Genomic DNA, 71,328 nt, shown 5'->3' with positions numbered 1-71,328 from the left:
AAGTTGTGGTAGGTGAATTAAGCATTGTGGAACCAATATGAGTAATAGGAAGTGCTTTACCGTCACCGATGATAATGTCGTCATGTCCACTGTAGTTGTCGTGGATCGACAAGTTCTGTAGATCAGAGGTAATGTAGTGTGATGCGCTAGAGTCCACAATCCAATTATGATCAGTAGTGTTTGGAGTAGTCGTGAGATTTGCTTGAGGTCAATGTGATTGTACAGGAAGTCGGGGTCGAGATAAATAAACCTTTGTAGAGTGACTGACTTTATCACATAATTGATAGACAACTCTTCGTTGATTTGTGTATTGAGGGCGCTAGGACTGCTGATGATTGAAGTAGCCACCTTGGGTGTTGTGATTGAAATGTTGATAATGTGGAGGAGGGGTTTGGTTGGAGCTCAAAGGTTCAGGAGGCATCATCGTCAAACCTTTGTTGATAGTCTTGTTATACTGATTGCCCCTCCTCATGGATTTTTTATTGACTTGAGCCATGATGGATGGTCTTGGCAATTTGTCCTCACGCTTGAGATATATCTCAAAGTCAGTCAGCTTGTCGTAGAGTTCTTCGAACGACATTGGTGAATTATGTGCTCGTATTGCTACTGTCAGTTCCTTGTACTCGTCTCCTAGGCCATTGAGGATATGGACAGTAACTTCTTCATCACTGAGGGAATGACCTATCAAGGCTAAGTTATCGATAATAATCTTTATGTTGTGCGGATAATCAGTAACAATACTTCCCTCTTGATTTGTATTCATAAGTCCAGATAGGAGACTAAGCATGCAAGTTCATGATGGATTTGCTAGGGTGGTTTGCAACTTGCACCAGGCTTTGGTAACAATGTCACACGAAGATATGAGTGGGGCAAGGGATCCAGCGATTGAAGCTTGAATTGCTTGAAGAATGAGATGATCCTAGCATAACCATAATTTGTAATCCGGATTTGATACTGGACTGGATGCTCCTAGGATGTTGATCATCGCTGATGGACAACGAAGAGAGCCATCGACATAACCTAGAAGGTCATAGCCAAATAAAAGATTAGAAAATTGAGCACGCTAGGATGCATAGTTGCCACCTTTGGATAATTTAAAGGGGATAAGGGTTGCTGCATTTATGGAGATAAGACCTATATGTGAGAAAGTACTATGATTCCCTATGGGAACAGTAAGTGGAGCAGCAGAGGTAGATGATGAAGACATATGGAAGATATGTACTACTATGTGGGAGCAAATAGAAGTATGTAGCAATGACAAGTATCAAAAGAAAAATAAAAAAGGAAGAAGTGTTGGTCCTTATGCAGTAATGAGGCAGGAAGAATCAAAAAGTTCTGCAATAAGGAGGAAGAAAAATAAAAAGGAAGAAGTGTTGGTACTTCAAGGAAGACTGAAAGTAGATCTCCTATAGTTCTCCACCGTCGATCTTGAGAGCAGCGATCAGTGGGAGAGGAAATTTGTAGTGTGGTTAAGGCGCTGATGTTTCTATAGCGATAGCAGTGGATCGGTGATATCCCTATGGTCACTCATGAAAGGGACAGCAGCAGTTGGAGAGAGGCAGTCGGATGATGCTATGCAATCAGGTGAGTGGGCCAACGCTGCGCTTGGTGTAGAGTTTTGGATGCAGAGCAGATCGTCGGAGTTATAGAGGGGTGCTGGTGTGATGGGTAGTTGACTCCGGTAAGGAAAGTGCTGAATGACAGCGGAAGAAGTCGCCAAGGAAGTGCCGCAATAGTCACAAGGCTTCACCAACGATGCTGAGGTGGAATGCATGACTGTAGACAGGCAGCGACCAGAGTCGTGGAGATAGAATAGTCGAAATTGAGGTTCCCTCAATTCGCCAAGAACATTGATCCTATCAAAGATGTTTGGAGGTTGCAACAGTGGAGAAGGAAGAGGATCGACGTCAGCTCAGGAAGAAAAAAAATTTTTTTGCTCAAGGCAAAGGCTCTGATACCATGAAGAAATGAGATAATGAAGGAAAACACATTGCAATTAGTATCATATGAAGTCTATTTATACATGGTGAAAGATAAGATTTCTTTAACTGAGTAGAGAGATCGCCTCATGCAGTTGAGGAAATCTCATCTGCTATGTAGTTGAGGAAATCTCTTTGTTATCAAAGGAAATCTCTCTGTTATCAGCAACAAGTTAAGAAGTCTCAAGCATCAAAAGACAATAATCGTTCTCACGAGTCTTCTAATGAAAGTGAAAATAAGCAACATTGAAGACTCTGAAGTGTTGGGCTGATATCCCATATTTAGCCCAATGTGGGCTTTATTAGCCCACATCTCACCTCTTCTTAACCTAACCCTAATTAACATTAGGGGGGGTATGTGGTGGCTGCCAAAAACTACATAAATAGGGCAGCAACGAGGGCAGCAATATGGTGATCTTCGCAACAGAAAAGAGGAGAAGAAAAAGGCAGAAAAGAAAGAAAGGAAAGAAACCAAGGACAACGCAGAGAGACTATTCTCAATCATCTAGCAGCGTTCTCATCTTAGGTTAGATCAAATCTATAGTAGGCTCTTGCTGTGATTACTTGGGGAGGTTTTAGATATTGTAGACAGTGACGTGATCCTTGTATCCCATTTATTCTCTTGTGATTGTTGCTAGGGTTTAGGAGAAGAGATTGAGATTTATATATTCATTATTCTCATTTAATTCCGCTGCATATCATGGCCTACTAGTATTTGTTCATATACAAAAGTTATTCCTCTTTATATCCCATCAACTAGTATCAGAGCAAGGGTTTTGGTGATTTAATTTTGTTTTGAACAAGAAGACTAGTAATGTTTCCCGCATGATTAGTTTAAATGGAAACAATTAGATGATATGAAAACTAAGAATGAAAGATCTCTTGTATTGCAAATATTTGTATGGACCTTTGTAGGGGCATAGTGCAAAACCCACAACTATAACAGATGATGAGTGGAAGAGGTTAGATCGAAAAATAGTTGGGTTTATTCGACAGTGGCTTGATGATAGTTTCTTTCACCATGTTTCTACTGAAATTTCTACATATTCTCTTTGGAAAAAGTTGGAAAGTCTCTAAAAGAAAAACAACTAGCAACAAAGCTTTTTTTATCAGAAAACTTGTGAATCTAAAATATAGAGAGGGTGCTTCTATTGCTGAGCAATTGAATGAAATGCATAGTATTACTAACCAGTTATCCTCTATGAAAATGTCTCTTGATGATGAGTTGTAGGCATTGTTACTTCTCGGTTTATTACTAGAAAGTTGGGAGACACCGATGGTTTCCCTTAGTAATTCTCTTCCATATGGTGTTGTCACTATGAGTCAAGTAACAAGTAGTTTGTTGAATGAGAAGTTGAGAAGAAAGAATTCAGCAACATCTCAGAATGATTCACAGGCACTTATCTCAGAGAACAGAGGAAGGTCAAAGTCTAGAAGCAGTTCACGTATGAGTAGGAGCAAGTCAAGATCAAGAAAAGATATTGTTTGCTATAACTGTGGTGAGAAAGTCCATTACAAGAACCAATGTAAGCAACCTAAGAAGAGCAAGAAAAAGGGAAAAGAAGCGGAGTCTACAGAGTCAAAAGATAATATCATAGCTATAGTGCATGGTGGTGATTATTTGATTTTGTCTCCTTCTAATGATATTTTTCCTTGTGTGTATCAAGATCTTGAGTGGGTGATTGACACATGTGCTTCTTATCATGCTCCATCACGGAGGGAGTTTTTTGCTACATACAGGTCTGGAAATTTTGGTGTTGTCAAGATGGGCAACTATGGCATAGCAGACATCATAGGTATGAGTGATATCCATTTAAAGATCAACCTTGGCTGCAAGTTGGTACTTAAGGATATGAGGCATGTGGTTGACTTAAGGCTGAATTTAATTTCAGTTGGAAGGCTAGATGATGAAGACTATGATAGTAAATTTCACAGAGGGTAATGGAAGCTCAGTAAGGGTTCTCTTGTTATAGCTAATGGAAAGAAACGTCATACTTTGTACAGGTTGCAAGCTAAAGCTTATAGTGAGCAGTTAAATGCTACAGAAAAAGATTTCAGCATGAAGTTGTGGCATAGGCGATTGAGACACATGAGGGATACATGAGCGAGAAGGGACTACAAGTTCTTTCCAAGAGAGAGGTATTGCCAAACCTCAGAGGTATACATCTAAATCCTTGTATTGATTGATTGGCTGGTAAACAACATAAAGTTTCATTTGCTAGTCCTGCTTTGTCTATAAAAATGCATGCCTTAGACCGTGTTTATACAAATGTATATGGTCCTTTGAAGATAAAAACTCCTAGTGGATCTGTTGATGTTCTTGGTATAAATGGTGCACTTTATTTTATCACTTTTATAGATGATATTTTCAGGAAAGTTTAGGCCTATGCTTTGAAGACCAAAGATCAGGTTATTAATGTCTTTAAAGAGTTTCATGCCAAGGTTGAAAGGAAGATAGAAAGGTAATTAAAATGCATAAGATCAGATAATGGTGGTGAGTATACAGGATTATTTAATGATTATTATAGGTCACATGGGATCCAACATGAGATGATAGTTCCTGGTACACCTCAGCATAATGCAATTGTAGAGAGGATGAACCGCATCATCATGGAAAATATCATATGTATGCTTTCACAGGCCAAGCTACCCAAAAGGTTTTGGGATGAGACTTTGAGGACTGCAGTTGATATGATCAACTAATCACCATGTACAGCTCTTGATGGTGATGTTGCAGAGCATGTATGGTCATGGAAAGATGTTTCCTACAGGCATTTGAGAGTATTTGGTTGTCATGCATTTGTAAATATTTTAGACAATGAGAGGTCTAAGTTGGAAGGTAAGACTAAAGAATGTATTTTTCTGGCTACTCACATGATCATTTTGGTTACAGGCTTTGGGATCCAGAAAAACAGAATGTGTTTAGAAGTAGAGATGTAGTCTTCTTTGAGGATCAAACTTTTGAAGATTTGAAGAAGAAGGCACCAGTCAATACTTCTATAGAAGGATTAGCATATTATGACCTAATTACTCCTCTAGTATATCAGGGTGATGGGGGACATGTGTAGGAAGATAGTGTAGAGCCTGATGTTGATCTACCTATAGGACATGTTGAGGAAGAAGAAGTTGGAAAGCAACTTCCTGCATAACCTCAATTGAGAAGATCTTCTAGACAACGTCAACCTTCTAGAAGATACTCTACAGATGAGTATGTGATGCTTACTGATGCAGGTGAACCAGAGAGTTACCAGGAAGCAATTGAAAGTGAGCAGAAACAGAAGTGGTTAGTTGCTATGCTAGAAGAGATGGATGCTCATCAGAAGAACCACACTTATGATTTTGTGCTACTACTAAATGGAATGAAGGCCTTGAAGAACAAGTGAGTTTTCAGGTTGAAGACTCAAGAATATTGTTCTCAACTAAAGTACAAAGCTAGATTAGTTGTGAAAGGCTTTGGTCAATAGAAAGGTATTGACTTTGAAGAGATTTTTTCTCTTGTTATTAAAATGTCTTCTATTCGTGTTACTCTTGGTATTACTGCTAGCCAGGACTTGGAGGTTGAGTAGTTAGATGTGAAGATAGCTTTCTTTCATGGGGATTTGGAGGAGGAAATTTATATGGAGCAACCAGAAGGCTTCAAAGTCAAAGGTAAAGAGAACTTTGTTTGCAAATTAAAGAAGAGCTTGTGTGGGCTAAAGCAAGCTCCAAGACAGTGGTACAGAAAGTTTGATTCATTTATGACAGAAAATGGATATAAAAGAATGGCTTCAGATCATTGTGTGTATATCAAATGGTTTGGTGAGGATTTTATTATTTTCTTACTTTATGTTGATGACATGCTTATTCTTGGGAAAGATATGTCTAAAATTGATAGATTGAAGAAGGAACTGAGTGAGTCTTTTGCAATGAAGGACATGAGGCCAGCAAAGCAAATACTGGGTATGCAGATTTTCCGTGACAGGAAAAATAAGAAGATTTGGTTGTCATAGGAGAAATACATCGAGAAGGTATTGGAAAGATTCAGTATGAGCAATGCAAAATTAGTTGGTTTTCCCCTTGCAGGTCACTTCAAGTTGTGCTCAGAACAAAGTCCGTCAAGTGATGAGGAGAAGGAGAAATTACAAAAGGTTCCTTATGCTTCAGTAGTTGGAAGTTTAATGCATACAATGGTATGTACGAGGTCAGACATCGCATATGCAGTTGGTGTTACTAGCATATTTCTTGCAAATCCAGGCAAAAAGCACTGGGCAGCATTGAAGTGGATTTTTAGATATCTCAAAGGGAACTCTAAGGTTTGTTTAAGCTTTAGAGGTGGATCACATGTATTGATAGGTTACACAAATGCAGATATGGCAAGAGATATAAATACGAGAAAGTCTACTTTAGGTTATGTACTTACTTTTACAGGGGGAGCTGTGTCATAGCAATTTAGGTTGCAAAGGTTTATTGTTCTCTCTACCATAAAAGCAGAATATATTACTACTACAGAGGTATGCAAAGAAATATTATGGACAAAAGAATTCTTACAAGAATTGGGGCTGAAACAGAAAAATTATGTGGTGCATTGTGACAGCCAGAGTGTCATCCATTTGTGTAAGAACTCAATGTTTCATTACAAGTCAAAGCATATAGATGTCATATATCACTGGATTCGAAATGTATTTGAAGAGAAGCAGTTGTAGCTTCTAAAAATTTACACAGATGATAACGGAGAAGACATGTGGACAAAGACTTTACTAAAAGAAAGACAGAAGATATGCCGACAGCTGGTCGGCATGGCTTCACATTGAGGAGTAATGGGACAGCCTCCCTTATGGGCCAAAAGGGGAGGTTGTTGGGCTGACAGCCCATATTCAGCCCAATGTGGGCTTTATTAGCCCACATCTCACCCCCTCTTAACCTAACCCTAATTAACATTAGGGGGGGTATATGGTGGTTGCCAAAAACTGCATAAATAGGGCAGCAATGAGGACAACAACGCGGTGATCTTCGCAGTAGAAAAGAGGAGAAGAAAAAGACAGAAAAACAAGAGAAAGAAAGGGAAGAAAATAAGGACAATGTAGAGAGAGACTATTCTCAATCATCTAGCAGCGTTCTCATCTCAGGTTAGATCAAATCTATAGTAGACTTTTGTTGTGATTACTTGGGGAGGTTTTAGATATTATGGATAGTGACGTGATACTTGTATCCCAGTTATTCTCTTGTGATTGTTGCTAGGGTTTAAGGCAAGAGATTGAGATTTGTATATTCATTATTCTCATAGTGGATTATCTCTAATTTGCCCCGTGGTTTTTACCCTTCACATTGGAGGGGTTTTCCACGTATATTTTGGTGTTCTATTTTATTGTAATTTCATTTAATTTCGCTACATATCATGGCCTGCTAGTATTTGTTCATATACAAAAGTTATTCCTCTTCATATCCCATCACGAAGAAGATTAAAGATGTAAAATGGTGGATGCATCATCGAAGACCAATTTATCGATATCTTAACAAAAGCTTTGGTATTTTTTTTTTTTCGAAGACAACTTCAAGTTATAACTATTTGAATTAAGAGGGTGTGTTAAGATTAAATCAAATAGTTATAATTAGATAAAATAAAAGATAAAAATTTAGATTTTAATAAATACATTAGGGTGAAAATATTTATTGGGATATAGTAGATTTTTTATTATTTTTAAAAACTTATGGAAACACCTATAACAAAGGTCGAGACCTCATGTGATTTCCTTTTAGAAAATTTTAAAATCTAATCATGATCATTAATGGACACATTAACTGAGTAAGGCATGTTATGATTCAATCATAGCCCTACACAAATTTATTTGCATTTCTATCTAATGAAAATGTTACAAGGTTGGCTCAAGGAAATATCCACATAGCTTCATCTTACATAGTAAGTATTTTTTTTATTTTTAATAATATTGTAAATAAATTAATAATTATAATTTAAATAAAATTAAATATAAAATATTGTAAATAAAAATATACCTATGCTTGTGTCAACATTCTTGTAGATAGCTTTGGAATTTCTACACATATAATAAGTGTAGAAATAAATAAATCTTTTAGAAATAAATGAATAAATAAGTGTAGACGCTCTTTTAGTTTATGAATAAAAAATAAATAAATCTTCAAAATAATCTTCAGAACATGTTCTTCAAATAAAGATATATCAGAAGAAAGACCAAAAGAAAAAGTCAAATATCAAGGGAGAGATCAAAATAACAAAGACCATGTTCGATCAAATAAGGGTAAAAGAAACTCGAATGAAGGTAAAAAAGAAACCCGTCGATGTTTTTACTGTAAAAAAATTAAACATATTGAAAAACATTATTATTACAAAAATAAAAATCTAAATGTTTCTCTCTGCTCTTATTGTAAAAAATATGGTCATCTTGAAAAAAATTGTTAGAACAAAAATCAAACAAATTATTATAAGGAAAATAATAATGAAAAAGGGATGAAGAAAATATTATCTTTATAACATCAGACGAGGAATATTCTAGATTTGCTTGGTTTTTAGATAATGGATGTATTAATCATATGACAGGAAACAAAAATTTATTCTAAAGGCTTGATTATTTAATCAAATCTACAGTATAGATGGGAAATGACAACAAGGTTCAAGTAGAAGGAAAATGAATAGTTGTTGTGAACACGAAATTTGGTAAAAAATTTATTAATGATATGATGTTTATTCCTAGTTGAAAACAAAATCTCATTAGAATAGGGCAACTAATAAGAAAAAGATATTATATTATTTTTTATGTTGAAAAATACTTGATTTATGATAAAAATTTGGAAAACTAATAACAATTGTGAGGATGACAAAAAACAAAGTATTTCCCTTATTATCTTTAGATTTCTCCTTACATGTTACTATTACTGATGAATAAACATTATAATATAAAAGATATAATCATCTAAATTTTTGTGGGTCTATACAAACTATCTTATATAACAAATCCTACAGTATTCAAACTGATGAGAAGATGCCTTAGAACAAAACTAAAGTCGATGAAAGTTCTAATAAGAGCAATAATTAGCCATAATTCAAGAAGCAAAAAGTTTTAGATTATGTTCCATCTACTGCTAGTAAACCTATTACAAAGACTACAAAAAAGAAGAGCACCAGTAGTGATGAAGATGAGGATGATAGCTTTAAAAAAAGTTCCGATGATGATTATTCAAAAGGGCAATAAGTTAAGAAGTCTCAAGCATTAAAAGACAATAGTCATTCTCACGAGTCTTCTAATAAAAGTGAAAATAAGCAACCATTAAAGACTCCGAAGAAGGTTAAAGATGTAAAATGGTGGATGCATCATCGAAGACCAATTTATCGATATCTTTACAAAAGCTTTTGTAAATTTTTTTTTCCGAAGACAACTTCAAGTTACAACTATTTGAATTAAGAGGATGTGTTAAGATTAAATCATATAGTTATAATTAGATAAAATAAAAGATAAAAATTTAGATTTAAATAAATAAATTAGGGTGAAAATATTTATTGGGATACAGTAAATTTTTATTATTTTGAAAAACTTATGGAAACACCTATAACAAAGGTCAAGACCTCATGTGATTTCCTTTTAGAAAATTTTAAAATCTAATCATGATCATTAATGGACACATTAACTGAGTAAAGCATATTATGATTTAATCATAGCCCAACGCAAATTTATTTGGGTTTCTATCCAATGAAAATGTTACAAGGTTGACTCAAGGAATTATCCACATAGGTTTATCTTTCTTTCTATTCTAATGAACTTACTATAGGATGGATCCACTTCCCGATGAAGTATTTTTTTTATTTTTAATAATATTGATAGATAGACATTAGGCTAGATATCAAGTTGGGATGAAAGTCAATTGGTAAGTAGCTAAGGTTTTGGCACTCCTATAGACTTAAATTAGCCATTTTATTATGATGAAAATGATAATAGTGGTGATGTCTTTGAAAATAAATTGACTGAAAAAAGAATACAAGAAGAGGTTGAAGGTAAATTTAACCATAATATTTATGATGTATCATATGTTGTTGGTGAATGAGTTGTTTTAAGTGAGGATAGATAATACCGAACAAAGTACTTGCTGAATATGATTATAGTCAAAATAATGACGATTATTCCCATAATAATCTTTTTGTTAGTCAGGTATGACATTTGAATGACATTAAAGTTATTTTATTATATATATATATTATTTTATAACCTAAATAATAATAAAATTATATATATTATTTTATAATCTAAAATAATATATTATTTTAAACTATATACAAATTTAGTGAATGCATGCAAAAGTTGAGAGAAAATCACAAAAATATTATATTAAAATTAAAAAATTGAGAAGGAGAAATGGGGTTTTGTATTTTTCCCTAATGATTGTTACATAATACTCACTACAAATGTATTAGAAAGTATGAATTCATTACTTAAAGGATGTTCGTAACTTACTAATTTTGTGATTGAAATGACTATGAAGAATATTGTTGAATAGTTCTACATTCATCATAAAATAGATAACAATTTAAAATCAACTTTGATAAGTTTCATCGAGGATCAATTTGCTAAGGCAAAGGACAATGGTCGATACTATAGTATCTTTCTTCATACTCATACTGAATTATAAGTGCAAACATCTTATAAGACAATTATATGAGATAAAAAGTTGTTCGTGTAGGCATTTTGAGAATTTATGTTCTCATGCTATTAAGTATAGGAATGATAATCCATATTCCTTTGGTAAAGATTATTATAGAGTTGACACATACAAGAAGACCAATAATGATAAGATTTTTCTTACAAGAAGCAAATAATATTGGATACAATGAGAATGAGAATATGATCGTATCATATTATCTCTAAGAAGCATCGTACAAGCTGGTAGAAGAAAAAAAGAAAGAATAAAAAATAATTATTTGGATACAATCGTTGATCATGTAAATTCTCATATGTATCATCAATTTGAGGGCAATGCCATTTAGATAGGATTTTATGGTGAAACAAGTTAGTTAAAACTTAATTTTAGTGACAAAGAATTTTAACAATTGGCGTCGACCGGACTCGAACCGGAGACCTTCAGTGTGTTAGACTGACGTGATAACCAACTACACCACGACACCCCGACAAACAATCTTAATTTTAATGACTTATATTATTATATTGTAACATATCTTAATATATTCTAATTGTTTGGTTGTCCAAAGTTGAAGGAAATTCTTTTACTTACCCAAAAAAACAAAGACAAAAAGAAGTTGAAGGAAATTACATTGGAAATGTAAGTTGCAGTATATTCTCTATTCTAATTATTTTGGACCAATTTAGAATTTCAAATCTCAAAAAATATTGCATGGATCCATTATCTTTTGGTGGAAATAGAAAAATATAGAGAAAATTAGAAATTGGCACATAGTTAAGATGTTGAAAAATAAAAAAAATATTTAAATTAGATAAATGGTGACATATGCCCATTGGGAATAAATTCAAAGCTTTCATAAAAAAATTTAGATGAATAATGGGGAACAACATTGCAGCAAAAATAAAAATAGAAAATCAGGAAATGACACATTATTTTGATGTTGAATAATTCAGAAAAAAATCAAAAAATGTCTAAAATAGAAAAGACATTATAAAAGTCCATCTTAGTGCCTTCTAAGTTTTACAAAATATTTCATATTATTTTTTATCAATCCTCCTATGTGATAGAAACATTGTGTTTTAATTTATCCCAAATATAATATATCCCATATTATATTGACAATCTTGCTGTTTTGTCTAAATAATAGAAAAATATATTTAATTGGCCCTCCTTTATCAATCTTACTGTTTTGTCTAAATAATTCGTGACCGTGTACTTTGAAACATTTCTAAACAATATCACCAATTTCACTAGCCTAAAATCCTATAATAAATAAGAAAAATATTGAGAAATTCTAAATATATATGTATCTCGAATCCCGCATACATTACTATCAACATCACATAAGATTCTTCAAGTGACAATGCTAGTGCCTTTCGAATTAGAATATTGGCATATATATCTATTATATCCCTGTCTACCATATTACTGAAAATTATCAACTTCAAGAAACAATACAAGGTGAGGTGGCATATGTCGTCTTTCCAAATAACTTCGATAGGTGAATTATAACATCAAGGAAATGTTAGTTGTCTTATATTTAACAATAAACGGAATAGTTATTATATACAATCAAGCTATAAGTAAAAATTATCATGTAACTTATGACATCAACTTTAGCTTGCATAAGATTAATACCACTTCTTCTTTTATAGTGACTTCATTTTTCTTAATAGTCTACGAGATCAAAATAACTCAGTTTAGACATCTTCTAAGTTTGTTTGGTATCTTATAAAAACTATTAACAACTTTTAAAATTGTTGTCATCTCTTTTTCTTAGTTAATCTTCGTCCTTGAGATTTGGCTTTACTTGGTCCTTCATCATGGAGAAGAGAAATGATATTTAGGTCCACCTCATCTAGTTTATTCTTTTCCAAGGGTTCATGGTAGGAACGCTTAGTTATATTCTTCATCATCTCTTTTTCACAACTTTTCTTCATTCTTTTCTTCTTATGACTACTCATTTCATAGAGATTGCACGATATAAGTTTGTAGACCTTATATTTTTATCATTAGTACACATTTTTTTAAGCTCATTGGGTAACATTTTGCCGATTGCATCACCCTAACAATGTTGCCTCACAAAGAACATGAATGTCCTAAGAACATCAAGACATGTATCACAATTTTTGTATTGTGATTGTTGGGGTTCAAGTGTCTTGCGTTACTCTTCTTGGACATCATCTATACATGCATCGAATGTTTCATGAGTCTCTTGTTGTTAGAATAAGACACAAATTCATTACCTAGTTATCTAAAATAAACTATAATTGTATGAATTTAACCTACAAGTGAACCTTTAGGTGGTAGCTCATCAAATAATGAAAAATGATCATTACTGACAACTTTTCAAAACAACATACAATTACAAATCTAATTTTAGAATAACTAACTATATCATATGATATTTTTGAAATCATTTTAGTTGTTTGTGATTTTACTTCCGACTTAAAGCACGGGACGTGCTAACAAAACCATCCCTATCAAAGATCATAACTTTTGATATCATATTATACCAAATTACTAATACAATAATTTACAAACTATACACATCTACGTAACTTACCTACAATATAAATAGGCATGTAATTTACTTACAATACAAATAAGCATCCTTGAAGATTGTACTTCAGTTGACGACATAGCAGGGACTTGCTCGCAAAACTACCAATCACATAATTTACAAACTACTAGTTACAGGTTACTAGTTATAGGCATCCTTGAATATTGTACTTAATTTACAAACTACTAGTTACAAGTGCTCTACAAACCAATCACGTAAGTGATGGCATGTGTGAAACACTGCACAATCTTTTTTGTTATTATTATTCTATGAAAATATAGGGGGCGACATGACATGGGCAGCGGAAGAACATAAAAATAAAATTTTTAAATTTCTCATCAATGTGTTCATCGTTGTACGAAGATTGGTGCGTAAAATCCGTGAAACTTAAAACTGCGTATATTAAAGATTGTGTTACCTCGGATGATTGTATATCCCTGAATTCCTTCAAATCTCTAGGAGAGGGTAAATGATGTCAAGTGTCCTCCTCTCTAGTGGTGATCCACAAGCAAGGTTGCGACGATGTTCCTTAAGTCTCTAGGTATGCTATTTGAGGAGGAGAGGGGGAGAGGAGAATAGGAGATGGTAACCCAAAAAGGCTCTAGCATATGAATCATTGGTTCCCTCCTATTTATAGAGGTCCCCTAACAAAATGATACTTGTTTAAATTAAATCTTTATATTCTCTCTTCTACTAATAGAATCCTCTTAGAAATAAATGATTAAACTATTATTACCCGATTATACTTATTCAAAATTTTGAGATTATCAATCATTGATGTTAATTACCACAACAATCTATAGTTGCTTTGATAATATAATATATATATATGCAAATATATATAGCACATAAATTTAGCAAAAAATCTATCAGTGATTCCTCATTTTCACATGGATGCAATGCTATCATCCACCTTTCTAAATCGCTACGACTTGATCCTTCATATAAAAAATACTTTCTTGTAAGATACCTAGAAGATCTATATACCTTTATATCAATAATTTCTTCAATATTCAATAGATTAAAAAGAAGAGATACATTTAACATAGAAAACGATAGTTTGACTCTATTTATCAAAAACTTATCATTTTCATACCATCATTATATAATTGTTGAAGTTAATCGATGAGATATGATTATATCGGAGATATCTAGGAAATGGTCAAATAAAGTACTCTTTATAATATTTAAATGATGCTTCCTTGGTAATAATGAGACCAATTTTTCTCGACTACATGTAATAGTGTTTTAAAGCTTCGTCCTATAACAATTGTTTAGAAGGGCTTTTTGACCTCTCTTCATCATTTGAATGATCTAATCGCAAAGATAAAATTAATAATTATAATTTAAATAAAATTAAATATAAAAGATTGTAAATAAAAATATACCTATGCTTGTGTCAACATTCTTGTAGATAGCTTTGGAATTTCTACACATATAATAAGTGCTTGATGATATGATTTTTTTCTAGTTAAAACCAAAATGGATTAGAGTTGATACTTCAATGACAAATTCTCTAAATTAATAAGTGCTTGATGACATTATTACTATTCAGATAATGAAAATTTAAGATAAAGCATGGAAATAGAAAATATTGCATGGTTTCATTTTAATTCAGTACAAATAAAAAAAAGAAAATAGAAAATGGCACACTGTTCATATGCTGAAAAAAACAAAAAAAATTAAATTAAAAAAAAAAGTGACAAATTTCATTTGAGTTCAATTTAAAGTTTACATGAAAATTTTATATGATTTAGACATATGCGATACACTATTTTTAGTTTGATACTAAAAATGGAGTATTGTATACCAAGACATATATTTGCTGCATAATTGTTTTACTATAAGTTGTCCACCAATTTACAAGGTCAAATGTTAAAAAATATTATATGGATTCATCTTAATTCAATGCAAATAGAAAAAAAAAAAAGGAGAAAATAGAAAAATGGCTCATTGTTCAAATGCTAAAAAAATAAAAAAAATTTAAATTAGAAAAATACTAACATATGTCAACGTAGGTCCAATTAAAAATTTTCAGGAAAGTTTTAAATGATTTGAATCCATCCTTATATGTGATACACTATTTTTTTCCAACCCCAAAAACAAAGTATTTATACAAGGAACTTATATTGTTTAAACATGTTTTATCATAGCTTGTCCATATATTTAGAAGGTCAAATGTTAGAAAATATTGCAGGAATCCTTCTTAATTCAGTAGAAATAAAAAAATAAGAGAAAATAGGAAAATGACACACTCTTAAGATGCTTAAAAATTTAGAAAAATATTTAAAAAAATTAAGATAGAAGTGCATCTGGGTGTAATGCAATGCTTTCACTTGAGTTTCAAATGATTTGGAGTAGTATTTCACCAGGTTAGTAGTTACAATTGATCAAGTTATTTTTTTAAGTAACTCATAGACACTATTTTATAGCTGTTAACAACACAAAATAAATATTCTTGGAAAAACTATTTCATTAGGAATTAGTACAGGTCCATGTTTTGTGGTTTTTAACCATACCCCTTAATCTAATCAGTTTATATTAGGTAAACCTGATGTCCAGAACCCATACTGTCTGACCACAATACACACTACTAATATCATATGTTAATGTATATAATAGAAAATGCATCTTAAACTTTAGGAAACTATAGGATAAGAAAGATTTTTTTTTTTTTTACAAAAAATTGCTCAAAATATTTGATATGTGCAAATGACAAAACTAGCTTACGAGCTAGCTTTATAATATTCAGAACACTAAACATCAATACAAAAGAGTAATAAGTATCCAAATGTTTAGTAGATACAGAACTCTAAAAAATTATTTTTAGGGTGATAGACTAGAAAATTGTTTGTAGGAATGGAGACATACCAAATTGTTCGTAGAATAAACCTTACAGTGTCGATAGCAATGAAAATGGAAGAAATCTTAGCGACAATAATAACTCTAAACCTTTTCGACGCATATTGCATTGATTGGGATTCCAATGAAATATGGATGTATAGTGTATGGTAAAAGAACTGGTTTAAGTTAAACCAATTATCTCTCTGATTTAATTTGAACTCAATCATTTTTATAGGGTAATATTGTCTTTCAAAAAAGAAAGTGTGCTGTTTGGATATTTTTCAAAATAGAAACGTTTTACGAGAAAAATTCATATATATATACACTCCCTATTACAATATCACATGAAGATGATATTGTGTTGTAGTCATTCTATTACATAAATATGAGGAGTGTTATCAGCATTCCCAGTAATTGGTTTGAACCACAGTGTAGCAGCATTGCATCCGAGGAGGATAAGCAAACACGAAAGCATGATCACAAACTATTCAAAGAAGCTGTTATATAACTATGATTCTCTTATCTTTTTTTTTCAATGTTATGCTCCTCCTCATGCTCAACACTTCAGGTATCAGCAAACACAGTGCACTGCAGATAAACTCCAGCCAAACTCAAGGGTGCAAACAATATGTCATGCATGCACATGCCTACCCTAACTCTCTCTCACTACAATTAGCGTCCATTAAAAAGCTATAGCCCACACTGTAAGTAAAGTTGCATTGCCTAACCACGTACTTGCTTCCATGAACACATCACTAAGCTCTGTCGACAAGATTCACCATTCCATTATATATATTGTATGTGTCTCCGTGATGTGTCCACCCTATCACCCTATATGCGTCATTGTCATCTCCCTTAAACGTGCTTACTTTCACTTCCTTTCTACCACCTCCCACGTGAACTCCACCACCCCGTCCTTTGACCAGATTCCTACTCTTATCCTTGGATCTTCTCCGCGGCCGCACGTGGGAGGCCGGGCGCCGAGTCCGGACGCCAGCTCACGTGTTGCCCGCGCGACGCGGCCCTCGTGCCTCCCGTCGCACGTGCAGCAACGCCACCTGCTTGTATATTGCGTCGCCCAAAACTTGACCATGTGGGAACCACACTAATATTTCCAACCACAAGGTGGGTAACCAATCGAGGAACGGTAAAACGCGTAGGAAAAGGCGGTGCAGGCAGCGAACGTGAGAGGTATGATTCGTTTTACTGACCGCGGGATTCTTTTATCCTCGCTTTGACCGTCGAATGGGCCGGCGGACATCATCTGTCGCTGACCCTTCCACGTTCCCGCTTCTACTGTCGAGTGATAACCTCTCACCGACGGTGGTGAGATTCACATCCGACGGCCAGACTTTTATCATCGCAGAAAACATATATCAGCCGTCCGATGCGCATCGGACAGATTAGGCTTCGCGAGTGCCGTCGAGAGCGAAGCGAAGGGATGGGGCTGAGCAGGTGACGGGATTCGGGTGCGGACAAAAGCGAGGCGAGGCGAGACGAGACAGGTGGAGCGACGCCATGGTACGATGAGGCGGCGACACGCTTGTTTTCTCCGCTCCGTACACGTGTCATCGGTGGTGATAATACGGTGTTGGGATCGATTTTGATTTGGATATCGTGGATTTGATTTGATCCGAACTGGGTCGGATTTAAGTCGATCCAGAGGCTGTGTTGCGGAAACCCACTTAGCTGTGTGTATATGAATCGGACAGTTCTTTAAAATTCTTATCGGATTCGGAGATGAATTCTTCGCGGATCCGACCTCATAGTATCAGTGTTCATTGTCAAGCCATCTCTTTGCTTAGAAAGCGGTGAAGATGACCGCTGAGACGACCTCTGAAGGGCTTCCACTTGCCCGCGGAAATCTTATCTTTGCTTTCTTTACATTTTATTGTAAGAACAATAATAAGGAATTTAAAATACCTCGTTACTCGTGCTCTCTCTCAATCTCTCTGAGTCTCATCATCTTCTCTCCTCCTCTCCACGTCTGTGTCCGTCTCTCGCTTTTCTTTCTCTTCTCTTCAAATCGACCATCTGCTCGGTTTTCTCGGTCTTCCCGTAGGCCGACTTGGATCGCAGGCAATGAACATGAACGCTTCCGACAACTGGCTCGATTTCTCCCTCTCCCAGCAGCGGTGCCTCCTTGAAGCCTTCTCCGACGCCCCGCACCACCATGGTCTCTCTCTCTCTCTCTCTCTCTCCCTCTCTGTGTTTTCCTTTATTTTTTATTGATGTAGCAGCTCTGTAATCGGCAACCTACCTTTTCAGGTGGAATCGAGGGGACGGACGAGGAGACCAACGCAGCGACGGAGCTGGTGGCGCTGGCGGGGATGGGGCCCAAGCTGGAGGACTTCCTAGGGGGGCCTCCGGGGCGGTACTCCGGCGGGGATGTTGACACCGGGCCCAAGGGGGTTTACGACTCCGACTTGAAGACCATAGCCGCCGGATTTCAGCGCGGCGTCCCTGCGGAGCAGGAGAAGCCCAAGGCAGCGCAGAAGGCGCCGTTGGAAGAGTCCAGGATGGCCGCGGACAGCTTCGGTCAGCGGACTTCCATCTACCGGGGCGTCACCAGGTAACAACCAAGTCCATACGTTGCACTGCAACTAAGGCGGGGCTTTAGTCCAGCGAAGGCTGTTCCCATTCTTTCCATATGTATCGATGCTACTAGGGATATTCTGGGCAGGCACCGATGGACGGGGAGGTACGAGGCGCACCTGTGGGACAACAGCTGCCGCCGGCAGGGGCAGAGCCGTAAAGGCCGACAAGGTACGCCGGCGAAGCTAGCATCAACCATACGTTCACTTTAGATTTTAGCCTCCTATCTTCTAACATGCGCTCCCATTTCGCTGTCGATGTTTGCTACGTTCGCTGGTGCTCGTTGCCGTCATGCTGCTCCCCGCTGCAGTCTATTTAGGTGCCTAACCTTTTTGTTCTCTTCCATACTTTTACGAAATCTCCCAATAAATACAGTGTAAGGCATTTCTTTTCTTTTTCTTTTGATGATATCATAGGTGGTTATGATAAGGAGGAGAAGGCGGCGAGGGCGTACGATCTCGCAGCGCTCAAATACTGGGGTCCAACCACCACCACCAACTTCCCTGTATGTAGTAGACAACGAGGTTCACTACCGGATGAATGCTGTAGTTATACGCGTATCTATCTGATGTACGTGAACGCCTGGTGCACATCCGTGTAGGTCTCTAACTATGAGAAGGAGCTGGAGGAGATGAAGAACATGACTCGCCAAGAGTTCGTCGCCTCCCTAAGAAGGTGAAGAACCGCCGCATGGCTGCTTGCATGGTGGCATAGACAGCGTGCACATGATGATGATGATGATGATGTTGACTTGTGGTTGTTGTTCTTGTAGGAAGAGCAGTGGGTTCTCCAGGGGCGCCTCCATCTACAGAGGAGTCACCAGGTCTGTTCCATGTTCAACTTGGGATACATATGACCATTATCCTTTAGCATCGATAAGGGTTGTTTGTGTGTTTGCAGACACCATCAACATGGTCGGTGGCAAGCAAGGATCGGAAGAGTAGCAGGCAACAAGGACCTCTACCTTGGAACCTTCAGTAAGTGGTTCGAGAATGCCATAAGAATACACATAGTAAGCATGGAAGATGGATTGGGATTTTGGTGCTTTCAGGTACGCAGGAAGAAGCGGCGGAGGCGTATGATATCGCAGCGATCAAGTTCCGGGGAGTCAATGCGGTGACCAACTTCGACATGAGTCGCTACGATGTGGAGCGCATCGTTAGCAGTAATCTCCCTGTTGGCGGCATCGCTGGGAGGTCGTCGGCATCCACCTCTTCTGATACCATGAGCGTCGATGTCAGGCATCAGATCGAACACCATGATCCTTGGGCCACTCTCGGTCTCATCGCCAACATCCCCATGAAGCAGGATCACGACTTCTGCTCCCTGCTCACTCTCCACCAACACCACCACCACCACCAGCAACACGGCCAAGCTTTAGACTTTGGCCTGTTCTCCTCCTCTGGTGTAGCCATGGACCTCGCCGCTGCTTATTCCAACAACGACATGAGCCAAGAGAGTGGAAGTGAGCTACCGGAACGACAGCAAGAACAATCTCAGAGCAGTAGTCAGTGCTACTCCATCCCTCCTTGTGTCACCACCGTTGGATCCTTTGGTGGTAATGGTTACGGGGGATACAACTATGTGGGGGATTGGGTTGCACCACCACCTTCCTACTATCATCAGACTTCTAAACCAGATGTGGCAGCTTGCCACACCGCCATTTTTGGGATGGAATGATGTGAAGTGAGAGATCAAAGTAGGGAGACTCAGCGAGCTGACTTGAACTGACATACTTGCACAAATGAAGGTAGGGTCTGTTCTGCTCATGTTCAGGGTGGAACTTGTTTTTGTTTTGTGGTTCTTCTTTTGCTGGCATGATTTAAACTTCATTCTCTATTTCTGTGAAAGAATGCAGTGAATGGTAGTTGATATAACGTGATCTGCTCATTGCTGTGCATGAAAGAACACAACAAGAACAGGAACTTACATAAAAGCAAGAAGAATGGACATCCCAATTACAACAATTTGGTAATTATGTATATATGTGTATATATATATATATACATATATATACATAAATATGTCACTTTTAAGTCTTTCAATTTGATGTTTTTTTTCTATTTAATATATAATTTGAAAATTTTGAAGCTTGATGTAATTTTTTCTTTAATGATATTATTACGCAATCGATAGTAGTCATCTATTTTGTTTGCCTTAATCAATTATAAAATTTTGATTTGTTTAAAAGTAATTTTGTTAGATTTATTGAATCAATCTTCAAATGTGAAATCAATCATATTAACATAATCATTTGCATGGATATATGATTTCTTTATCATTTCACGGTAGCATCAATAACACTATAAATTCTTTAATTACTTGCTCTATAAAAAAAAAATTATATAGGGAAGTAAAATTATTTTATGCTTCTAATAAAAATAAATACTATCTACATAGTAATTTGAGTCTTGATTTTGCTTGATCTATATTGATATCTTCAATTTTCACTTTCTTCTAAAATTATATCATATAATTTTCCTATCTCTCTCTATAGATCTGTTTTCCCTTCAAAATCAAACTTGTTCGGATCAAACCCTTTGATGTTACGGTGAAAAATTCTAATGAAAAGATGTTGAGCATCAAGAAATCATAAAATTCTTATTAAATATAAAAACTTATAATCACTTAAAACACTTAATCTCTAACCTTCTTTAAGCATTACCTCATATCTCCTAATTATGTGCCTAATGTAGTTCCTCTCTTAATTATATTCCATTAGTTAGTTATTATAAAAAGTTAACTTAAGACTTTGGCTTCAACTATAGGATTTTTATTTAACTAAGACTCTTAAATCAAAATTATATTTAAGCATAAGATTTGATTTAATATTCAAACAATGATTGTCTCCTGCCCTTTTACGAGATCCCATCGTTTTAGTTCGTACTCGCCTCAAATATAAAGATAAAAAAAGGTAAGCGAAAAAAAAATTATAATGTGAAGAGAGAAAAGAATAAAAGAAGATAAGAGAGAGGTAGCCATGTGAATAATACGAAGAAGAGAGCAAAAAAAAAATAGAAAAAAATAAAACAGAGGTGGCCATGTCGAGATGGGATGAAAATAGTTAGGCGATTATGATCGGTGGGGAGAAATGATGAAAGACATTTATATTATTAATAACAAAAAGCATCAAATGAAAAAAACTAGAGCATTTAAAAAAAAAAATCTAAAAAGAAAGGTTTTTTAAAAATCACCATACTATAGAATTTTTGTTTAATTAGGAGATCAAAATTATTCAAAGAAGTTTCTTCTAATTTTGAGAAATTATCATAGAGCATTTGATTTTCAAAAATCCTCATAGAGAGCCTCAACTTTTCAAAATGATAAAATAATCTCTAACAACCTTTTATTTTTTTCATTTAAAAGTTGTATCTCCGCTCTCCACCTTTTTAATAAACCGACTCATATAATTAAATCAGTTTAGCTAATCTAAAACTTAGATTGATATAAAATAAATTATATTAAATAATTTATTAATATAATAATTCATATTATTAAAATATAAATAAAAAATTTCGAAAAATAATTTATTAAATATAAAGTAAAGAATAAATATAATAATAAATATTTATACAGTATAAATATAAAAAAATGAAAAATTAAAAAACTTGAAATAAGTTTGAAGGTTGTATATGATTATAATTTTTAAATTTTAAGATTTTAATAAAAAAAATTTATTTCTTAATAAAAATCCAATCCCATCCCAAATTCCATCACGCGTTGTTTTTAATGAGCAGAATTATTCCTACGCTGCAACCATCTCTCCGATGAAGCCACCTCCTCCTCGTTTCCGTCTCTCTTTGATACGACGATCGGGTCTCAAACAAGCCCGCCAAATCCACGCCCATTTGATCTCCCTCGGCCTCGTCTCCTACACCTACGTCACCAGCCGAGTCCTCGCCCTCTACGCCCTCCATGACATGGCCCTTGCCCACCAGCTGTTCGCCCGAATCCCCCAGCCGACCATCTTCAACTGGAACACCATGATCCGCGGGTTCTCCGACACCGCCCGACCCCACCGTGGTCTCGCCGTCTACGTCGGCATGCGCCGCCACGACGTCTTTCCCAACATGCATACTTTTCCGTTCACGATCAAGTCGTGCACCGGTGTCCCCGTGCTTTCCCAGGTCCACGGGCAGGTTTTTAAGTTCGGGTTCGATCTCGATGTCTTCGTTACCAGCTCTCTCGTGAAAAGGTACTCCGATCTGGGAGCTGTACAACTTGCTTCCAAGGTATTCGACGAAAGTTCTCACAGAAACGTAGTTTGTTGGACTAGTCTCGTAACCGGCTACTGCAGTCATGGCTTGGTGGATAAAGCCCGCAGCTTGTTCGATCATATGCCCGAGAGAAACGGTGCTTCCTGGAGTGCCATGATCACGGGGTACGTGCAGAACGAACGCCACAAAGAGGCCATCGAGTTGTTCCACGAGTTGAGAGAATGTTCGGCTGCAGAGCTCAACGACGCTCTTCTTGTCAGTGCTCTGAGCGCTTGTGCGAGTCTGGGCGCTTTGGAGGAGGGGAGATGGATCCATTCACACATAGACGCAAAGGGATCGACGCACTACGGGCTCGAGCTTGGGACTGCACTGGTGGATTTCTACGCAAAATGTGGCTTCGTCGACGGCGCGAGAGAGGTCTTCGACAAGATGCCACGCAAGGATGTGACAGCTTGGAGTGCGATGATCATGGGACTAGCTCTCAACGGGCACAGCCGTCCGGCCATCGGCGTCTTCTCGGAAATGCTAAAGCAAGGCGTGGCGCCGAACGCGATCACCTTCATCGGAGTCCTGGCCGCTTGTAATCACGGAGGCCTGGTCGACGAAGGGCGGGCTCATTTCGAGAGCATGGTTTCGGCATACGCCGTACGCCCCACGATCGAGCACTACGGATGCATGGTGGATTTGCTGAGCAGGGCCGGCCACACTGCAGAGGCCGAGGGGCTGATTGAATCCATGCCAATGGAGCCGGACGGGGTGATATGGGGAGCTCTGCTGAACGGATGCCGGATGCACGGCCATTTCAAGCGGGGGGAACGGGCGGGGAGGCGGGTGATCGAGCTGGAGCCCGCGCATTTCGGGAGGTACGTCGGGCTGGCCAACGTGTATGCATCGATGAAGAGGTGGGATGGTGTGGCGGAGCTGCGAACGGCAATGAGGAAGAGGCAGGTGACCACCACGCCTGGGTGGAGTTCGATAGGCCATCTTGACGACAAAACCCACCGACAGAAAGAGACTCATAGATAGGTCGCTCTCCATCACTCCGCCCGCGGAGGACTTAGTGTGGCATCTTGCGAAGCTGAGCACGTCTCTGTGCTGTGCAGTTCCCGCTCGGCCCACCTGATCTCCTCCTTCCGCGTATTCAGGACGGAATGCCGCAGGTGAAGCTATATGCATTTAAAAGAGAGGTACGGCAGACAAACATCTCGAATTTTTCTTAATGCATATAAAACCTAATCCAGTACATGCACAGCACGTCTCACAAGGAAGATGGAGGAAGAATCAAAGACATCAGTTTCGTTGATGCAGTAGACCGAGCTTAAAATTTTATACTCTTCCAAAGAAGGTCAACATGCATCATGTTAAGCCACAAAGAGTCAACGAGGGGAGAATGGAAATCATGCCAACTTCAACAGCCACCATCATCACTCCTGGTATCCACTACTCCTTTATGAAATTTGTTGGATGCAGGATCGAATGATCTTCCTTTAAGTATTAAGAACTGCAGCATTGCTATTTTGTATTTGCAAATAGTATATTCTCTTATATACTGATCAATTGCGTATCATATGCTTCACATATTTTGTTCGCACTTAAGTCGACTATGCCGTAGATGTTTCAGGATAGCCTGCATCACACAGCTTTTGCTTACCCTAACTGAAACCTGCATCACACAGCTTTTACTTACCTAACTGAACTAGGTTGGGCTAGAGGCACATTATAATGTTGAGCCATTGGATTAGACCTCACATAGAGCTTAATTTTGGATTTTGTTGATCCTTGATGTGAATATTAAACTTTTAAGAGGGGTTTTTTAAATTTAATTTAGCCTTAAGTATTTTAATTAGTGGTTCAGATTCAATAGTTTAATTGTATCGCATCGAATCGTTACTCATTGTCAACTAATGTCCTATCAATAGCAATTATTATATCTTATCATTTGTTGCTATGACATGTTTGAAATCTGTTACCTAAATGTAATTGTGAGATGGAGATCAAATAACAGGTCTTATATGTAGCGGGATGTTCATTATAACAGCTGCTATTATGGTCCTTCATAGCCTTGACTTGAGTTGATGTAGACAGTTGTTTAAGCGTATCCTATAACTTTAATAATCAATCTCAGTTTATTCCTCAGAATTTTATTTATGGATTAGAAAATGATAGCTTGTTAACTAAGGTTGTTAATATGCTCAAATCTCTTATGACCTAGGATAGTTAGGGTTTCTTTAGGTTTGGAGAGCTCGTACGCTCCAAATCCTTCTCTAGTTATCCACTTGGATGGATAAACATGAACTTGGAGCATCAAGGAGTCTCGTTAGTCAAACTCTAATACAAATCTTGCAAGGATTATTGTAATCGAGCTCGAGTGATAGGATTATCATCAATTCGGAAGAGCTCATCCCAATCCACGTCATTCTATTGACTTTGGTCCGATAGCAAGATGAACCATGCTTACTTGGATCCCATATGGAATAGTCTTTGAAACACGGATCAGATAGGATCAACTTAATGGCATCAAGTTGATGACTTAAAACTAACCTATTTAGATCGCTTTGGATCAAATATAATGTGATAAAATTAGTCAATTATACCAACTACTTTTTGAGTCACAATGAGACATTTCGTGATGGCAAAGGAATCTCATATCTGAGACAAATGCCTGTTTGATATCCATATATAACGTAAGACCAAGATTTATGTGGAGGAATCAAGCACATTACCCACAGATCACGTAAACAACAAAAAGAATTCAACTTGATATATTAGTTGAAGTAACTAAGAATGTACTTACTATCTTAATTTATTGACAATAGTTCTCCCAAGTGCAGCAGAATTTTGCTATGGAAGATCACATCACATCACTGGTAAGAAGAAGAAGAGGAGGAGATATCAACAAGGAACCATCGTATCTAAGCTCCTTAATCATCTCTTCGATGCGCTTATCCTCGTTGTCATCATCCATGCACTTGATCGGCGCCGACGCTGGCCGGCTCTCCCTCGGCAACTCCAAGTAGCACTTCTCTAGTTTCGCCAAAAGGGTTGGCGAGAAGGCTGGTGTTGTTGAACTGGATCAACTCGGGTCGTGGGGGAAGTCGGTCCTGCTTTCTGTTGGGAAAAAACCTGTTAAAGCGAAATATTCTTTTCCCTCTTTGTGTATCAAAATGGGTTCCTTATCAAAATATTAACTTGATATCCAAATGAAAATATCAACTAGCACAGCATAAACAATAGAGCAAAAAATCAATCACACAATGAAACCAAATCTTTTAACGTGAAAAACCCAACGTGGGAAAAATCACGGGACCGTAGTCCACCTCAAACTTCTACTATCAATAATAATGATAACAGGTTTACAGTAGGTCTTCTCTAGAATAACTAAAGGATCACAATAACATCAAGATCATAGATCTTGGCTCAAGAATAACATATCTTCGTATATGATGGATTTCCTCATAAGAGAATTCTAGGTCTCACAGAGTGGATATAGCAGGAAAGTACCTTAGAGAGGGTAAACTGTAGATCAACACCGTTAGGATTGTAGAGTTTGCTGCAAGGATTCTTCACATAAAATTTGGGCCAAAACTGACAACGTTTGGCCACCGATCGTCAAGCAAAAAACTCAAAAACCTTATTTTCTCTCTCCTCTTTTCTTTGCACGTCGTCGCACGCTGCACGCATGCTACCTTCACAAATTTTGCCCTTTCTCTCTTTCTCTCTTTAATTTCTTTGATTTGGGTTCAAACGGCCTAATTTGTCCAAGCCCACATATGGGCTCGACCCAACACTTTCGACCCACACATGAGCCGCGCTGCCTCCTTCGTCGTCTCATACGCTCCCAGCCATACCCTCGTCTCCCTGAAACCCAAGCAATAACCACCACACATCGTCATATACATATATGTGTCTGCAATTACACCTTGTAAGCTAAGTTATAAAGATTACAGAACAGGATGGTGGATCTCAAATACCATGAGCCCCAATGCCTTTGCCTCGCTCCTCTATGCCTCTACAACTTTGGCATGGCTAAGACAGATGTAGGCAATGATAGAATATGAAATGTAATTACAAAGTATGCTTAAGATAGTGAACTTGATGGCTATTTATACATATTAGCAGAGAGGATTTTTCTGAACTGCTCAGAGATTTCCTCGTGCAGTTGATGAAATCTTATCTGCTATTATGCTCTCATAAGATTGAGCTTCTATCAAGGATGTCGATCTTGGACCGATGTAATGAAAATAGTTTACAGGCGAGAGACTTTGTGAGTGAGTCTACTAGTTGATAGTCGTATGCATGTGAGAAACACATAGTTGATATCTGATAACTTGATATTGCATGAAGTAAAAGTCGATGGCAATGTGTTTTATGTGAAAGTAGAATACTTGATTGACACATAAGTAGGTAGCTCCAACATTATCACAATATATTGTAGGAGTAACGATAAAGTTAATGTTGAGTTCCTTGAGCAGATTTGTGACCCAATTGAGTTCAGCAACGGCGGTGGCGATGACACGGTATTCAACTTCAGTTGTAGACCGTGCGATTGTATTTTGTTTTTTAGAACTCCAACTGATTGAAGTAGCTCCAATGAAGACAATATACCATAACGTGGATATTCTATCATCAAAATTCCCTGCCCAACCAGCATCAACAACGGTATGGGGATGGAGTGGAGTGTTTTTACGGAGAAAAAGGCCATGATTGAGGGTCCCTTTAAGATACCACAAAATTTGTTTGATCGGATAGCAATGTGTAGTAGATGGTCGATGCATGAATTGTGATAATTTATTGACTGCAAATGAGATGTCTGGACGGGTGAGAGCCAAGTACTGTAAGGAGCCAAGTACTTATCGGTATTAAGTAGAATCCGTAGTAGGGCTTCCATCACATAACTTGAATGATTCACCAGTAGAGGGGGGAGTTGTAACCTCTTTTGCATCCCGCATGTTTGTCTTTGATAATAAATCTTGAATATACTTTCTTTGTGATAGGAAGAGACCTAAAGATGTAAATATTGCTTCTACTCATAGAAAGTAGCTCAAGGTTCCTAGATCTTTAAGGGAGAATCGATCGGCCAATTGCTTTAGGAATGCCTAGGTCTTCAAGGGATCATTGCCCATGACAATAATATCATCCACATACACTAGAAGATATATTGTGCCTCCATTTTGTAGTCCTAGGAATAATGAAGTATCAAACTTGGAATTGATGAAGCCAATTGATGTTAAAAATGAGCTAAGTTCAGTATACCAAGCTCTTGGAGCTTGATGAAGTCCATAAATAGCTTTTTGTAGTTTACAAACATGCCTCGGATACCGAGGATAAACGAAACCAGGAGGTTGCTGCATAAAGACATCTTTAGTCAGAGACCCTTATAAAAAGACATTATTAACATCCAATTGTCGTAGCTGCCAACTTTTTGAGATGGCCAAACTCAGGATAAGTCGGATTATTGTGGGTTTAACAACGAGACTGAATGTCTTTGTGAAATTGACATCAGGTCATTGATGAAACCCTTTGGCGATTAGACATGCTTTATATCTGGCAACGGATCCATCTATGTTCTACTTAATTTGAAAGACCCATTTACACCTGGTGACATTTTGCATGTGATGAAAGGGTACTAGGGTCCATGTAGAGTTATAGAGGAGAGCATCATATTCTTGACACATGGCTTTACACCAGTGAGGAGATTTTTGAGCTTGAGTAATTGTAGTAGATTCATGGACCTCAGGGGAGGAGTTTGTTATAGCATATAGGTCAAGGACTTGACGTGGTTTGAAAACACTACTTCTGAAGCGTGTTGTCATTAGATGTCTAGGGGCTATGGAAGTGGTAGGTTGTGTTGTTGGTATATCCAGTGGTGAGTCACTGACATGGGCCGAGCCAGCCCGCGACACTTCAATGTCACTATGTATAGGAGAAGGTAAAGCCAATGGTGGTGTTGTCGAGGGTATTGCTTCAGAAAAAATTTGAGGGAGGGAGGAGCTATTGAACTGGAGTAATAGTGGTGTGCGGATCCTGAGGGTAAGGATTGGATGGTGTCATAGGAGATTCATGTGATGAGATCGGAGGGATACTCTAGTGATATAAATACAAAAATAACGTGATGTGATATAAAGACTTTTTGAGTTTGGGGTTCATAGCATTGGAAAGTATTGAGAATTCTTTTACCGTCACCGATGATAATATCTTCATTTCCATCATTTTGTGGATGGACAAGTTCTGAATATCAGAGATGATGTGATGAGAGGCGCTAGAGTTCACAATCCAATTAGGTTGGCGAGTAGTCGGAGTAGTCATAAGATTCGCTTGAGGCCATCGTGATAAAGTAGGGAGTTTGGGTCGAGACCGACAGGCTTTCACGGAGTGTCCAACTTTGTCACACAACTGGCAGACGACTCTTTATTGGCTAGTGAGGTCAGGACACCAGGACTGATGATTATGGAAATTGCCACCTTGATAGTGATGATTAAAGTGTTGATGATGTGGATGAGGGGGGTTTGGTTTGGGACCCATATGGTCAGGAGGCAACATAGCCAAACCTTTGTTGACGTGCTTATTCTACTAGTTGCTCTTCCTTTTGGATTTTTGATTGACCTAAGCTATGATAGTTGGTCTGGGCAATCTGTCATCGTACGTCAAATACGTCTCATAGTCACTCAACTTGTTATAGAGTTTTTCAAATTATATTGGTGAGTCGCGTGCCCGAATTGCTGTTGCCAGTTCTTTGTACTCACTTCCTATGCCATTAAAGGTATGGACTAGAACTTCTTCATCACTAAGAGAATGACCTATCAAAGCCAAGTCATCGATGATAACTTTGATGTTTTATAAATAGTCAGCAATAGTACTTCCCTCTGTTAGGATCGAATCGGTACTAAGAGAGGGGGTAAATTAGTGCAGCGAAAAAATTATGTCAGTTCTGAAAAACTCTTCATTCGATTAAAACTAATCTTAGAAAGATAACTTCAAATCTCGTTCATAAGCATAGTAAAAGCAGTAAGTAGGTAACATAGTTTGCAGTAAAGATAAATTGCAAGAATGAAAATGCAAACCGAGTTTTATAGTGGTTCGGTCGTCATGACCTACATCTACTCCACCGATTCCTCTTCCGTCGAGGCCACCGGTATCCACTAACGATCTTCCTTTACAACTCGATTCTCCTTTTGATTGATTCAGGAGAGAACCTTTACACCCCCACTTACTCCTCCATAAACAAAATTCTAAACACTTAGGCTAGAGGAAGAGAACTCTCAAGATTACAACATCGTTTTTCCTAATTTATATACTCAGTTGTTGTGTTTCTGAGTAGGGATGAGAGGGGTATTTATAGGCCTCAAGTGGATTCAAACTTGGAGCCTAAAAGAGTCTCATCCTCGATTTTCAAGGTACTGGCGATACCACCACTAGTGCTTTCTAACATTGGGTGGTACCACCGCCCAATTTGGCTGTACCACCACCCAGTCTAACGGTACCATAGTCTGATAGTCTCTCGGAGTCTGTGTCTGGGCGGTACCATCGCCCAGACTAGCGGTACCATCGCTTGACACAGTATCAAAGATTGTGCCACGACGGTTCCATATGTTGGGTTACTGTTTGGGCCTTTCACTTAGCCCAACATAGCCCAAACTTGGGCTCAATTGCCCCTAATTGAGTTGGCCTAATTCCAATTCAATTATGTGCTAACTACGAATTTTAATGCATACACTAAGCTAAATAAGTCCGGTAAGTCTTGGTTTCTTCCAACGAGCTTTCGGCGAACTTCCGACGATCTCTTGGCAATATTCCAACGGACTCCCGGCAAGCTCCTGGATTTCACGATGATCTTCTTGGCAAGTTCTGACGAGCTTCTTTGACAATCTCTTGGACTTCTGGGTCAATTCTGACAGAACTTCTGACGAACGTCCGAACTTCCGATGAACTCTCGAACTCCTAACGAAATCTCGTTCTTGACTTTGGGACTTCATTTTGCTTTGTACCTTGATCGCTATCGTAGTTAATCCTACATAATTAAAACCTACTTAGATCTAGACAATTATTACAAAGCTAATCAAATGTTGTCCAACATGTCATTGGTTCATTGACGCTTCGTCTGATTCTTCGACGCACCGTCCTCTCTTGCGGCTTATTGCCCAATCGGCCAGTTGACCTCTATTACGCCGATTTCCTTGGCACAATTTTTGCTTTTCTTGACTTGATGCCCGAACTCATAGCCCGAAGCCTTCTGTCGATATGTCGACCGATCCTCTGGCTCGACGTCCAATCTTCTGACATGTTTCTCTCCGGCCCAACATGATTCTTCCTGCTTTAATTGTCTCTCCCTGATCGAAGCTTCCTACATCACTCAAAACGTAAATCAGATAAACACTATTAATTAGTTTCATCATCAAAATCCGATATTTGACACCCTCTTATTTTGTTGTCATCAAATTGGATAGAAGTCCGAGCATACGAGTACGAAAGCGATTTGCCAAGGTGGTTTGCAACTTGTACCATCCTTCTGTAGTAGTCGTACATGAAGATATCAGTGGAGCGACGAACCCAGCGATTGAGGTTTGAATAGCTTAGAGGATGAGGCGATCTTGACGTAACCATAATTTGTGGGTTAGATTTGGTACTGGACTTGGTTCTCTTGGGATGTTGACCATTGCAGGTGGACAATGGAGAGAGTCATTAACGTAGCCTAGGAGATCATATCCAAATAGGAGATTAGAAAGTTGTGCATGCCAAGATGCATAGTTGCCTCCTTTAGATAATTTGAAGGGAGAATGAGTGCTGCAACATTGATGGTGATAAGGCCTGTAGGTTGAGAAGTGATATGGTTCCTGTATAGACAATAATTGGGGTGTTAGAGATAGACAATGAAGACATTTGAGGATATGTATCCAAGGGAGTAAGTTGCGAGTCGTCAATTGTAGAAGGGAGGTGGAAGAGAGCTACGACGAGGAGCAGTGCTTCTTCTAGAGGCACGGTTGCTGCAGCCGACAAGGCAAATTTGCTATAGTTCTACATATCTACTAGAGGGCTGCAATACTATTTGCAATGCTGGAGAGAGTTGCAGAAGTGTTTTCAGTGTTGGAGAGAGAGCTGTAGCAATGCTGGAGAGAGCTGCAGCAATGTTGGAGAAAGCTGTCGTAGTGTTTGTAGGTTTATAGTGTTGGAGAGAGTTGCAGCAATGCTGGAGAGATCTGCAACATTGTTTCCAATGCTGGACAGAGTTACAGTAGTGTTTGCAGTGCTGGGGTACTTCGCTGGTGAGAATCACGATTGTTCCTTGCTTAGCAACAATGATGGTTATGGGTAGTAAAGAGATTAAGAGTTCTTGGCGTTCAAGAGGGCTCAAAATGTGTTGGGTCCAGTTCAAACGTCGGCTTAGACAAATTGGGTCGTTTGAGCCCAAATCAAACAAATCAAATTATTAATTAAAAGATATAAGATAGAGCAAAACACGTGTGAGGAAAGTTTTTTCATGCGTACAGTGTGGCGGCGTGCAGAGAAAAGAGGAGAGAGAAATAGAGAGAGAAAGATTAGGTTTCTGAGTTTTCTGCTTGACGATCGGTGGCCAAACGTTGTGCATAAATTTTATGTGGAGAATCCTTGCAGCAAACTCTACAATCCTAATGGTGTTGATCTATAATTTACCCTCTCTAAGGTACTTTCCTACTATATCTACTCTGTGAGACCTAGAATTCTCTTTTGAGGAGATCCATCCTATATGATGATATGCTAGAGCCAAGATCTATGTTCTTGATGTTATTCTGATCCTCTAGTTATTCTAGAGAAGACATACTGTAAACCTGTTATCATTATTATTGATAGTGGAAGTTTGAGGTGGACTACGGTCCTATGGTTTTTCTCACATTAGGTTTTCCACGTTAAAAGATTTGGTCTTACTATGTGATTGATTATTTGCTCTATTGTTTATGTTGTGCTGATTGATATTTACATTTGGATATCAAGTTGGTATTTTGATGAGGAACCCATTTTGATACACAAAGAGGGAAAAGAATATTCCGCTTTAACAGGTTTTTTCCCAACAAGTGGTATCAGTATCAGAGCAACAGGTTGTTTGGTGCTAGTTTTTCTTGTGTGATTGAAATAGAGTAGTCAGATGGTATGATTAAATTGAACTCATCAAATTATTCCACTTGGAGGCGTTTGATGGAAGATTTGCTATATTACAAAGATTTGTATAAGCCCATCAAGGTTAAAGATAAACCTTCTACTATTGACGATGAAGAATGGGAAGTTCAACATAGAAAAGCCATTGCCTATATTAGAAGATGGATAGATATAAACTTGCATGAGCATATTTCAGATGAAACCAGAGCTGATGTTGTTTAGCAAAGATTAGAAAACCTCTTTGCGAAAAAGACAATGGGAAATAGAATTTCTCTCCTCAGAAGACTTGTAAATTTGAAGTATAAAGATGGTGGTAATATTGTTGAGCACATAGGCCTATTACAGAGTCTTGCAAACAAGTTGGCTGCTATGAAAATAAGTATAGATGATGAGATGCAAGGATTATTACTTCTCAGCTCTTTACCAGAAAGTTAGGAAACGTATGTGGTGACTATTTGCAACTCCACGCCAGAGGGAACTCTAACTATAGATATGGTTAAAGACAGTTTGCTAAATGAAGATGCCAGGAGGAAAGAACAGGGTGAATCTTCTTCTGGGGCATTTGTTACTAAAAAACAAGAAAGACGTGAAAGAAGTCATAGTAGAAATCCACATGGATATAGAGGAAGATCTAAGTCTAGAAGAGATATCAAATGTTTTCACTGTAACAGGCTAGGTCACATGAAGAAAGAGTGTAGGTTTTGGAAGCGAGAACAGAATGAAATGAAGAAAAATGAGAGAGAGACCAAAACAGTTGCTGCTGAAGGTAATATCACTATTGTTTGTGATGAATGTTGTGTTAGTCTTGTAGCTCAGGACAGTAATTGGGTAATTGACTTTGGTGCTTCGTTGGTGATTTTGGTAATGTCGGAATGGGAAACAGTGGCACATCTAAGATTGTGGGTATTGGAGATATTTACTTGGAGACTAGTATTGGGAGCAAATTGATACTTAAAGATCTAAGACATATTCCAGATATTCGTCTTAACTTGATATCTACATGTAGACTTGATGATGAGGGCTTTGCACACTATTTTGGTGAAAGCAAATGGAAACTCACTAAAGGTTATCTGATTGTGGTAAGAGGAAAGAAACTTAACTCTTTTTATGTCATGGAAGCTAAGCTACACAAAGGAGAGATTAATGCAATTCAAAAAGGGTGAAAGTATAGATCTTTGGCATAAGAGGCTTGGACATATCAGCGAGAAGGGACTTCAAACTCTTGCTAGAAAGCAGTTCTTACCAGAGTTGCAAGGTACATCTCTTAAATCTTGTGATCATTGCTTAGCTGGAAAAACACATAGAGTTGCATTTTAGACATATCCATCATCTAGAAGATTAGATGTTATTGATTTAGTTCATACTGATGTTTGTACTATGCAAACTAGAACTCTTGGAGGTGCTCTTTATTTTGTTACTTTTATTGATGATCATTCTAGAAAAGTGTGAGCTTTTGCTTTGAAATCTGAAGACCAGGTACTCGATGTTTTCAAGGAGTTTCATGTCAGTGTTGAAAGAGAAACTAGCAGAAAACTAAAGTGTATTTGATCAGATAATGGTGGCGAGTACAGGGGTCCTTTTGAGAATTATTGCAGGTTCCATGGAATCAGGCTTGAGAAAACAGTTCCTAAAACTCCTCAACAGAACGGTGTGGCAGAAAGGATGAACAGAACCATTGAAGAAAGGACTAGGTGTATGCTTTCCCATGCCAAGTTACCAAAGTCATTTTGGGGGGAGGCTATGAGAACTACAATTGATCTGATAAATCTTTCTCCATCAGTTCCTCTGAAATGTGATGTTCCAGAGAGAGTATTAAGAGGAAAAGATATATCTTATAATCACTTAAGAGTCTTTGGGTGTAAAGCATTTGTTCATATTCCCAAAGATGAGAGGTTCAAGCTTGATAGTAAAGCAAAAGCATGTATCTTCTTGGGATATAGTCATGAAGAGTTTGGGTACAGATTATGGGATCCAGTGAATAAGAAGATTATTAGAAGCAGAGATGTTGTATTTCTTGAAGACCAATTGTTTGATGATGGTGATAATATTGAGAAGCCAGAAACCTCTGTTTATATTCCTTGGAGTTTGGGTCCAGTTCCTTCACCTGTAGTTCATGATGATCATGGGAGAGATGAACAAGAAGATTGTGGTGAGAATACCAGTGATGATACACCTATAGTTGATGATGCTAAACCAACTGAACAAGCACCTCCACCACCAGTTGAGATTCCACTTAGAAGATCCACTAGAGTGCGACAACCATCTACCAGATACCCTCCACATGAGTATGTTATGCTTACTGACGGGGGAGAGCTAGAAACTTACAAAGAAGCTATTCTACTTGAGAATAAGAGTGAGTGGGTTAAAGTCATGTAAGTAGAGATGAGATTCTTGCTTGAGAACCACACCTATGACTTGGTAAAGTTACCTAAAGAGAAGAAAGCTCTCAAGAATAAGTGGGTTTATAAATTGAAGATTGAAAATAATAGCTCACAATAAAGATACTAGGCACGACTAGTTGTGGAAGGATTCAGTCAGAAGAAAGGTATTGACTTTGAAGAAATATTTTCTCCAATTGTGAAAATGTCCTCTATCCGAGTTGTTCTTGGTTGGGTTGCCCGCTTGAATTTAGAAATCGAGCAACTTGATGTAAAAATAGTATTTCTTCATGGTGACTTAGAAGAAGAAATTTACATGGAGCAACTAGAAGGTTTCAAAGTCAAGGGAAAAGAAAATATGGTGTGTAAGCTTAAGAAAAGCTTATATGGACTCAAACAGGCACCTAGACAGTGGTATAAGAAGTTTGATTCCTTTATGATGAGCCAAGGGTATGATAGAACCACATCTGATCATTATGTGTTTATGAAAAAATTTTCAGATGATGATTTTATTATTTTACTACTATATATTGATGATATGCTGATTGTTGGTCATGATATTAGAAAAATTGAAAAGCTTAAAAGAGAGCTAAGTAAGTCTTTTGCCATGAAAGACTTGGGATCAGTGAAACAAATACTTGGCATGAAGATTCTTCATGATAGGAAGAAAAGGAAGATTTGGCTATCTCAGGAGACTTACATTGAAAAAGTTCTTGAAAAATTCAACATGAGTAAAGCCAAAGTAGTTTGTTTCCCACTTGCAGGTCATTTCAAGCTTAGTTCGAAACAATATCCTACAAGTGAGAAAGAAAAAGAAGAAATGTCCAGAGTGCCTTACTCATCTGTAGTAGGCAGTTTGATGTATGCTATGATTTGTACTATGCCAGATATAGCTCATGCAGTTGGAGTTGTCAGCCGATTTCTCTCTAATCCTGGAAAGGAACATTGGGCAGTAGTAAAATAGATATTAAGATATCTAAGAGGTACTTCTATGTTATGTTTATGTTTTGGTAGTGATGAATCTGTGTTAGAAGGTTACACAGATGCAGACATGGCAGGTGATAGTGATTCCAAGAAGTCCACTTCGGGATTCTTGATGACATTTGCAGGAGGAGTAGTCTCTTGGTAGTCTAAGTTACAGAAGTGTGTTGCTTTATCAACCACAGAAGCAGAATACATAGCAATTACTGAAGCCTGCAAGGAAGCTTTATGGATGAAAAAGTTTCTACAGGAATTGGGCTTGAAACAGGAAGAATATACTGTTTACTGTGACAGTCAGAGCACCATTCACCTCTCCAAGAATTCAACATACCATTCTAGATCCAAGCATATTGATATGAGATATCACTGGATTCGTGATGTGCTTGAGATGAAAGAATTACAATTGGTAAAAGTATATACCAATGACAATGGTTCAGATATGTTGACAAAGTCTTTGCCTAAGGAGAAGCTTGAAGCATGTAGGCAAAGAGCGGGCTTGGTACAACCCACCATATGAGTTGGAGGGGGAGAATTGTTGGGTCCAGCCCATATGTGGGCTTGGACAAATTGGGTCGTTTGAGCCCAAATCAAACAAATCAAATTATTAATTAAAAGATATGAGATAGGGCAAAACATGTGTGTGAGGAAAGTTTTTTCGTGCATACAGTGCGGCGGCGTGCACAGAAAAGAGGAGAGAGAAATAAAGAGAAAAAGATTAGGTTTCTGAGTTTTCTGCTTGACGATCGGTAGCCAAACGTTGTTAGTTTCGGCACAAATTTTATGTGGAGAATCCTTACAACAAACTCTACAATCCTAACGGTGTTGATCTACAGTTTACCCTCTCTAAGGTACTTTCCTGCTATATCTACTCTATGAGACCTAGAATTCTCTTTTGAGGAGATTCATCCTAAATGATGATATGCTAGAGCCAAGATCTATGTTCTTGATGTTATTCTGATTCTTTAGTTATTCTAGAGAAGACCTACTATAAACCTGTTATCATTATTATTGATAGTGGAAGTTTGAGGTGGACTACGGTCCCGTGGTTTTTCCCACATTAGGTTTTCCACATTAAAAGATTTAGTCTCATTGTGTGATTGATTATTTACTCTATTGTTTATGTTGTGCTGGTTAATATTTACATTTGGATATCAAGTTGGTATTTTGATGATGAACGCGTTTTGATACACAAAGAGGGAAAAGAATATTCCGCTTTAATAGGTTTTTTCCCAACAAAATGTTGTTGAGAGGCTGGACAGCGAGGATGGAGAAGACGTCGTTAGCGATGGCCTGAAGGAGCAGGTTTGTTTTGTTGTGAGTGGTGGGTGTGACAGCGATTAGGATGGGATTAGTCACTCCGCCATAGTGCTAGGTAGGGAATCGCTACTGCTTTGCTGTAGTACAGTTCCTGTAGGAAAATCTAGTGACGACATCACATGTGCAATGGAAGAACAAAAAATAAAATCTCCAATTTCTTAAAGATGTGTTCGTCATTATATGAAGATTGGTACGCAAAATTCATGAAACTTAAAACTATGTATATGAAAGATTGTGTTACCTAGGGAGATCGTATATCCCCGAATCCCTACAGATCTCTAGGAGAGAGTGAAGGAGGTCAAGCGTCCTCCTCTCTAACGGTGATCCACATAACAAGACTGCTACGATGCCCTCAAATCTCCAAGCCTGCTATCTAAGGAGGAGAATAAGAGATGATAACCTAAAAGGGCTCTAGCCTATTAACCATTGGTTCCCTCCTGTTTATAGAGGTCCCTTGTCAACTTAACCCTAATGGATCCTATTCTATTAGGTATTGGATCTTCATCTAACTACCCAAGCCTCTTAGATTAGTAGATCTCAATCCAATAATCTCTCATTGACTCTTATTGGATCTCATCCATAGGATCCAATAAGATAGGGGCTCCGACAGATATCTCATATCCGAACCTCTACTTATCACAATGCCCACCATATGTGTGTGACCCTCTAGGCCCAGTACTAAGTTGGCTGTGAGTCATACTTGTCAGAACTCCTTCTGACTCAGTGAATAATTCACTCGACTCATCGATTGTGGATGTACTAGGCCACTATGCCATAGTCCCTGGACGATACAAGAGAATCCAATTCATTGGACCTGTCCGTCCTTAGTTACCGTATACCTGTAGTCCCTCATCCATCTAATATTCTAGAGTCTGTATACCGAGCATGGTGTTGTCAAACCCATACGGTTTCTGCTCGAGTCTCGCTTTAATCGGATTCTCCCGGAGAATTCTTTCTCTCTCAATCCGAATGACTCTAGCTAAGAATTTGTTTGAGCAAGAATACATGAGATATTCCTCTTATGACATTGAGAGTAGATGATCCTCTATGGACACTCAATAGTCTTTATAAGCTTGGCTACCATTTCAAATGACCAGTTGTGTTAGATCTGGAACGTCTAGACCTATAAGTCCGATATCAAAGAATGAAGTACTCATATATGACATTCTTAGTGTCTCAAGTCTAAGGACCAGATATACCACTAAGACTACATAATCGCTATCTAATAATAATGCATCATCAACCATCTAGCATTCCATAAGTGGATCAATCAGTGAACTTATTCTTCAATAAGCACCTATACTATATCCCCCGTGTCCCCACACAAGCAGTTATGAGATCAGCTACATCCATCATATGGATGAGTATGTAACACACAAGTTTGTCCGATTATCTCGATGTCCTTCTCGAGTAACCTATGACCGGGATTATTTAATATCTATGTTTAAAAGTGAATCGGTTTCATTATCGTGATCTCATCATGATCTGATTCTCATTGCATAGAACCATGAACATCACAGTATATTCATGCATCATACAATATAAAGTGACAAATATCAAATAATAATAATAAGCAAAAAGACTGCATGTCAAGTCACACGTGCCATCACTAACGTGATTGGCTTGCAGGGTACCTATGACTAGTAGTTCTCAAGGAACGATCATAGGAGTAGCTCAGTCTTCTTTGCATTAGATATCTGAGCTGCAACACTGACTCATCTTGTAAGGGATGACAATAGTGTTGTTCCTTGCTTCGCTTTGCACTGAGAGAGAAGAGGAGAGGAGTCTTCGACAGTGGAAGTGTTTGGCCACAGCCTGCCATAGTATGTGAGAGATCTGCAGTTCTTATCGTGAGGAGGGTAGAGGGTATTGAGGTAGATCCGTGAGAGATCTACAGTTATTGTCAATCTGCAGATCTTGTCATAGATTTGTGAGAGATCGGCTAGAGGAGGAGGCTAGCTTCAGTTAGCAGTCGGCTCCGATGAGTCGCAGGGAGGTGGTTCGCTATCGCTGGCGAGGATGATGCCAAGGATGACGGGGAGTAGCGCGACATAGACGGCGACGGGCTCGTGGCGATAGATGATCGCGAGAGCAAGGATGTCTGTGAAGAAGGGGTCATCGTTCTGACGACCTGACGACGGAGAATCAGAAGATGTGTCGAGTAGAGAAGAAGAGGGGTCCGCCACAGATTAGGTGTTTGGTGGCAAAATGCAGCAGCATAAAGCCTTTGCCTCTACCGTCGGAGGAGGAGAAGCAATAGTGAGGATGGAGAGCAGTGCTAGTGAGGGTAGCGCTAGAGGCACCAGCGCAAATTGGCAGCGGGAGAAGATAGACATCATTCGCCGAGGAAGAGGATAGAGGGTTCTCGGCGTCTAGCACCTTCGTTGGCGAGGATGGCTGTCCGAAAAGAAAGATAAGAAAGGAAAGAGTAGAGACGAAGGCAACTGAGTCCTTGGTCACGTCAAAGAACAATGAGTTACAGTGGAGGCCACTACGATTTGCTGTGGAACCAAAGGAGAGAGAGTTCTCAACGTTAGCTCGGTGAAACTGGAGTAATTGTTGTTCTTACTCTAGGAAGAAGGTGGCAGGTCTCGGTGAGGAGTTGGACAGCTCTGATAGATATAATATGAAATGTAATTATAAAATATGCTTGAGATATTAAACTTGATGACTATTTAGACGAGGATTTTCCTCAACCGCTATCTGTTATCTGCCAGGTAGGTAGTTGGGACATGGAGATGGGAGTGTTCTCCTCCTTCGATAGAATCAACACCAGTCCACGAAAGGCCCATACCTCCTTGCGCCCTATCACATCAAGCACCAATCTCAAAGTATGCCTCCCTCCTTCCGTGGTTTACCTATTAGATACATGGCACTCACCTCATGGGGATGTGGGGAAGGTCATGTGACATAAGGGCGTGTTTGGATCGCCGAGAGGGGAAGGAACATCAGCAGACGAACTACTTCTACTTGCCTCCGATGACTCATACGATTTGTCATGCTGAGGTCATTCCTAACACAATTATTTAGCTAACTAAATTCTCGTTGACGACACAACATGTACGTGGGTGTGATGGCACATGGAGAAGCATTTGGGTGGAACAATGAACGGTGAGGATGGCAAGAGTGGCGTGGGTCCCGCGGACGGGGTTTCGTCCGGTGGAGGCGATGGATGGTCGTGGAGGTCAGTTTTTAGTTTTCCTATTTGGTGTCTCTTGTTCCCTTATTGTTCTAAATGTCCCTTATCAACATCCATTTAGCATAGTTAAAGCATAGATAGATGGCACAATCGAAACAATGATGGTGTGATCAAATTGACAAGATATAAGCGGTGGGGCGGAGGCAATCATAGCGGAATGAAAGCTGTGACGGACAATGCGTACCGAATAAGAAAAATGAAGACTAGGGGTACCTTCCAAGAAAATCCCATAAAAGATATTTTTTTTAGGAAAATCACCCAATAGTATTTGGCCAAATATGTATTATTTTGAAGGGTGACATATGTACAAAAATGCTTTGAGTATTCTTAGAGTTTTTATATAGTATATTTATAAAAAATTAAATTTAATCCAAAGACCATTAATTGGTTTTTATACTTTATTTATTAGTATTGGGGGTGATAATTATTTTTAAAAATTTGAAGTTAGAATCTTTGAAGGATGAAATTCAAGTATGAAAATATTTTTTTTATATAGGGAAAAATATTAAAATTATAAGTTGGTCATCCTTAAACATGTATTATTTGATGGTTGGAAAAGCATCCTGACAGTTTCTCTCTCTCATAAATGAATAAATTCGATGTCTATGAGATGTAATCAGATATGAGACTGATCTTGGAATAATGCAAGGAAACTTTTCTTTTGTTCTTACGTTGGGAAGATATAGGATTGTTTTCAATATAAACAATAAGAGTTATAAACATCTCAATGACCATAAACCTGTATGTATGTATGTAATACAGTGGATGAAATATTGTTCCAAGAAACTATTTTGATTAGGAGTATTTTGAGTTTTTTCTATTGATTTTAATTTAGAAATAATAAAAAATATTTTGATAATTTAAATTTTGGATGTAGGATAGCCTCCTAATCGGACTACAAGTAGCGTAAGGCTTGGATGATCTTTAACTTAATTAATTTGAGATAAGTAAGGTATCTTAACTCACCTAAATTTGACTATTGATATTGATGATCTTTATAATGAAATGTGTTTTTTTGTTTTGAATGACGATGCTCGGCTTTGGTATAGGAGATTAGGTCATGCTAGCATGAAACTAATCTCTTAAATCTCATCCAAAGAACTTGTAAGAGGAATTTCTAACATTAAGTTTGTTAAAGATAATGTGTACGATGCATGTCAACTAAGAAAACAAATAAAAGATAGTTTCAAACCAAAAACTCAAATAAGCACCTCTAGACCATTGCAATTGATCCATATGGATTTGTTTGGACCAATTGATACATCAAGCTTAGGAGGTAGCAAATACGTCTTTGTCATTGTGGATAGATAAACTTAGCCATACTTCTTGGGACACAAAAGTGATTATTTTAGGTATTTTTCTAAGTTTTATAAACTTGTTTAAAATGAAAAAGGCTTTATGATTTCATCAATTCGGAGTGATCACGGTGATGAATTTCAAAACCGTGATTTCTAAAATTTTTATGAATCTAGTGGATACAACCACAATTTCTTTACTTCAATAAATTCTCAACAAAATGGAGTAATAGAAAGAAAAAATAGAAATTTACAAGAAATGACAATAACCATGTTGAACGAACATAGCCTACCCAAATATTTTTGGACCGAAGCCGTTAATACGACATACTATGTCATGAATAGTGATAAGGGTAAAAATGGCAATCGGTCTCAGGACAATGTCAACTGCGCCAAATGACGTCACGCACCTCGGAATTGATCAGAACGTTGACCGAGGCACATTAATATCCTGCAAAAGTCAAGTCCAACATGCTACGTCATCGCTACTATCAGGAGTACCAGCCTGCCCCCTGCAAGTGGGCAGCTCAGGAAGCAGAATGCTCCCCTATAAATACCCTCTCATTTATTAGAAGGGGGTGGGGGGGGGGACACACTCCAAAACACTTCTTCTCTTGAAACCCCCTCCACATCTTTCTCTAACTTGATCGTCGGAGGGGTCGGGTCAAGCACCCCGACCCGACCTTTGTGCAGGTGCGAAGCCGAAGGTCCCCGTCGGTCCCGCAGGCCGAGACGACCACATCGTCCATTGGACACCGCCCCCGACCTCCTCAGCGGGCTCGAGGAGCGCCCCCAGGGAGATCCCCGCCTTTCGGACCCGAACCGAGCCGCGACGGCCCCGAGGCCACGGCTTGAACAGATGCCCCCCGCATCATTTTGGAGCTAGAAGGAGGGCCTCGAATGTCGAGGGATCCTCAGACTGATCCCGACGAACTCCCTGCCAAGGGATCGTTCTTAGTAGGGGCGCAGGTCGTGCGTCCCTTGCGTGACGGGCCATGGGCTGACGACCTCCTCGCGACCTCTGAACGCTACTGGCGTTCATTCGACAACCCGGATCTGCTTCTGCCCGAGGGCGCTCCGAGCGTCCCCTCGCCGGTGTCATCCGAGGCCTTTCACGACCTCGCTCGTCAAGTCCGAGCTCTGACGGATATGGTGCAAACCATCATCCCGCTCGTCTCCCAACCGACACCCCCACTTATGACTCAACCGCTACGGCAACAAGAGCTGCCCGCTCGGGCCCACATGACGCTTCTGGAGCCTTCCACTTCTCCTCGGGTCAGACCGACCCCACTCGGGGATCCAGTAAGGACAAACCCGAGCGACCGCCTGGAGCCCGAGGTCTTATCTCCGGAGTCAACGAACTCCCTACGAGCCCAACTATGCTTTCTTAGTCAGCGGCTCGACGAACTAGAGAAGGAGTTTCACAACTCAGAGGGAGAGCTCGGGATGGACACACACCGAGGATCTCCGTTCGCACCAGAGATACGAGATCACGTCGTTCCCCCGAACTTCCAGCTCCCTTCTTTGGACGCATACGACGACTCCACTGACCCGGCGGACCATGTCGCCGCTTTCCGTGCCCATTCGGCACTGTACAGAACGTCTGACGCTTTAATGTGCAGGGCGTTTCCCACGACCCTGAGGGGTCCAGCCCGCACATGGTATAGCGGCCTGAAGATCGGAACGATCACTTCCTTCGGGCAACTCGCCAAGGACTTCGAGCTCCACTTCGCAGCCCATGCCCGGTCGAAGCCCTCTGCGACACTGCTCCTCGGATTCAAACAAAGAGAGGACGAGCCCCTCTCACATTTCGTGGATCGCTTTGCCACGCAAATCCGGAGCTTACCGGACACTCACCCCTCTCTGTTAGTGCAGGTGTTCATGGTAGGCTTGCGACCTTCCAGATTCTGTTGGTCCCTCGTAGAGCGACCCCCCACCACAATACCAGATATGCTCCAGCGAGCCAACCGGTACGTCATGGCGGAAGCTTGGGTGACCGCAAGGAAGAGAAGTGACTCTGGGCGACGGGCCCCGTAGCAGCGGTCAAGCACCCACAGTTGCTATCCGGTGTAATCCTCGTGCAAGGAATCTAGCCCCTTCCTCAGTCTCCTCCAAGCAAAGGCTCTATATTTACCTGACCGCCTCTTGGCTCACGGTTAGCTTCAGTCTAACCCCTCTCTTTTTTGCATTCGCACGGCTCGGTCGGAGACGCCCGAGTCCACCTCAGCGCGGCCTACCCGCCTGAGCGGTGTCCCTCGGCCGCAGCCTGCCTGCGCCGAGCTTCTCGGCCATACACCGCCGAGTTCACCTTAGAGAGGCCTGCCCGCCTGAGCGGTGTCCCTCGGCCACAGCCTGCCTGCGTCGAGTTTCTCGGCCATACACTATCGAGTTCACCTCAGCGCGGCCTGCCCGCCTGAGTTGTCTCTCGGCCCGAGCCACTTCCCTCGGCCATGCACTGCTCGAGTCCACCTCACGCGGCCTGCCCACCTATGTCGTGCTACTCGGTCGCATGACCATCGCGACCACGCTTGCGTGGTCTGTCCGCCTGCGTCGTGCTACTCGGCTGCATGACCAACGCGACCACGCCTGCGCGGTCTGCCCGCTTGCGTCGTGATCCTCGGTCGCATAATGCCCGAGACCACACCTGCGCGGCCAGCCCGCCTGCATCGTGCTCCTTGGCCCCATGTTCCCGAGACACACCTGCGCGGCCAGCCGCCTGCGTCGTGCTCCTTGGCCCCATGCTCCCGAGACACGCCTGCGCGGCCAGCTCGCCTGCATCGCGTTCCTCAGCCGCATAATGCCCGAGGCCACCTCCTCGGCCGCATGATGCCCGAGCCTACACCTGCGCGGTCTGTCCGCCTGCGTCGTGCTACTCGGTCGCATGACCATCGCGACCACGCCTGCGTGGTCTGTCCGCCTGCGTCGTGCTACTCGGCCGCATGACCAATGCGACCATGCTTGCGCGGTCTGTCGGCCTGCGTTGTGATCCTCGATCGCATAATGCCCGAGACCACACCTGCGCGGCCTGCCCGCTTGCGTCGTGCTCCTTGGCCCCATGTTCCCGAGACACACCTGCGCGGCCAGCCCGCCTGCGTCGTGCTCCTTGGCTCCATGTTCCCAAGACACGCCTGCGCGGTCAGTACGCCTGCATCGTGCTCCTTGGCCCCATGCTCCCGAGACACACCTGCGCGGCCAAGCCCACCTGCATCGGGCTCCTCGGCCCTTCGGCTCCATGTTCCCCGAGACCTCGTCCGCGCGGCCAGCCCGTCTGAAGACAGAAGCCATGCATCGGACTCCTCTTATACAACAACCGACGCATAGCTCCTTTCGGGGGGGGGGGAATATGATAAGGGTAAAAATGACGATGTGACACGCCATGACGTCAGCCATGCCTGGACAACACATTGCCCGAGGAAGTCGGCATTAACACCTAACTCAGGCTTGGTTCTTCACGCCACGCCAACCCCATATTAGACGCTATCAGCCTGCCTCCTGCAAGCAGCCACATCAGGTAACATCAAACTCATCTATAAATACCCTAGAGTTCTAAACGAACAAGGGGGAGGAACACAAGCACAACGCACTTGGAGGCATCTCTTCCTCCAAAACCCTCTCCACATCGCTAACTTGATCGTCGGAGTGGTCGGGCCGAGCTCCCGGCCTGACCTGTGTGTAGGTTTGAGACGGTGTCGCCTCTTCCCGGCGCTGCGGCAGAGCTTTCTCCCGACCCAACCTGCCGACCCGACCTGCCGACCCGACCCGCCGACCTGACCTCCCGACCTGAACCACTCTTCCCGGCGCTGCGGCAGAGCTTTCTCCCGACCCGACCTGCCGACCCGACCTCCCGACCCGAACCACCGTGCTCGGCCTTCGGGAGACCCCGAGGGACGGAGCCCGAGATCCCCGACATCCGGACCCCCGAACCAAGCCGCGACGGCCCCGAGGCCACGACTTAAATAGATGCCCCCCGCATCAAATAGGGTTCTAGTAAGATCATTACTTTTCAGAACTTCTTATGAATTGTGAAGTAACAAAAAACCCAACGTTTCATATTTTAAAGTTTTCAGTTGTAAATGTTTTATCTTGAATGAAAAAGATGCTTTAAGAAAGTTTGATGCAAAATCCAATGAAGGGATTTTTCTTGGCTATTCTTCTATTTCTAAAGTTTTTCGTATCTTTAACAAAAAGAACTTTGGTTATAGAAGAGTCTATTCATATTATCTTTAATAAAGTTTCTAAATTAAAAAAAAAGAGTTTGATGATGATCTTAATTTAATTTAAATGAACCATCTCTTTCAACTAGCAACTTGGATGTATCTTTTTTCGAAACATTTTACCCAAGGAATATAAGTATGTAGATGCTCATCCTAATGAGCTAATTATAGGAGAAACATCAAAGGGAGTTCAAACTTGTTCTTCTCTTAAAAATTTTTGTGCTAACGCCGTTTTTCTTTCTCAACTTAAACCTAAATACATTAATGAGGCCTTGAAAGATGATTCATGGGTTATCACAATGCAAGAAGAGTTGAACCAATTTGAGAGAAATGAGGTGTGGAAGCTTGTTCCGAGACCAAATGACCATTTAGTTATTGGTACTAAATGAGTCTTTAGAAACAAGCAAGATGAATTTGGTATCATGGTTAAAAACAAGGCTAGATTAGTGGCCAAAGGTTTCAACTAAGAAGAATGTATCGATTATGAAGAAATCTTTGCTCTTGTGGTACGATTAGAAGTCATAAGGATGCTCCTTGCCTATGCTAGTTGTAATAATTTTAAGTTATTCCAAATGGATGTTAAAAGTACTTTTCTTAATGGCTTTATTTCCGAAGAAGTTTATGTTGAACAATCTCCCAGGTTTGAGAATGATAATTTTTCTAATCATGTGTTTAAATTGGCTAAAGCTCTCTATGGATTGAAACATGCCCCTTGGTATGAGAGACTTAGCTCTTTTCTTATCAAAAATAATTTATCTAAAGATAAGGTCAATACTACATTATTTATTAAAAAAATTTAAAATAATTTTCTTATTGTTCAAATTTATATTGATGATATTATTTTTGGTTCTATAAATGAATCTGTATGCGAATCGTTTGTTAAGAGTATGAGCTTAGAGTTTGAAATGAGTTTAATTGGGGAACTAACTTTCTTTTTTGGCTTACAAATCGAACAATTTAGTGATGATATTTTTCTTAGTCAAACAAAATATGTATTAGACTTGCTAAAACGGTTTAATATAGATAGTTCAAACGCAATCAATACTCCTATGAGTACCTCCACTAAGTCAGATATTGACGAAAATGGAGAAAGCTTTGATAATTAGACCTACTGTACCTCACTGCAAAAAGCTTATAGGGGTATGATAGGTAGTCTACTGTACCTCACTGCAATTAGACCGGATATCATGTTTAGCGTAGGACTTTATGCTAGGTTTCAATCAAACCCCAATCAATCTCACTTAAAAGTTGTTAAAAGGATTTTTAGATACCTAAAAGGAACTTCTAAACTAGGATTATAGTATCCAAAATCTAAAAACTTTGAATTGCTTGGTTATGCTGATGCCGATTTTGTTGGCTGCCAAATAGATAGAAAAAGTACATTCGAAACATGTCAATTTTTAGGACACACACTTATCTCTTGGCCTTCCAATAAACAAAACTCGGTTGCATCTTCTACAACCAAAGCTGAGTATATAGCAGTAGGTGCATATTGTGCTCAAGTTATATAGATGAAAAATACTTTAGAGGATTATGTAATACACCTAAAAAACATACCTATAAAGTGTGATAATACTAGTACAATATGCTTAATAAAAAATCATATTCATTACTCTAGAACTAAACATATTGATATTATGCATCACTTTATATGATATCATGTTAATAATCATGACACATCTCTAGAATTTATTGATACAAAACATGAATTAGCTGATATTTTACAAAACCCTTGATTGAGGAACAATTTGATTTTATAAGAAGAGAATTAGGCATGTTAAATTTATTTTTCTGATACATGAGTTCCTCTTTAAATTTTTTCTTTGAATTTTCTTAAGTAAGTTCTCTTTTTTTCGAGATCATTCACTATTATTTTTTCTTAGATAAGATTTGAATTATGGATTTATGGTATGTTTAATGAGCCATGTGAATTTTTCCATATAAATTTTCTCCTCTTACAAAAGTAGAACTTCAAAAACTTTTGATATTATGTTCACCTTGATAACTTTTGATGTTGAGAACTTTTGAATGTTACCATGCAACGATGCATCGTCGGATTCTTCTTAATATTGTGAACTTTTGAATGTTAGCTTATCCAAAAAGTTATCATGCAAAGTTTTTTTTGTAACCTTCCTTTATGATTTGGATAAATTAGTAAGAAACTTAGTTGAACTTTTACCACACTTGCATTGTTGAATTGTTTTCCTTTTTGTTGATAACAAAAGGGGAGAAATATGATAAATTGATGACAAATTGAATGTTTATGACAAATGACAAATGTATAAAATGTATCTTATCACAAATGCTTGAAACATATCAAAACGTATTTCATATGTATTATAGATACATGAAATGTTTGATGAATGCTTGATAAATGTCTTTCATTATGATAAACTCAAATTACTATTTACAATCGATATCTTACCATGTATTGATGAATTGTTATCTTTTATCAAGAATTGTCATCTTGCTAAATTTCATATTCGAAATTTGTATCATATTTGAAAATGATGATTGTCTATCATCATTAACTTGAAAATGAATGTCATGCCTTAACATTATTTTTTGATAAATACGTGATATCGTATTGGTAAATCATGATAAGTATCATGATGTATATGTTAATAAATTTAAATGAATATAACTTATATGCTTGAATTCAAAGGTCTTGAATTCAAGAGTATCTTTTCTCAAGTAATGACATATAGATAGGGGGATTTAAGGTTAACTCCGTCATCAATTGATTATCATCATAAAAAAAGAGGAGATTGTTAAATCTCAGATTTTGAAGATGAAATCAATTAGTAAATTATTTGATCTAATCTATATGTTGAGAAAAGTGTGCAGGATTAACTACAATAGCAGTAAGACACAAAGCAAATGTGGTGGCGGAGTCAAGATCGAGATTTCGTTGGGAGTTCGAGAGTTCGTCGGAAGTCCGGACGTTCGTCGAAAGTTCTGCCAAAACTGACTGAGAAGTCTAAGAGCTTGCCAAAGAAGCTCGTTGGAACTCGCCAAGAAGATCGTTGTAAAGTCTAGAAGCTTGCTGGGAGTCCATTGGAACATTACCGAGAGATTATCGAAAGATCATCGGAAGCTTGCCAAAAGAATAATTGATATAACCGGACCAAGATTGCTTGTTTAAAAGTCTTAATTATTGTAGTTAGATCTTAAGTTGAGTTAGGATTGAGAGATAATCCCATTAACTCGGTTAGGAGTCAATTGGGTCCTTTATAGGAGTGAACTGGGTCGGTTGAACAGCCCAATCAGCACTTGAAGTCACGACCGACGATGGCACCGCTTGCAAACCCAATCTCCCAAGTGGTCTGGGCGGTGGTAGCGCCGACAGTTAATGTTGTCAAGCGATGGTACCGTCAGAGCTCAATCTTCGAGAGCTCTGTCAGGCGATGGTACCGCCTAGTGTCAGAGTGTAAAGCGGTGGTATCGCCTAGCAATGGCGGTGGTACTATCAGTACCCCGAAAATTTGGAATGAGATACTTTTTGACTCCAATTCTAAAGTCATTAGGGCCTATAAATACCCCATCATTTTATGCATGGAAGGACATAAAAATGTGAACAAAATCTTAAATTCTTGGGGTGTTAGAAGTATTGTAAAAAGTGCAAAGAGTCCTCTTGCTCCTCCCTTTCTAGTATTGTGATCATTCAAGAGAGGTGTGAGACTTGTAAGAGTTATTATCTCCTAAACATCGAAGGAGGACCATTAGTGGTCTTCGCCTATTGAAGGAGGACCATTAGTGGACATCGATGACCTCGACGAAGGAGGAATAAGAAGTGGATGTAGGTCACAACGATCGAACCACTATAAATTCTAATTTATATTTCTATTATTATCATTTACTTACTTTGCAATCGCTTCACTTCCTCCTTTCTTGGCTTTCACTATCTTTACGAACAAACATGCTTTCAAGCTATCTACCGAGATCGATTTTTCATCGTACGAAGTTTCTAAAACCGACGTTTTTATCCGCTACACTAATTTACCTCCCCTTTTAGTGCCGACTCGATCCTAACATGAATAACCTTAGATTAAAGATGTCATAATTTAATGTTTCTAACATCTCAGAGGTTCTAAATTACATGGCTTATGATCAATTTAAGAGATGTGTAGCTTCAGAGCTCAGATCTCAGATCTCCAAGTCTAACAATTGATCCGTGTCTCTTTTAACCTTTTAGACATCTATCAGTTTATCCTTTCTGTTCTTAATTCATCCGTCTCATCTTCATCTTGTTGGTTTGGTAAAGTCACCCCCAAAATCCGATAGAGAATGAATCCATTACCTACAAATACAAGAAAAAAAATTACAAATTTTGAACAGGATAAAAAAAATAAAATAAATTCCGACCTTTTACTAGGAACCAATGATCCAAGAAAATAAAACATTTGGTCGAGTATATCAAAACCCACAAACTCGCCCTTTTAATCAGACTCAATCAGCTATTTCTTGATTTCTAACAACAAAAAAAGTGATTTTTCGTATTCTTTAACTGGAGCATAAAATTATCATGAAACCTACTTCATAATATTATCAAACCATTTATTCAAAAAATAAGTCTTTTTTTTTTTTCAAGTAGAAAACATGTCGAGAAAACAATAATAAAATGTTACTGCACATCAGCGCAGTGAACAAAGAAACACAAGTCTTTTCTTTTTAGGGTTCCGCTTGCTGCTCAGGTAACCGCTCAGGAACAAATTCCCATCTCACGGAACAATGCCGTCGATCGAAGTAATGCTTCGTTCATCGCAGCACAGCGTCTTCCCCGACCAAGAAACCCGACGGAAAAGGAAAAAAAACCGATTTTTAGGTAAACATGATCAGGAAATTACAAGGGGGAAGGGGGGCTCGGAATAGAAAGCTGTGTCGGCAAGGCAGAGGCCTTTACGACGAGCGAACCTTTGATTGATATCGTCTTCTTCATCGCCCTCCCTCTTATAAAGCAGATCGAGCGGGAAAACATAGCAGAAGCGACGGATCAAAACACGAGAGACCGAGCGAGAGACACGGGCGGCTAAATCCTGCGTTTGCCAAACCCTAGGAGGCACGGCGTCGTATAGCAATTGGGGAGCATCTTATTTACGAAATTATCTCAGTGCCTTCTTTTTATTTACAACTGTGCCTTATCGATTTCTATTAGACACATGGTTGGGATCAAATCACGTGCAAGACGACGCTAATAAAAAAAGATAAAATAAGAATTTTATTACCTTTTAATGGAGGCTTTTACAGAAACCGCCTTCCTCCCCTCCGGCTGCGCTGCGGACGGCAGACCAGCGGTGGCGCTCCAAGGAGATCCGGGCGCCGCCTCCGACCGTGACCGATTTCCTTCTCCTCTCCTTTTTCCAACCTGATCGCCCGCCGCCCCTGTTGATTCCTTGCGTTGCGATCTCATGGAATTTCTGGATTTGCCAGAATACCTGCAATCAAGATTCACAATATGATCGATTAAGATTGCTTAGATCAAAGAAAGGAAAAGCTTGTTATGTGGTCAAATCTTCCTTAGTGTTGTGGAGAGATTGATCGAAAGAGGTTCAATTGACATCTACAGGGTGTAATCGTTTTCGTAGATTCTGTTCTCTTACTTGATTCCCTAATGAGCTTGTATTGTTCTTCCGGAAGATTCAATGCATCTAAGATACTGGAGAGGAGAGGAACGACAAGATCATACTTGCAGGGGATTCCATCGGCAGAAACCAGTGGCAGTCCTTCCTGTGCATGCTGGCCAAAGCTGTGCAGAACAAGTCCAGCATCTACGAGCAGTACGGGAACCCCATCACCAAGCACGAAGGCTTCCTGTCCATGGTCTTCCATTGCTTGTGGTCGTATCGGGACGCGAAACGAAGATCTCTGTGACCAGATGGGCGTGAAGAAGAAGATCAAGGTAGAAGCCTTGCCATGGGATGCGGCCTGGAAGCTGTTCACGGAGACGGCAGGCAAGGAGATGATCGACTCCCACCCGGAAATCGGGCGGCAAGCGGAAATATTGGTGAGGAAATGTGGTGGCTTGCCGCTCGCACTCATCGCCGTCGGGCGAGCTCTTGCGAGCAAACGATCTCCTCTGGAACGCTACCGGCCTCGTGCGCCACCGACGCCGTCGTTGGTCTGCCGTCCGTAGCGCAGCCGGAGGGGAGTCAAGCGGTTTCTGCGAATGCCTCGACGCTGCGAACGAAAAATTTATATGAAATTAATAATTTAAAAGATAAGAAAATTATTTTCTTTTTTTATTTATATCTTTACGATTGATTTTTTTGATAAAATTAACGAAATTAGAATTAAATATTTTATTTTTGTAAGTATAGCATCTCAATATTATAGTTAAATACAGAGAGAAATATGTAATTACCCTGTAACTTAAGGCAATTCTGAAAATATGAAAATCTAGCCCCAGGTTCCGCATCCAACGGGCAGGATTTGTCGGACTCCTCGCACCGAAGCTAGCATACTGCGATGGTGTCCTTCAAGGCCAATCAAACTAGAGTGACTGAGCGAAATCGTACCAGTGGTGATCATACTCCTAACGCCTCAAAGCCGTCGGTCTTCTACTCGCGCACGGTGACGACTGGCACTCCCTTCATGAACTCCCTCTTCCTCCTTCCCAAAACCCTAGCTTTCGCCCCGAATCCCTCGTCCTCATCGTCCTCCAAACCAAATTCCCATTCCTCTTCGGCCGATGGAATCCCAATTACAAGTTCTAGTCGTCGCGGAAATCCTCTTAAGCCATCGCTGCTCGAGCAGAGACCTCTTCTCAGGTTCTTGATGTCAATCCTCTTCCTTTCTGCTCATTTTGTCACCGAGATCTCGAATTATTTGGCGCGATTGCTAGGGGAATAATTGGAGCTGAATCTAATGGCGTCTCAGGTTGTGGTTGCACGATTGCTGCCATCTTTTGATTTCCAGCGTCATTGGGCTCTCCTGTGCCCTGTCTCTTCATCCCGCTGTGGCCGATGCCATTCGTCCACAGATTCCGTCGGTCTACCCATGCGAAGATGTCGACAGTTACTATAATGGTGTTAGTGTGTTACAAGGCGTTGCATTGATGAAGAAGCTCAATTCCATTGTCTCTCCCCACCAGTCACTAACTTACAGAGAGGTACTTTGTTTGTGTTTCTAGCAGGAAGGTTTTTGTCTGGTAGTAGCTAGTACTTGCAATTTGTCATGGTTGGACATTTCAACTTAGGTTTGGGATGCGCTCAAGATTCTTGATGCAGTTGATGTGGAGAACCCAGAAGCCTCCTCCGAAATGTAGGATATGTGTATCTTTGGTCGGAAATGCTACCTACTGTGATTTATGCTATTTAGCTCTCTAATAAAGGGGCACCTGCCTAGTTTGTTATATGCAGAATCGAGATATACTCATTGAGAGCTGTCCCAAAATCATTGGCAGGAAAGCCAGAAGGATGGAACAGTGAGTCTAATCAATTCAGAATCAGTAATTTTTTCTTATTTATGGCTTTTATAATGATTCCAAGCACAAGAGATTGTATGTGCTCACCTCATAAATCACATAAAAGATGCTTCTTTCCTACTCGGAGAGAGAGAACTAGATCGGTCGCCCCTTTGGTTGGAGCGAATCTGCCAGTGGGAGCATCCAAATCCCATCTTGTGTTTGAAGGAAGCTTAGCTGATCTCCGTTTGCTATGCAGCTTTCTGTTCAATTTCTCAGGGACATAATTTAGGGAGGAATCATTATTAGTTTTCTCCCCCAACCGATGGGTCATATGCAAATTAGAAAGGATACTGGCGGGAAAATAAATGTGTTTAACTGGTTTTGTCAATTGCCTGTTTGCACTTGCATGTTCTGTGATGAAGTGGCAGTATTTTGGCACTAATGAAATCTTTAGTCAGCTAATACTTCATTCCTGCCATCACCTTAAAACATAAGCATTGAATGGTGCAAATATTGTGTGGAATGAATTGCACTGCTTCTTATTATTATTGACTTGAGGACACCATAATAGTCATGATAATTGAATGATGATACACTGCTGGCTTGACTAATCCAGTATCCCCTCTGGAAAACGAAAGCAACATGCTTATTTTTATCAATAATTAATTTGTGTAATGTCATACACAGTAAAACAATGTCTAATAGCTGCAACAATGTGATAGTTCCCATATTTCTAGATGCTCTATTAAAGACAATTCATTTTAGAAGTGAAGTTCTAAAGACAATATCACTAACGAAATTAAAGTGTATTACTTATTTTCATATTATTGCTTCAAAGAAACTCATATTTTATTTTCTTTACATTTCTTGTTCCCACTAATAAGAGTGTCAATTTTGTCTCATCGTAATGGTTCATTAGATTTTTTTTTAACATGTCAAAAGTTTGCTTGTTGCCTACTTCTACTAAGTATTAGGACTCCAATTAGGGATAGTAGAACAGGCAAGTCTTAGAGCATCTTGGAAGAAAGTAATTGGTCCCATATCTTAATGCATGAGACTCATGTGCTTCTCATATTTTCACTTGTTTTATTCTATTCTTGCAGATAAATTTCAAAAATTTCCATTAAGCTATCTAGCTGCAATGACCATTCTCTTTGTCACAGGAGAACATTTATGGCCTCGTTCTTATGGCTTAAGAGATGGAACATCTTTAACTGATTTACATAACATCCGTCCCGCAGATGTCAATGGTAGGATGGTTTCTGAAATAATGATATTGTTAATGACATCTCAAATGAGATTCCTGTCAATCCATGCTTGCCGTGTCCCTAACAGCAGTTGCGCTGATTTCTTTTATTTTAGGAAGCATAATTAATTACATCCTGTCCCCGAAAAGGGAGAAAATTATCTAATATGGAGAACTTATCAGTCTGTGATTTAACCTTGACCAGCATAATGATGGAAAGCTATTTAATGATGTTAGAAACTTCTTAGTTTCACCTACAAAGATTTTCTCTCATTAGCAATATTGTGGTCCCCGATTATTGTCGATTCCGATTAATATAAGATATTCTTTTGCAGTGAACTCATCTAGGGGAAACAAGTACTACGGTGAATGTGTTTCTGTATCAACTCACTGTTCAAGACCAGCAAATAATGAAGCTGCTCCTGACACTGAGACAGATAAGAAAAGATGGGCACCACCTAGACAGGTTCATGTTATGTCCTTGAGATGTGTTAGGCTTTCTTACCTGCCTTCTATTATGGTCCTTGCATTGGGAAGTTGCTATTTTTTTAATTTGTGAAAACAATGACAAATATTGTGGAGTTGTCGTATCCCCTTATTAACCTATGCTGAATGTAGCATTAATTTAGTTTTGGAAATCTAGGTAAAAACATGACTTAATAATATTTAATTTTTAAAACATACTTTGTTATTTTGGAATATATCTGAATCTAATTGGTTTTTCTTAATCTTACATAGGATTAATAAGGATAATGCATACACATCTTTCCAAGTTAAATTAGTGTTAATGGGTTTTGACATTAGTTGATGTATCTGAAAGGTTTTTCTTAATCTTACATAGGATTAATAAGGATAATGCATACACATAGGCAGAAGCTTACATAGGATAATGCATACACATCTTTCCAAGTTAAATTAGTGTTAATGGGTTTTGACATTAGTTGATGTATCTGAAAGGTTCATAAATTGGTAGGAGCTTGGCCTATAATTTGGCCCAAGATTAAGAGCACCTTATTCCTTTTTTGTTAAATGATACTGAGCTGGCTGCATACAAGAGAGTTCATCTGGTTGCTGTCTGTTTATATTTATTGAAAGAAGCACATTAAAATAACTAGCTGCTCAAATTGAAGCCAAGGGCAAGTGCAGATGCTTTAAAACCTTTTGATTGCATAATGTTTATGTAATCAAGAAGGATGTGTTTGTATACCTTATAACATTTTGGTTGTTTTGGGCCAGCAATTATTTAAGAAAGATGTATACACATAAAAGAACCCTTGTTTTTGCTGTTTTAAATTGCTTATATAGATGTGGTCTGAAAATGTTCGTATTATCATACCGAATAATACCGCTCGCTATGGGCGGTACTGTTGATCTAGCCCCGCGTCGAACTATACGGGCCTGTATTGGGCAGTAACGGTTGATATTTCTATCATTACTGCCTGAAATAGGTCAGTAACGGTCGATTTCGATCGTTGTTGCCCGCTACTGGGCGGTATCCGTCTAGTTGCGGCGAGGGAAGAAGAAGCATCGAGGGAGAAGAGAGAGAAGGCGCTCGAAGAAGAGGGAGAAGAGGGAGAATCGGGAGAACCTCGACACTTTCCGATCCAGCGCCACCCTTCCTCGACGGTCCCGATCTAGGAGATAACGAAGAGGCAACTACTTGGTTTCTTCTTTGTCGCGTTCTTCGCTGAAGGCTGGAGACATCTGCGGCCTTCGATGTCTTCGTCAAACACCGCAAATGAGAAGACTACGTTCTTCTCCTCGTCTGACACGACGAGGAGAAGAAAAGGAGGCGACATCACCGAGGCAGCATACGCCTCCTTTTTTTATTTTTTATATATTTTTATATATTTATATATTTTTATATCTTAATTTTTATATTATATATATACGTATCGAGCGGTATGCCCATATTGTACCATATCGAGCAAAGCTCGATATGTCGGTACGATACGAAATTACGAACCTTGATTATCATAAGCATCATCAAATTATTCATATTTGTTTTGTTCCTTTGCTCGATATATCGGTACGATACAAAATTATGAACCTTGATTATCATAAGCATCATCAAATTTTTCATATTTGTTTTGTTCCTGTTATAGCTGGTCTTCTCCTTGGCCTATATATTTTGAGCTTTTTGCAAGTCATTGTAATCAGCAATTTTTGGTTTTCAGTCTTCTATTGAATTACTAAGGCTTTGTTTTCTCATTGCTAGTGATTTTATTTTTCTGAAAAATAGGTTAGGGGAGATATAGCAAGATCACTGATGTATATGGCTGTCTCTTATGGATTTCAACAGCCTGATGGGAGGCTGCCTCTACTACTTTCTGATTCACCAAATATTGGTAAGTCAAGTTGTCTCTTATGGATTTAGTCAAATTGTAGTTCACCATGTTTAAGAATTTTACACAGATTAACTGTAAATGGTCAAGTTATCTGTCCAATTCACTAGAGTTGTAAAATATTTCCAAGAGACAAGTGTGGAATTTATAAAATTTCAAAGTTTAGATGAATGTAGATGAAAGAGAATTCTTATGATGGTGTGAAGATGTACTGAAGAAACATATAGACATTGTAGTTAGAAGAGGGGAGATAATTAGTATTAGTGGTATGAGAAGTTAAGGAAGACTAAAAAAACTCTACTATGATAAGGATTTAAATACTTTTATTTTAACAAAGGATATGCTATTTACAGGGCTCAATGTTAGCAAAGATATATGTGGCCGACCCCAAATAGTTGGGACTTCATGACTTGGTGTTGTTATTGTTTTTGTTGATGATGATGTATTGTTTTAGGTCAATCAACAGCTAGTATTTTGAAGATCCTATATAGGTGAATAATGAAGATGGTTAAGCAATTTTTTGGAATTCATACGATGAGCATGAGCTTAGTACTTCAGGGTTGAATGTCTACTTAGCAAGTTCATAACTGATTTTTCTTTACTGTTTACTGAAACTTCCAGGCTGGTTATACACAATTTTTTCAGAACAATTTAGACATTCTGGCTTAAGGATCTTTGATACCTTTGCATTTTTGTGTTTATCCCATTGTTTTTTTTGTGTTTATCCCATTTAACAACTGTAGCCCAAAGCCTATATTTTTAAAATCCAACTAGCGCCATGAAAAGTTGTTGAGCTTTCTTTAGGGTTTTGTAATTACTTTTGAGATGGCGACTTTTATAAATTTGGACTCATGACAATTTGCTGCAGTTTGAATGAGACCATTATAAAGTTATTCATTATACCAATGTATTCAGAAGCTTCTGAACTGGTCTTGTTAATGGGGAGAAGTTCCATTTAAATGAAAGAATGGTTTCTATGACACTTGGAGTCTCTTTTTATAAACAATTATGGTCAATCAACAGAACCATGGCCTGGTCATTGGTTCCTCTCTTCATCTTGAGAGGTTCTAGATTTATATCCTTGCGGAGGTGTTGTCAAGGTATTTGACCCAGGCAATTCTTCAGTGAGGAAATTCAATACAGAACGAGAAATTCATAATGGGTCATTTAAATAGTGGTTAAGTTCTGCAATATATGAATCCTGCCTTCATTCTTTTGGTAGGCTACTTAAGCAATTATGCTAATCAATCAGAAATAATGAATTTGTAAGTGTCATGATTTGGCTCAGTAGATCAATAGCTTGGATATAACTAACCTATATCACATGGCCCGAGATTCCAAGTCCAAGTCATTAATCAGGATCACATGGTAAATGCCATCATAATCTTACCACTTCTGATGTGTGGCTTATCGGTGTGTCATCGTAAGTGCCAAATTTCTGAGGCCGAATGTTGTAGCATGCAATTGTAAGATTGGATCCAAGGTTGTATGGAGAAGTGAGTAAGACCAAATTTCTGATGTGGAATTTTGTAAAATGCAATGCTACCAAGTTTGGATTAAAGGTTGTCTGGTTGAGAGACCAAAGACTGAATTCCACCTCTCTCCCCAACCACTCGATGTGTATGTGTTTGTATGTTTCATTGTGCAGTTTATATGCAATTCCTGTATGAACAGTAATTGAAAATATCCTACTTGTACCGCTATATACCTTGATGGTTTCAGACTTCTTGTCACAAAGAGAGGATCATGAAAGTAATTTGCTTATATCTTTTTTATTTTTATGTCAGAAAAACATGAGATGGGCCTCCTTTCAACATTACTACAGTGGAACAAATTTGATCCACCTTCAAGAATGGAGCAGTTGAGAAATGACAGAATATGCAAGTTATACCAGCACAACAGGAATCCATTTATTGATCATCCAGAATATGCCAATTTCATATGGAAGAATGTTACTTCAAGCAATCTTACTAGGTAACATCCCAATTTGAAGGCTTGGATAAATGAGTTCCATTATGACAATAAAGGCAAAAATCATAATGAGGTGTGTCTATCTATACATATTGTATTCCATTTTTCTTCTAAATTGCATATGAAGTTGTCTCCAAAATGGAATGCGTATACCTTTACATCTTGTATTCCATAATTCTTGTAAATTGCATATGAAGTTGTCTGCAAAATAATTCATCACCATAGTTTGAATAGGTTAATGTTGCTAGTAAAATTCTTCTTTACTTTCCGCATGATGCAGAAGGTTTTACCTTTAGTTTGAACCTTTGAGGTATATTTGAGCACGCAAGAGAAAATTGTATGTCATATTCTATAGTAACATCAGACAATTAAATAACTCTATGACTCTACTTTTGATCCGTTTCAGGGTTTCTGTTAAACATGATAGACAAAATGCTATTTCAACAATACTAGAAAAAAAATAATTTGGCAGAACTTGGAATGTGGATTGGGATTGCCAGAAGTTTCATTTTGTCAAGCTGCAAAAGCTACAGCAGCTGGATGATCCGATTAACAACAGCGATTCATGTTTGACATGCAGAGCAGCCATTTCCTAATCATGTTGTTTTGTCAAAAAAAAAAAAACATGTTTTTTCCTCTTTCTATGCAATTGCAACAGCAGCAATTCCTCATGTTACATTATAAACTTAATTATGTATGTCATTGCAGTTCATTGAGATTCTCATATTGTACAATGGTTCCACTGGTTGGATGCACTAGTCATTGTTGCTAGAAGATAAGCAAATTTTTAGTGTCAATGTTGATGCTTCTTATCTATGCAGCCAACACTATCCTCCAGAATAGTCCTCCTTGACACGGAAGTGCATAATTTTCTATAATCAGCTCATATAAATTTTGATAGCCTTTAATCCAGAGTAGTCTTGCTTGACATGTAAATTATGGTATTCTCTACAGTCCAAAATGTATGTCTCATAGCCTTTAATCCATACCTCTCAAATGGGACAGCTCATAAGTCAAATGAGTTGCAAGCCTATTTTCTAAATATGTAGATGACCCAACTTAATTAAATAGCTCAAATTGATTACTAAAAGAGTTAAAGAGCATGCCTTTATATGAAAGTTCAAACTCTTACTTTTTCAAGAGTTAAAAGAGCATGCCTTTATATGAAAGTTCAAACTCTTACTTTTTCAGCTAGTGGGTAGATTCAAAGAGAGATAATTCAACTTTTCTTGATGACTAAGAAATGTATTAAAAGGTTTAGCTATTAGCTGAAAAGCAATAAATTTTATAGTTCGGAAGGGTTGTTTTATACACTAGTATTTTTTTTTTTTGTGTTTTAGAGTTAGAAAGGGTTTTAGAATTTGATTGTATTTGCATAAATTTTTTGAGTTCTCTTTTAGCTTTGTATCTTTTTGGTTTACTAAAAAGTGGTGAGTTTTGTCTCTGTATCTCTTGGATATTTCTTTGAGTGTTGAGTCATTTATCTTCGGTTCTATATTCTTGTTTAATATCTTTTGGGTAGTAAATTTTCTATATCCTTTGATGATTTTAAACTTGATGGTGAGTTATTTATCGATTTTATGGAAGTATTATCTTGAGTTGTTTCTTTTCAATCCAAAAGACTTATTCCAGCAAAGACAACTATCAACCTTTCAATTTTCATTCCTCATTATCCCGATATCAGTTTGGTATCAGAGCTAAAGGCTAGAGAACATGGTAAGGCGGAATGGAAAAGGTATAGTTGATGAAGGTAGTGGCCGTGAAGATGATGTTGAGTCCTTGAGGTTGTAGCTATAAAGATTGCTACATAGTCTATAAGAAAAGAACGAAATCATTGAAGAACTTTAGAGAAAAAACAACCAGCATGAAAATGATGCCTAAGAGTTTCTTTCTGATGATGATACACCTCTTTACTCAAGGGAGTTAGGAAGATATTGAGCAAGGTATAGAGACCAAGACGAGTGGCAAAACAAATATAACTCAAAGCTGGATATTCCAGAGTTTGAAGTTAAAATCAATGTTGATGACTTTATTGATTGGCTTAATACGATGGAAAGAATGTTTGAGTTTCATGAACCGCTAGAACAAAAGAAGGTAAAGCTTATGTCACTTAAACTTAAAAGGAATGCATCTTTTTAATGGGAAAACCTAAAGAAGTAAAGCGAACGTGAGAGAAGGAGTAAGATCATGATATGAGAGAAAATAAAAAGAGAGTTGAAGAGGAAATACTTGCCTGACAACTGTAGGCGAGAGAACTTTCTTAAAATCCATGATTTCAAGAAAAAAGATCTTAGTGTGGAGGAGTACATAGCGGAGTTTGATAATCTCATATTAAAAGGAGAGTTTGTGGAACCAAAGGAGCAAACCATTGTAAGATACTTAGGAGGTCTAAAATATGAGATTGATAAAGTGGTTTAACTCTAGCCATATTGGTCTTTGAATGATGTGAGCAAGTTGACTTTGAAAGTTGAGAAGCAACAGAAATTTGAAAAGAGTTCTCGATACGAGTCAAAAGAAGGTTATACGAGAGGAGGAAATTCTAAGCCTGCTCTCTAAAGCAAGGTGATGTTAAAGGTGCAAGATAAGGGTGGAGGATCTGCTAGCAGCAAATAAACACCTAATTCTTCTATCCCAAGTGGTTAAAAATACTTTAAATCTCATGGTTTTGGGCATATTATTTCAGATTGTCTAAATAGGATAATTACTATTTTGGTTGAAGATCATAGTGATGGAGGAGATGATGCCAACTACGAACCAAAATATAATGACGATAAGGAAGAACGTATTTCACACTAAATACACTTCTCATGGCAAGGTGTGCTTGGTGATTATTGATAGTGGTAACTTTGAAAATGTGATATCTTTAGAGATGGTGCAGAAGCTAAAGTTGGACACAATCCCTCATCCACATCTTTACCAATTATATTGGCTACAAAAGGGGAATGACATCAGGATAACTAAAAGATGTTTAATTTTGTTTTCTATTGGCAAGCATTATAAAGATGAAGTATGGTGTGATGTTATTCCTATAGATGCTTGTTGGGTAGACCTTGACATTATGATAGGAGGGTATTGTATAATGGCTACAACATACTTATTCTTTTAAAGTATATGAAAAGAAGATTATTTTAGCTCCATTACAACCTTCTGAAACTAGTCCACTAAAGTAGGAAGTTAGTGCTCTTATGACGTATGACATACTTATTCGTTTAAGGTGCATGAAAAGAAGATTATTCTAGCTCCATAATAACATTCTGAAACTAGTCTACCAAAGAAGGAAGTTAGTGCTCTTATGACATATGATGAATGCAAGGGAGTACTAAAAAGGGGTGGTGATGTTTTGACTTTAATAGTAGTAGAGGAGAATGAATAACACAAGGAGGCACCAGCAATCATGAAATCAATCCTGGAGGAGTTTCAAGATGCTATGTCGAAAGAGATGCCACATGACCTTCCACCTTGAGAGACATCCAACATCACATTGATATTATTCCGGGGGCTATTCTACCGAATAAGGTAGCCTACAGAATGAGTTTCAAGGAGCATGAAAAACTTCAAAGGTAAGTGAATGAGTTGGTGGAAAAGGGCTAATTAGGGATAGCATGAGTTCTTGTGCAATTCTAGCCTTGTTGGTGCCTAAGAAGGATGGTTCTTGAAGAGTATGTGGATAACCGCGCTATCAACAAAATCACAATTGATTATCGTTTTTCCATTCTAAGGTTAGATGATTTACTTTATCAATTATGTGGTATTTCTATTTTCTCTAAAATTGATTTGAGGAGTGGTTATCACCAAATTAGAATGAGGCCTGGAGATGAGTGAAAAACAACATTTGAAACTAGGGATGACTTGTATGAATGGTTAATTATGTCATTTGAGTTATCTAATGCTCCTAGTACTTTCATGAGATTTATGAATCATATACTTAAGTCATGCATTGTTTCTTTTATTGTGGTTTACTTTAATGACATATTGATGTACAACAAAAGTGAAGAGTGTTACGGTTAGTAACTTTTTTAGCCGTGACCTCGGGGTCGACGCGGCTGGTTCCGGGCTCCAAATGGCTAGGATCAGACGTGGCTCCCCTTGGGATGTTGCGGTGGCTGATGCAGGGGATATGGCTGGAAAGTTCTGCAACGCCAAGTGGATTCAACGGCGGTCGAGTACTTGCACACAGGCCGGGTCGGATGCTCGGCCCGACCCCTCCGACGATCAAGTCAGTGATGGCGGAGAGGAGTTTTGGAGTGAGATCCCCCCCCTTGCCCGTTGGGAGCCAGGGGGTATTTATAAGTGGGTTTGATGTTACCTGATGTGCCATCCTGCCGGGGCAGGGTCGTACCTCTGACGGCGTCTGTCGTTGTCGTGGACGTCGCGTGGAAGGCCGAGCTGCCACAGGGTATGGGGGGTGCCAGTCAGCGCCTTCGCCTGCCTCGGCCGGCCACGAGGGGTCAGCCGAGGAGGTTGTTCGGGTACGGTGGGTGTGGGTGCGTGTCGTGTCGTTGTTAATGCTCGTTCTGGGGCAGTGTGCCGCACAGGGTGTCCGACGTGGGGGTGTATTACGTCAAATCCGGGGTGTTATGTCAAATCAGTTTTTTACCCCTATCATATGCCCCACCCGAAAGGAGCCATGTGTCGGCTTTGCATGTGGGGAGTCCGATGCGTGGCTTCCTGTTTCAAGCGGGCTGTTCAGGTGGGTCTGAGGGGCACGATGCAGACGGACCGGTCGCGCGAACGCATCTCGAGCAGTATAAGGCCGAGGCGCGCGATTTAGTCGGGAGGCCGAGTAGGATTGGACTCGGGGGCAAAGGAACCGATGAGGACCGAGGAGCACAACGCGGGCGGGGTGATCGCGCGGGTGTGATCCTGGGGTGGCGCGGAGCTGAGGGCCGAGGAACACGACGCAGGCGGGGTGTCCGCGCAGAAGTGATCTCGGGAGGCGTAAAGCCGAGGGCCGAGGAGCACAACAGGCGGGGTGACCGCGCAGGTGTGATCTCGGGAGGCGTAAAGTCGAGGGCCGAGGAGCACAACGCAGGCGGGGTGACCGCGCAGGTGTGATCTCGGGAGGCGTAAAGCCGAGGGCCGAGGAGCACAACAGGCGGGGTGACCGCACAGGTGTGATCTCGGGAGGCGTAAAGCTGAGGGCCGAGGAGCACAACGCAGGCGGGGTGACCTCGCAGGTGTGATCTCGGGAGGCGTAAAGCCGAGGGCCTAGGAGCACAACAGGCGGGGTGACCGTGCAGGTGTGATCTCGGGAGGCGTAAAGCCGAGGGCCGAGGAGCACAACGCAGGCGGGGTGATCGCGCAGGTGTGATCTCGTGAGGCGTAAAGCCGAGGGCCGAGGAGCACAACAGGCGGGGTGACCGCGCAGGTGTGATCTCGGGAGGCGTAAAGCCGAGGGCCGAGGAGCATAACGCAGGCGGGGTGACCGCGCAGGTGTGATCTCGGGAGGCGTAGAGCCGAGGGCCGAGGAGAACAACGCAGGCGGGGTGACCGCGCAGGTGTGATCTCGGGAGGCGTAAAGCCGAGGGCCGAGGAGCACAACGCAAGCGGGGTGACCGCGCAGGTGTGATCTCGGGAGGTGGTGGAGTTCGGCGCGGGCTGGCTGGCCGCGCAGACGTGTCTGGGGTTTATGGAGCCGAGGGGCACGACGCGGGCGTTCTGGCGGCACTAGTCTGTCTCGGGAACATGGAGCCAAGGAACACGACGCAGGCGGGGTGACCGCGCAGGTGTGGTCGCGAGGGCCATGCGACCGAGTAGCACGATCAGGCGGGCAGGACGCGAGGACGCGGCCTCGGGCACCACTCGGCCGAGGAACACGACAGGCGGTCGGGCCGCGCCGAGGGGGGTCTCGGCAGAGATCGGCCGAGGTGCTCGGTGCAGGTAGGCTGTGCCGAGGGACGAGGAGCAGGTGGATGGGGCGGTGGAGTTCGGCGCGGGCTAGCTGGCCGCGCAGACGTGTCTCGGGGTTTATGAAGCCGAGGGGCACGACGCGGGCGTTCTGGCGGCACTGGTCTGTCTCGGGAACATGGAGCCAAGGAACACGACGCAGGCGGGGTGACCGCGAAGGTGTGGCCGCGAGGGCCATGCGACCGAGTAGCACGATCAGGCAGGCTGGACGCGAGGACGCGGCCTCGGGCACCACTCGGCCGAGGAACACGGCAGGCGGTCGGGCCGCGCCGAGGGGGGTCTCGGCAGAGATCGGCCGAGGTGCTCGGTGCAGGTAGACTGCGACCGAGGTGGTGGCCTCGGGCGCAATACGACCGAGGTAGTACTTGGTTCTTGATCAGCGTTTGGCCGTTTGACCGTTGCGCGGGCGCGGGCGGCTAGGTTGCTTTTTCCCTGGGGAAGATCAAAGGGCCACCCCTTTTGGGCGTCGTCGGTTTTCGAGGTTGACATGATTAGGGACCCCGTACTTTGCACCGCGCTGTGATTAAACCCCGCGCCAGCCGTAGTTATGGCGATGCGACGTTTGCGTCTTCGCAGCGCACCTCAGGAGAGGAAAGGTCGCCGTCTCGGCGGGAAACCGGCTATAAGTAGCGCTCCGTTGGTCTCTTTCACTTCTTGGTACCTGCATCCGCTTCGACCCCCTCTTTGGGTGATTTAGCCTAGCACTCTTCAGCCGCCCCACCTTCCCAAGAGCTCGGTAAGGATGGCTTCCCCTCCTTCGTTCTCTCCTTCTTCGCCTCCTCTTTCCGGGGCCGTCGGCGAGGAGGTGGCGTTGGCGAGCTCCCCGCTCGTCGTCCGAGGAAAGGGCCACCAAAGCCCTTGAATCGCTGATGTGGCCGCACGACCTCGACTCCACCGTGAGCGGGTCGTCGCTCGGCCTCCTTCGGGATCGTTACGGTATCCCGTCGGAGTTCACGCTCATTGCCCCTAAGCCGGGGCAGCGGGCGTATGATCCCATACCTAAGGGCTTTGCCCTAACCGTGGATGCCTTCGAGGCCGGGCTACGCCTTCCGTTCCACCCCATCATAACTTCCTGCATCGCGTGGTGGCGCATCTCTCCTCAGATGACGTCGAATTCTTGGCGCTATCTGGTGGCGTTCCTCGGGGAATGCTACTATGCCAAGGTCACCCCGAGCCGATCTCTTTTCCTCTCCTGTTTTCGTCTGTCCAGGGGGTCGGGGGGCTATTACTTGTCCGCCCGACCGGGTTTCCGGGTCAGCGGGGCTCCTTCCAGCAACAAGGGGTGGAAGGAGCGCTTCTTCTATGTTTGCCATCCGGAGAGTTGGAGCTTCGGGCTCCGGTGGGCGACGCGCGCAGTCGATAATACTGCCCCGGCCTTGGATGAGGGGGAGATCCGAGCCCTTCGAAGATTGAAGGAGATCCTCCCGTCCTCCAGAGTCATCCGAAAGATGACCGAGGCGTGGTTGGTCGAGGCGGGCTTGAGCCCGGTACCTCGAGGTATGCCTTGAGAAGGTGGCGGTAGGCCTTCCAGTTTTATTTTTCTCCTTTGGGATACTAACCGAGGTCGATATGCTTGTGCAGAGATGGTGAACCTCGCTGTAGTGCGTGGAGGACGCGTCCCGTCTGCCGCATCTCCACGGCGCCAGGTCGGCCTGGGCGTCGGCACCAGAGGCGCCGGTGGAGCTCGAGGTCGTCCGCCTCGAAAGAAAGCCAAGGTCGCTGCTTCGAAGAAACCGACTCCCCCAAGGGCTCAGGAGAGCGTAGGGGCGGCGGAGTCGGGCTCGCACGACAGGCGAGGGGGGCGAGCTCGGGGCGAGGCCGGCCCGAGCAATGAGGTGGCGGGGAAGGCGCCTCGGGAGCCTTCGATCCGGGACTTGTGTCGTCTGCCCGCGGGGCCGCCGAATGATTCCTACCAAGCGCGCCTGATTGACACGGACTTAGCTGGTTTTGCCTAAGTCGTGCGGCACCCTTGCGTGTCCGTCCGCAAAGGTCAGCCTCCCCGAAGCCTCCCATTGTCCCTTAGGACCATCAAAAGAGAGAACGGGTTAGAGAGAACGCCTCAAACGGGATCCACAAGCAAACATGTCCGAAAAACACTTCATAGACAATGCAAATTACAAACAGACTTTACAAGCTCTGAACAGTGGCACAACAAAGGGTAAAATGGTCCATTACAGACCGAAAAGCTCTCACACGTGTCCACATGACATAACCTTTATTTACAAGCCTAAAGAGGCCACCACCCAACTAAAATGGGACTTATAAGCCTTCGGCCGCCCCTTTACATTCTGTACAGGGCATGAACATGCCAAAAGACACGGACACACATAAGCATTACATCCAACATCTTGTTGAGAAGTTTGTCCGTGACATTCTCCCCCACTTATCCCTTCGACGTCCTCGTCGAAGCCTTTGTGAACACTGCAACTCTTCACCTTTGCTGAGTCTTCAATCTTCCGCTCCAGCTGCAATGCGCCTCCTGGCTCCCAGCTGCTCTCCGCTGCTGTTTTTGAGTAGTCGAACTTTGATCCGCCATGCTGCTTCAACTCACCAATGACTCTGACTGTGGTGTGGGGTTGGCTGAGTTGTGTTGATCCTTGTTGATTCCTGCGGATCTCCCAGATGAAGGAAAAGACCATCTTTACTGCGCCAGTCTCTCAAAATTCCCACATGCTGCTTGAACTGGGTGGATGCTTGTTGGAGCTTTAACGAGCATCGCCTCGCAAACTTCTGAAGTTTTTGGGTCCTTCCTCCACAAAATCTGTTCATTGACTCTTCTTTTAGTTAGTTGTCACATCCAAGTAGGTTCGCATCACTTCCGCTTTCGATTGGCATTTCGTTGGGAAATGAAGCGGACAATCTACTCTCAGTAGCACTGATCACCGTTGGTGAGGATTTGACAACTATTGTCTTCCATTATCTTCGAAGGGTCTTTGAACTTGTGCAGAGCTCCTCTGCTGGATAGATAAGAGAATTGGGGTACTCGGTTTCGCCCATTCTCTTAAGAGTTGAGAAGGCAAAGGTTACTTGACTTCGCCCGCCTCCTCGAGGTTGTACTTCATGCATCGAGCTGGTTACTGGTCTTCGCCTGCTCTTTGCTCACACTTCTGAAGCACTTGAAGTGTTTGCACTCCTTGCATTGAGTTAGTTACTGTGATTCACCTTCTCAATGCCATCGAACTTCTGGAATGCGGGAAGTTTTCACCCCAACTTGGAGTAATTCTCTGATAGATGAGGTCGCCTCTGGGATTGTACCGTCTTCTCCATCAACCCTGCCGCCTACTCACTGAGTAGCAAAGGTACAGCACCGCGTACTGCTTGCTTCGTTCCTTGGTCGTGCACTCTTGCATGACCCGAAGTCCTTCACTTACGGCTATCTTGATGAGAAGCACACTGACACCGGTCTTACGAAGTTCCTCGGCCTCTGCCCTTCAGCCTTGTCCCGGTACTTGGAGATTGCCTCTGCATGCTCCACCTCCTCGGCCCCTTTCACGACCAAGCGCTCTCCCTCCGTGAGAGCAAGGGATCAATGACTTTGACGGAAGTCCCGCCTCTGCGGTACCATGGCGCTGCCATGCCCATGGCCCTACTATCCGTCACCTCGCATCTGCATCCCTTTTCTTCACGATCAGTAGAGATGTCTCCGTGGCACTCCTCTGAGTCCACCTCCATTCTAACTGATTGCTTGACTTTGGGTAGCTAAGTCCCTCTGGACTCATCGTCGCTTCCTCGCCCCTTTCGACCCCCTGCTTCAACACCTCTGTGTTCTCCAAGCAGTCTGTTTGGTCGATGGAAAGACAGACTGCAACTCCCATGCATGGCCTCTGCCATCGCATTGTAGGGTTTGCACCGATTCTGTTCTCCATAGCTTCCTTGGTAGCAACGTTCGCTTACTCGGCCTTGTCCTCTGACTTGCCGGGCTCCCTTAAGCGAATATGAGCTCTGGAGCAGTCCAACTCTCCAGCTGCTTCGATCATACCTCTGCATGATCAAGTCCCTCCCATGGGACTCCCTGGTACTTGCATACGAACTTTTCCCTTGGTGGAACCCAGCCCCCATATGCTGATGACCAAGGTTTTCATCCGATGCAAAATTCGGTGCACGCCCGGAAGACCCGCCTCTGCGGTACCATGGCCTTCACTCCTTGAATCCATAGCCCTTCTTGCCGTCGTGTTGTTCACCAAAGCGGAGCTCCCAGTAGCTCCCGATCATACCTCCATATGATCTCATCCCTCACGGGACCCTGTCGTGTGTATCGCATTGCCACGAACTGTTCCACCACGATCCGCTGCACCATGTCGCCTCCTGGTGACATCTCCATTGCATTCTGATCCTTGTGGAATAAACTCGAACTGTGAACCCTCCATGTGTGGCCTCTGCCAATACATCGCCAGGTCTCTTCCACCTTCGAGTTTGTTCGCTCCTTTGACAATCGACCTTCATCCACCCACTGTTGGGTCACACCTAGATGAAGCACCGCTCTAGGACAGTCCGTCGCCTAGTAGCTCCCGAAGTCCCCCGACTTCGCTGCAATTGGTGCACCATTGTCTGGATCCTGGGCCTCTGCCCCTACCAGCACAATCTCCGCTGCGCACCGCTTCCTTCATAGCAACTCGAATGGCAACACTGTGGCATATTCTTCAAGAGTACCCGCCTCTTGCCCCGTGCTAAGGCCTTCTGAACCCAACTTCGCCTCCGCAAATTGAGTCGCCTTAGTTCCTCCCTCAAATGTTTCTCCGAGATAAGGGGCATGTGCCCCGAAGCTCCCTTCGTCTTTGGCACCATGCAAGATGAGTCTGCTCCGTCAGAATGAAGGACCCATGGAACAACATGATCCTGCTCTTGCCTCTGCAAGTGTTCATGTCCTTGACCTCTGTCTAAGGAAAGCACTGTGCCTCTGCTCCATGTTCCAACTTCTCTGCTGGCCCCCTTCATGCGGCTTGGGTACTTCGCCAAGTTACACCCAAGTTGCTCCGCTCCTCGTTTTCGCATTGAGTCGATGGTGGCCCTCGTGCCCACCATTCCACGGGTCAGCCCCCCCTTGAGTCCGATCTCCACATCGACTCCAAGTGTGCCTTCATTTGTGTTGCTCCCCCACTTGATCTCGCAATGCATCCACCAATGCATTCTCTCAAGCGAGATCATGCGACGACTCCTCGCCGCTTGCTCAGTCCATCGAGCTTCGTGGAGTTGTTGTTTATTGAGGTACTCCTCCTCAACATGTGAAGTCCGTCTCACATGATTCTCCCTCTGGAGAGCCGGGACTTATCCCTCCTGGATAACTATCCCATTGGAGCAATATCTCTCTTCGTTTCGGAGACCACCATCCCCTTGGACTACTCCGATCTGCTGAACAAACTGTGCATTGTTCTGCCTCCTGCAAACGCACTTGCTAGATTGCGACTCCCCGTCAATACAGCCCCCACTGCACCCCTCAAGGTCTAGCAACATGCTGAACTCATTGCACACTTCAGCCACCTACGGACGTATCCTTCACATGCCGAAGAGAAAGTTTCAATGCTCCATGGTGCCGAGTCTCGGCCGCCTTGGGATGGCCACGAACATTCCGTCGTTCGCATACAAGCCCATGCATGAGTACCAAATTCTTCGAGTTAGCAATTCCCCTCACCTCTGTGAGCTTTGCATAACTCTTTTGGTCGTTGAGCAACTCATTCCACCTTGGATGGTCTCATTCTTGCCAAGCGCCTCGCTTGCCTAGAGCACCATCAAGTATAGTTGTCAACGTTGAGCCGTAGCTCAAACTCAGCCATCCCAACCTTTGTGCGCTCCAAATTCTTCCAAGCTTGCCTGTTCTCGTGGTGCCTCTTGCGCGAAGGGTTGGCCATTCCTCTGAATGCCAATGCCAGATGCCCGCTCCTCTGAGCGACTCTTTTCCCTACATCTCCATGCCCGTTTTCCCCCAAACGGTCGCGCGTGTGCTGACTGCCCTCAACGCAGCCCCGCTAGGTCCCCCACGTTTGCATGCTAAGTGTTTCTATGAGTGCTTGTCCCGCTCTGATACCATATGACACGGACTTAGCTGGTTTTGCCTAAGTCGTGCGGCACCCTTGCGTGTCCGTCCGCAAAGGTCAGCCTCCCCG

General features: G+C 40.9%; 4 protein-coding genes, 1 long non-coding RNA gene and 1 other non-coding gene across 9 annotated transcripts; 3 read left to right on the top strand and 3 right to left on the bottom strand.

Moving 5' to 3' along the window:
• Positions 1-11,032: 11,032 nt before the first annotated feature.
• TRNAV-AAC (transfer RNA valine (anticodon AAC)) lies at positions 11,033-11,106 on the bottom strand. The gene has a single exon. It is a non-coding gene; the product is annotated as a tRNA-Val (tRNA).
• A 6,804-nt stretch (positions 11,107-17,910) lies between these two features.
• Positions 17,911-20,511, top strand: LOC103974880 (AP2-like ethylene-responsive transcription factor AIL5). The gene is made up of 9 exons (XM_009389781.3): positions 17,911-18,205; positions 18,298-18,601; positions 18,713-18,795; positions 18,935-18,943; positions 19,041-19,129; positions 19,226-19,299; positions 19,397-19,447; positions 19,525-19,601; positions 19,676-20,511. Exons 1-9 carry the CDS (start codon positions 18,112-18,114, stop codon positions 20,302-20,304), a joined length of 1,410 nt encoding a protein of 469 aa, XP_009388056.2. The 5' UTR covers positions 17,911-18,111; the 3' UTR covers positions 20,305-20,511.
• A 1,852-nt stretch (positions 20,512-22,363) lies between these two features.
• LOC135585568 (pentatricopeptide repeat-containing protein At5g66520-like) lies at positions 22,364-25,962 on the top strand. Of its 2 annotated transcripts, XM_065108368.1 has the most exons (3): positions 22,364-24,028; positions 24,094-24,274; positions 25,673-25,962. In XM_065108368.1, exon 1 carries the CDS (start codon positions 22,392-22,394, stop codon positions 23,865-23,867), a length of 1,476 nt encoding a protein of 491 aa, XP_064964440.1. In that variant the 5' UTR covers positions 22,364-22,391; the 3' UTR covers positions 23,868-24,028; positions 24,094-24,274; positions 25,673-25,962. The 2 variants fall into 2 exon arrangements, with proteins under 2 accessions (XP_064964440.1, XP_064964442.1); XM_065108370.1 differs by lacking the exon at positions 25,673-25,962 and having other exon boundaries at positions 24,094-24,405.
• A 24,420-nt stretch (positions 25,963-50,382) lies between these two features.
• Positions 50,383-52,773, bottom strand: LOC103968597 (uncharacterized). The gene is made up of 3 exons (XM_018822167.2): positions 52,040-52,773; positions 51,579-51,788; positions 50,383-50,653 (listed from the first exon to the last, which is right to left on the bottom strand). Exons 1-3 carry the CDS (start codon positions 52,390-52,392, stop codon positions 50,650-50,652), a joined length of 567 nt encoding a protein of 188 aa, XP_018677712.1. The 5' UTR covers positions 52,393-52,773; the 3' UTR covers positions 50,383-50,649.
• LOC135595787 (uncharacterized) lies at positions 50,894-51,542 on the bottom strand. The gene is made up of 2 exons (XR_010480650.1): positions 51,268-51,542; positions 50,894-51,128 (listed from the first exon to the last, which is right to left on the bottom strand). It is a non-coding gene; the product is annotated as an uncharacterized LOC135595787 (long non-coding RNA).
• Positions 52,774-52,799: 26 nt separating the features above from the next.
• On the top strand, positions 52,800-60,044 carry LOC103968383 (uncharacterized). 3 transcript variants are annotated; one of them, XR_010480642.1, is made up of 9 exons: positions 52,804-53,120; positions 53,230-53,461; positions 53,549-53,613; positions 53,712-53,776; positions 54,922-55,008; positions 55,340-55,470; positions 57,247-57,352; positions 59,137-59,393; positions 59,727-60,044. XR_010480642.1 is itself a non-coding variant. In XM_018822050.2 (9 exons), exons 1-9 carry the CDS (start codon positions 52,819-52,821, stop codon positions 59,782-59,784), a joined length of 1,233 nt encoding a protein of 410 aa, XP_018677595.1. In that variant the 5' UTR covers positions 52,804-52,818; the 3' UTR covers positions 59,785-60,044. The 3 variants fall into 3 exon arrangements, 2 of the variants coding, with proteins under 2 accessions (XP_064943233.1, XP_018677595.1); XM_018822050.2 differs by having other exon boundaries at positions 59,137-59,323; XM_065087161.1 differs by lacking the exon at positions 54,922-55,008 and having other exon boundaries at positions 52,800-53,120; positions 59,137-59,323.
• The last annotated feature ends 11,284 nt before the right edge of the window (positions 60,045-71,328 follow it).

The sequence above is a fragment of the Musa acuminata genome, chromosome BXJ1-2, assembly GCF_036884655.1.
Source record: "Musa acuminata AAA Group cultivar baxijiao chromosome BXJ1-2, Cavendish_Baxijiao_AAA, whole genome shotgun sequence".
Classification (NCBI taxonomy): Eukaryota; Viridiplantae; Streptophyta; class Magnoliopsida; order Zingiberales; family Musaceae; genus Musa; species Musa acuminata.
The sequence above is the reverse complement of the archived record's forward strand: the minus strand, read 5'-3'. Positions and strand labels throughout refer to the sequence as shown.

What these genes read in the sequence shown, in the direction of transcription:
- LOC103968383 (XM_018822050.2), top strand. Translation starts at nt 52,819, where the DNA reads ATGGTGTCCTTCAAGGCCAATCAAACTAGAGTGACTGAGCGAAATCGT. An exon ending in GAGCAGAGACCTCTTCTCAG is followed by an intron (nt 53,121 to 53,229) that starts GTTCTTGATGTC and finishes ATGGCGTCTCAG; the next exon opens with GTTGTGGTTGCACGATTGCT. An exon ending in ACTTCAAGCAATCTTACTAG is followed by an intron (nt 59,324 to 59,726) that starts GTAACATCCCAA and finishes GATCCGTTTCAG; the next exon opens with GGTTTCTGTTAAACATGATA.
- LOC103974880 (XM_009389781.3), top strand. Translation starts at nt 18,112, where the DNA reads ATGAACATGAACGCTTCCGACAACTGGCTCGATTTCTCCCTCTCCCAG. An exon ending in CGACGCCCCGCACCACCATG is followed by an intron (nt 18,206 to 18,297) that starts GTCTCTCTCTCT and finishes CTACCTTTTCAG; the next exon opens with GTGGAATCGAGGGGACGGAC. An exon ending in ATCTACAGAGGAGTCACCAG is followed by an intron (nt 19,448 to 19,524) that starts GTCTGTTCCATG and finishes GTGTGTTTGCAG; the next exon opens with ACACCATCAACATGGTCGGT.
- LOC103968597 (XM_018822167.2), bottom strand. Translation starts at nt 52,392, where the DNA reads ATGAGTGCGAGCGGCAAGCCACCACATTTCCTCACCAATATTTCCGCT. An exon ending in GCCGATGGAATCCCCTGCAA is followed by an intron (nt 51,789 to 52,039) that starts GTATGATCTTGT and finishes TCTTGATTGCAG; the next exon opens with GTATTCTGGCAAATCCAGAA.
- LOC135585568 (XM_065108368.1), top strand. Translation starts at nt 22,392, where the DNA reads ATGAAGCCACCTCCTCCTCGTTTCCGTCTCTCTTTGATACGACGATCG.